This window comes from Pollicipes pollicipes, unplaced genomic scaffold, assembly GCF_011947565.3.
Source record: "Pollicipes pollicipes isolate AB1234 unplaced genomic scaffold, Ppol_2.1 Scaffold_2555;HRSCAF=2994_pilon_pilon_pilon, whole genome shotgun sequence".
NCBI classification, from domain to species: domain Eukaryota; kingdom Metazoa; phylum Arthropoda; class Thecostraca; order Pollicipedomorpha; family Pollicipedidae; genus Pollicipes; species Pollicipes pollicipes.
In genome coordinates, this window is record NW_023596136.1 from 19524285 (window position 1) to 19585696 (window position 61412).

A 61412-nucleotide genomic window follows, 5' to 3' on the forward strand; every position below is an offset into this window, starting at 1 on the left:
GTCCGCAAAGAAAGTACAGCCCCGAAAAACGGCACTCTCCCAAATGTTACAAAGCAAACAAGACGCGACGACAAATCCGCGTTTCTCTCGCGCTGACGTTTTTTCTTCTACTAACGTATTTCTTACAGACAGCTCGTTTAGCGCCTTGTGCACCGAAGCAAAGAGCCTTGTACGGGTTTATGGGTCAGCCAGGCATATCAAATTTTGGGAAATATTACAGTAATTTTATATATATATATATGTATATATATGCATATATATATATATATATATATATATATATATATATATATATATATGTATATATATGGCTAAATGTTCGTCACATCTTGTGGGACAAGTTTAAATCTGGAACAAAAGAATTGCGCCCTTCAAGTGCAACCTCTTGATAGCTCTTATACAGCCATGAACCCCTGTTGAGACTTTGTTTTGAAGGGAACTCACGGCGTAACACGGTGTTACAACCGAAAACCTGCGCGGATATTGCGAGAAAATCAGCAATTTGATAGTCCCGCGAGTTGTGCAAGTGTGGGATTAGACTTCATTGACATTAGAGTATAAATCAGGCGTTTGAAATGTGTGTGATCACTGGAGGTGTGTGGCAGTGGCTTGTTTTGACCTTGATGTGGTGGGGAGTGTGCGTGCAAGGTTCATACTTCTAAGAGAGACCACTGTTTTTGGTATTCTTTAAATATATTGACTCCCAATAAAATGCTATAGTTTGATACCTACCTCTATCTTTAGGCTTGCGTTTGAATATGACAAGGTACTGACGCCGTCAAACTGAAAGAACGCAAGCACCCATGCTGCAGGGGTGTCCAAAGGCCATTTGCCACTACATGATGATCTTGCCAACATTTGGGACCTATTGATATATTTCAGCATATAATTAATCCATTGCATGCCATTATATTAGCAATTCATTTAGGCAGAAGGGATAGGTCAGTGTGGACCATTAATGCACATGCTTGGTATAAGCTTGCATGGTGCACCTTTTAAAATTGTCTTTCACTTAAGAATTCTGAAATATAGTGCTGTATATCATGGAAGCACCTACCACTGTTTTAATGAATCTTATATGCAGGCAAGCATTGCTTGTGGGTCACCATCCTCATATATAGTCACTGACACTGTTATATAGTCTTAGTCACTGCAACTTCCGTGAGATGCTGGGTGCTGAGAAAGGTGGAGAAGTACGGTGGTTGGTTTCTTGGACAACGCCTAGTCACATTTTTATCATGTGCCTTGTGTGCACCGGCAGCTCCATCACTTCCTTGCATTTCGCCCATCTCACCACAACTACATGCACTTGTCATGGCTCCAGCATTCTGCAAGGTCAGCAGGTGTTATGCATGTGTGATTACCTGTGTGAACCGCATTTTTAACACGCGCCCGGGTAGCCGTTTGGCTACCCTTCGCTCGTGTGGGGGTCAATTTGACCCCCTGAGATCTCGGGAAGTAAGAGAGCTAGACACACCAAATTCACAGTGTCTTGACCTGTACGTGAGATCCCTTAGGTCACAGTCTAAAGTTCATAGGGTCATGATATTTAGGTCACATGAGATCAAACAAGGTCAGATTCCAGATTGGTCTCCAAAGGGCCACTAGAACCTAGACAACTGTTTTATGAAAAGATTCACACGCTCAGTTAAGGTAAGCGACCTGGTTTAACCTTTTAATATGCGCTCGGATGACCGGTTAGATACCCTTCGCTCGGGCGGAGGGGGTCACTTTGATCCCTCTGAGATCTCGGGAACGAAGATAGCTGGAGGGACAAGATTCACGGGATGTGTTGAACTATACGTGAACTCACTTAGGTCAAAGTTTAAAGTTCCGAGGTTATGACCTCCGGGTTAGAAAAGGTCAAAAGGTTAAATTCCAGATTGGTCTCCAAGAGGCCCCTAGAATCTAGGCAACCAATCTAAGCAAAACTTCACACTCAGTTAAGGTTAGTGACCCTGTTCGACTTTTTAAAGTCATGATGATCAAACTGATCCAAGAGGGATTTGAGTTCTGCATTTGCATAATCGACAAAGATTACGCTAGGCAGTATGTTACTGGAAAAAAATTGTTGCCCTGGGTCATATTAGGTCACTGACCTATTCTGTCCTATAATAAGTCCATGGAAGACGTACAATGCGGTTCCTCTCACCAATATGTTCGAAATGAGCACCAGAAACCACCCCATAGAACAAGCCTGAGAGAAACAAATTAGGCTGATTTTGACCTTGGTCTGACCTTCATACCTGACCCTAGGTTAATGCTATTTGTTTATTCAAATGTTGTGTTGCTTAAAAAGGTATCTCAGAGATGTATGGCTTTGTCTAAACACTCCGTTGCTTGATCAGATTGAACGATTCCCTAGAACGTGCCTTCGCCGAAACCATGACCTGATTTTGACCTGCCATTGGTCAGCGACCTTACAAGGTGCATCTAAATGTTTGTTGTCCGACAATCCGCTATCCAATTGTATACAGCTTTGCAAAATTTGGCGCGGCTACGCCGCGCCGTTCGAAAATCACTTTGGGAAAACCTTCGGAGGAGTCAATTTGAACCCCACCCGAGCGTGTGTTAAGTGAAGCAGCCTGATGGCTGCATGTTGCATGACTGTGGAAGCAGGAGACATGATTGCATTTTTGTCACCCATGTTTTTGGATTCCCAAAACAGGCTGAGCAAGTGATGTCACGTATTGGTTGTGTGCTTTGCTGAAAGGGATTTGTATTTTGTATCATGTGGTTTTGGCCAGTCATATGTCAGATGCGGAGGGTAATACAGGAATACACGTCTGGCCCATCTTTTCACGATGGAATTTATTGTGAAAGCAGCAGGGATGACAGCACAACAACTATGTCATTGCTCATTATGTCATGCCACAGTGCAGCACTGAGGTAGTGCCACGATGGCACTGTTGACCCGTGCCATTATGCACTGTACCACATTGGTTAGCGACTCTATGTCAAGCCTATGAGATAACAGGTTATAAGTTATGACTGACTGGTATTAACTGATCTAACAACTCTAAATGACTATCATCAGCAAGAATGCTGTTCCACCACAACGGTTATATCAGGGTTAACTAGTAATTGCATGAATTATCCTAAGCAAGAAAAACATTCATGGTAGCTCAACCCTACTACCTTCACCATGACATTAACAATGTTTTGGCAATCAATTCACAGCAACGAGCACAGATTCACTGATTTTTGCATGCAACTGCGTTACAATTTCACAAGTAAGTAACTACCGTGCACATCGCATGATATTATTGCCAGGATTACAGCACTGCAGGTAAGGATAAGTCTACAATACAATATGTATGTCAAACAGCCCACCAAGGCTTCTCTTACGACCAATGTCAAGACAAAGAATACACAAACAAGCCGTCCATTAATCAGCCACGCAACACAGCGCCCGCGGCGAGAATGGCCGGTTGGCGTCAGCTTTCGTGCGTTTCGATGTATTCTGTAGGTCTTGCTGCCAGATGCTGCCAGGTATTGCTGTCGTCACAAACCAACTCCATGACGCCATCAAACAATGACGTAACGAGGCACCTTTTTCAAACTTTGAAATTTTGCTTTTTAGGGCTGCTTTTAAACATTGAAAGCTTACCAATGGTTACAAGTAAACTTTTCCCGTCGTATCAGATGCTTATCTCAATATGTTCGAATGTGGAACATTCCCTTTCAAGTGTTTTGCAATTTCTCTGCAAAATGTTCCGACCAAAACCTTGCATACACTTATATCTAAATTGAATTAATTTGCCAGCCGCCCAAACATGAAGGGGATTGTACCCAAGACTGAACAATCTGTAGGGAATGAAGGAGACAATGTGAAGCAAGAAACTTGCTTTTCATCTTAATTTCCCACGCATTATTCACTCTCGGGTGCATATCAAACATGTTTGGGCGGCTTAGAAATTAATCCAATTCATGTACAAATTAAATGCCAGCTTGCAGACTGAGTATTTTGCAGAGAAAATGGTCAACATTTGAAGCCATAGATGGTGTTTATAAAGATAATCGGAAAGGAAGAAAAAGTGAAGTTGTATCACAACCGTCTGAGACCAAGAAAAGCAACAGTAATTGAATAAAGATAGAGACGTAGAGTTGTTGGGCCAGTTTTGGTCATCAATCAGCTTGATCCAAAGTCCGTGAAAACGAGTGCTCAAATTTCGATATTCAGCTTTATACTTCATTAAGTAGTAATTGAGTCGTCAAGTTTCTTCGGGTACAAGAAATACGTGGAGTAAAATTATCTACCACGCTTTGGTGGTGTTTGTATTAAGCTTTTCTTTGCTGCGTTGTCTGTGTAGTGTGACCCAAATAATTGGGGATGCATGTAAACCTTGCATTTGGCACAGAGCTGATGATTGTGATGAATTTTACCAATAAACCAAACTTGACGCAAGCAAGCAGCTGGAGTCACTGAGGCTTTCGGGATTGAAGGTACTTGGTGCCCTTGCTTTGTAAATGCATAGGCATAAGTCAAATGTAGGTGAGGCAGGATATAGCCATAGGTGTCCGGGTTCTGTTTAGCCTTGTTTTTGCTTGATGGCTTCAAGTGAGCTCGGTTTTGGATGACGTCTTGGAACCTCTGAAAGGGAAGTATGGGTTTGGTATGTGTGGTTAGACGATAGCAGGAAGGAGTGAAAAATTCACATTAAGTATGGGGAGAATGAATGAAAAATGCCGCCTCATAGGGTGCTCTTTAACACGCACAGTCGGTGATTCTAGAACGCTGTGCATCGGTATGGGCATGCATACTTAATCTGTATTGATTTCACCTTATCGTTCTTATATAAGAATGAAACTACTCGTGTTGCCCAAGACTAAAATATATTTTAGTTGCGATGTGCCTGCTGATTGGATGGCCACTGCGGGTTAACCTGCTTGTCGCCGCGCTGTAGTCGTGCTCGAAGCATATCTGCCTCGGCAAATATCAACAGGTTGGATAGGATTTTAGTTTGTGTGGGACATTGGTTGAATTAGACTCCACTATTTGGATAGGAACGGTGCTTTCCCTCAGTAATGATAGCTAAGGGGCTTGGCGGAAATACTGGGATATCCTTTGTCCCCGGCTTGGCGTAGGGGCACGGACGAGGAGCGCTGCCTAGCGGTACAGCATATCGCACAGGGGCTGAACGTGCGCTCGGTCGGCCTTGATGAGTGAAGGTGGAAGAGCACCGGCATGGAGCACGTGGCCAATAACTCCACGGACAACGGCGCAGGCACGTGGCCAAGAACACGAAGGACAACGGTGCAAGCACGCCGACAAGAGCATGGTGAACAATGGCAGAGGCACGCGGAGCGCCAGTCCGGTGCGGTCCAGTCGCTGCAGTAGTCAGGCTCTGGCACGTACAACTTAGTACAACTTCATAGATCAACTTGACTTCCGTGATTTCCACGAACGTTTGCATGCGTGTGGTCACAGTTACTCCCTCCTGTACCTTCACTTACAAATTTGTTGCGACCACGGCCCGGGGTTTCAAGCCTCCTCTTTGCCTTTGGGCAGGTGGTACATGCCCTCTTTGCCATGCTCTTACATTGTCCCATGAGGAAGACTTGGAAAGATGGGAAAGCTTTCAGGCCCGGGACTCGTCAGCTGGAGTACAGAAAGGCGACAGGTTAAACACCAGCCTGGTGCACGCAACAGGTGTCGACACGGTGCCACAGAACGTCCAGCAATAAACAGGCATGAGCTTGCAATGTTTGCAGCAAAAAGTTTGCCGCATCATTAGCTATGCTAAAAAAGATTGGGTATAAAGACGTCAACCTTGTCAACCGGCGACCAAATCCTACCACTTCTGACATCGGTGACTGACGGCCTTAGCGCCAGACAGAAGCCAACGGAGGCCTACAGGCGTCTCCCGCGTCTGAAGAACTTGCAGTGTGATAAATTAGAAGTGTATTGATCTGTTTGCTGACAGCTTAAGACCCCGCTGCAGTGTACGGCGTGGGGCCACGTGCGGGGCTTTTGGCAGGTCCTGGGAAGTGGTTCCGCCGATCTCATCCAAGACGGGCCAGTTCATTTGCAGGCCTACTTTAACATCTTCCCCAAGACGGAAACGCTCCACAGAGACAAAAAGCCAACGCGCTTGAAAGTATCTAAAGCGCAAGATCTGCATCAAAAACCTCTCGACCCAGACGCTGCTGCACGTTCAAGTGGCGCCTCTTAAGCGACTTGCTAGAGAAGGCGTCGCTAGAGAAGGCGAGCGGCCAGATCAACATTACCGTGAACTTCTCCGTCAACGCACTGATCCTCTCGCCCGACTTCGCCGGACAGGTGCCCTTCAAGTACAACGTGTGCGGCGGGGCCTACCATTCTGACACCCGACTCCGCCGGACAGGTGCCCTTCAAGTACAACATGTGCGGCGGGGCCTCCCATTCTGACGCCCGACACCGCCGGACAGGCGCTCTGGAAGTACAACCCGTGCTGCGGGGCCTACCATTCTGACACCCGACTCCGCCGGGACAAGCGCCTTGCAAGTACAACCTGTGCAACGGAGCCAGCCATGCGACGTGACTAGCAGTCCGGCGTTGTCGATCCATCATCTGTGGGTTCCTGGCAACCAGATCAGGGATCTTTTGGGGATGTGAACTATTCAGTTGAAATGTTGCCTCGTCGGTCCATCATGTTGTTGGCCATTTACATCGTTGGCATCGATTGTCTCAGGTACAGATGATCATAACAGAGCGGTGAAAACAGTTTATTTTACATGCGCCCGTATTACTCAGCAACACGGGCGCATAAATATTTCACTCACGCAGCCTCACAGCCTCGCACACTCGTAAACGCTATGCCTAGCGCTCGCCGTCCATCCGCCTTAGTAGTTGCGAGCGAGGGCAGGAGCACTGTAACGAGCAGGAGCCGGAGCAGGAGCATTGTACTGTCTTGGAGCAGGAGCGGAAGCGCTGTACTGCCTGGGAGCAGGAGCAGGAGCGGGAGCGTTGTACTGCCGAGGAGCAGGAGCCGAAGGAGCGGGAGCGCTGTACTGCCTGGGAGCAGGAGCAGGAGCGTTTGTACTGCCGGGGGAGCAGGCGCAGGACCCGCAGGAGCGGGAGCGTTGTACTGCCGGGCAGCAGGAGCCGGGGCGCTGTAGCGGGCGGGAGCGGGGGCTGGGGCAGAGTCATAGCTCTGCTCGCCCTGGTACACCTGCGGCACGATCGGCAGCGGGTACTCGGTCGGCACCGGCGTCGGCAGGATGTCGCTGGACGGCTGGTAGCCGTTCTCGTCGGCAACAAACGTCACCTGGACGGGGTGGCCGTAGTCGTCGCTGTAGCTCCAGCCACCCTGCTGGACGTAGCCGCCGGTGGGCTGGCCGTACTCGGATTTGCCGTAGCCGTCCTTGGGGCTGCCGTTCTCGTTACGTGAGATGCCGTTCTCGGTCTGGAAGCTGAACTGGTAGGTACCGTCGCCCGGGTGGACGTTCTCCTCGCTGAGGATGGCGAAGGGCTGGCCGTAGCCGGCCGGCTGTTGGTAGGAGGCCTGTGCCGCCGGCTGCTGGTAGGAGGCTGGTGCCGGGGCCGCCGGCCGCTGGTAGGAGGCGGGCGCCGGCTGCGGGCCGCGGGCCATCAGCGCAGGCAAGAGCCGCTAGCGAGGCTACGATCAGCTGGAAACACACCCAGCTGACGTCAGAGGAGGTGCCGACCCGGCGGTGCAGGCACCTTTGCCTGGCCATCCTCTGTCATCAGTCTCTGGGCGTGGATGCAGGGTGGGGAAGGGTTAGCTGTTGAATACGTGCATCATGTGACAGCGCATTGACTGGCGACGTGGCCTTTCACACTTATTCAGGGACTGTTGAAATTGTAGCCTACGTCAACACTTCTGTTCTGATTTCTTCTGGCCAATGGGGTATCTTACAAAAAGTTTTAGGGTGTCAAATTACGTTCTTACTTTTAAGGTGACCAATTTAAGCACGTCATGCTAATAATGCGGTTCACCGAAATGGCTACATACCTACCCGTTTACTAAACACACTCTGACTTTGCCGGACACGGAAAAAAATGAGAGATTATCAACGACCCTATCTACAAGACCTTCCCTGGCCTCCTCACTGACAGTACAGGCGCCGCTGGAATACGAGAGGCAGCTCCCATGTGTAGCACAGACCTTTCTGGCCGTACTCACCAGCTTCATTTTTTGCCGTGGCGTTGTGAGATGGACACCACTGCTGGCGAGTGACTGGTGCCTGGTGTCTGTGCGGCCGGGTTTTTATTCTGCCGTGGGAGGGCGACGCGGTTGGCCGTCACGCTGCCGCCGGCGGCGCTGCCCCACCTGACGCAACGCCCTCTGCAGTGGACGCCCCCGTCCAGCCAGACGACCTGACCACGACCGGCCGCCGGTCCACCGATCTCACGTGAGCCGGCCCGACCCAGGGCCGCTTCCGAGAGGGCGGGGACCGGAAGCACGGAGCACGCACAGAAACAGGTTCAGGTTACAAGCAGAACGGTTAGCAGGTCAAAATGTTCTCTGGTACAGGCGACAGGCTGACGCTCTGAGTTGCACCACCTTCAGGTCGGCGTCGGAGCGGCACGGCCGCGGAATCGAGCACCAGCCGATGATTCGCAAGGGAAGCGACCGATGACGGATACCTTTGATGTTGTGACTGATATTGAGAGGCTGGTGAAGATGTTGAACTATGTTGTAAGCGATTATGCAAAAGTGAGTCGTTGTCTGTGCATGTTCTAAAAACACACGTAGCCACACGTAGCCCAACAGTGTCTACAAGCAGCTCATGATGGAATACGATGACACATTTGGTCAATTCTTCGCCTCTTCTAGCCGGATGGGAAGACTAAATAGAGAGGAACAGCGCTATGATACTAAACGCGCCAATTACGCGAACTGCGTGGGTATGGCCAATTGCGTGTATTTGATGATGCCATGAACAGGCTGACGTTGTGCGCGCCCTTAACATGCCGGCCTTGAGTTTTGACTTGGCTCTTAATCCCAGTGAGGTCGACCGTCATCCGCTACGTACAATGCACGCTGACCTGCCATCCCGCTGCGTGGCGGCAGTACGCGCTCTTCAGCTTCCCCTGTCGTGTTCATCGCTCACGGGCGGGGTAGACACCTAGATGTCACTGTGTTCGGAAAACGTAGCGCAATGGCAGACAGACCCGAGTGTGATGAAAACTTAACAATTGCCAATGAACAGTTGCCGGCACTTGCAAGTTTTCCTGCTCTCGAGAAGAAGGGGCATAGCACGGCGTGACATGAGCACTCACTGGCACGGCTGTGGTCGCCGGCTCACGTCCGCTAACGCCATCGTTTGTGGTCGCGGTGTGTCATGGTATGTAAATATCCCCTATATTGATTCGTTAGCCACCGCACGAACAACGGCGGATGGACAAAGAACCACGCGATGATGTGATAAATTTTGACTGCGCAGCAATGCTCGGTTAAGGTACGAGAAAATGGTCAATGAATGGAAGGTCAACAAGATATTGAAGATAACGGTGCGGTCGGTTCTCGTCAACTGCCCTCTGTCCCTGGTGGCAACTGCAAATTTGTTTTCCACTAGTATTCGTACTCGATTGGAAGGCCATCGTGTGAGAGTATACTTATTTGAGCCCGAACCCTAAGCCGTGCAGTGTTCGAGCTGCATGTAACACTCGACCGAACGGGCGGAAAGGCTCTGAGCTCTTCTGATCGGTGTCACACGGCCTGACACCCTGTCAGGGTACACGGTATGTGATGTCCGCATTCTCCAGCTGCAGAGGTCCGCCTGGCTCCGACCGTAAAACGGTGGGTACGGTTCAGAAACGTCGCTTTCTTGCAAAATGTCCTCCCGTATCCCGGTCCGCCCTGGCCAGCTAGCGATCTGACTCGCAAAAACCGACTGTGCAACAAATCTTATCTGACGTTAAGTACAATCGGTGTTCTTCGGGTATTCTGTAATTTTTCACATGCAGATAAAATGTGCCAACAAGATGTCGTTTCATTGCCATCTTAATTAGCACTGCGGTGCCGATTTTTGAATGCAAATTACAAAGGGGGAGTTTGAAATTTAAAGCAGCATATAAATAAAAGGTACGGAGATTTCACGCCTGTACCTCAGCTTGGTAAGACCAATGCGTGGTCTTCTTAAATAGCCTGCATAAGCTCATGACTTTACACCGGCAAGGCGTAAAGAAACCTGGATATTTCCAGTTGTGGAAAGTTCACTTTGCAAATTACATTGTACATGGACACCAATATTATAGTTTTAGGGAAATGCAGACATATTTTATCTCATACAGCCACTAGAACTCGACAGTTTCACTCTTTCTATTCACAACATTCGCATGCGCCACAACAGCCGCGATGCCATATTCGTATTGAAATATCAAACTCGGGATCTTATATGTTGTGTCTGCTGTCCTTAGAGGGACGTATCATTCAACAGCGTAAACTAAATTTACGTCGTTTGTTATGGTGCGTACAAGCAAGGATAGTAAGAATAATCTGTTCAAAAATGCTGCCGTGTCACTGTCATGCGTACTTTGCAAAGCAGCAAAACAACGTGGTATATTTATCAATATCTCATTGAGCTAATTTGTATTGTCCCAAAATATTTACGAAAATGAATAGTTAGCAACTGATATCTAGACCTTCGTTTACGCTTCACATTGCCTGCTGACTGCAGCTTTCGGATCTTAATCGCAGAATGCAGTATGCAGTATGCAGTTAATCGCAGTATGCTACGTCGTATGCTGAACTGTATTTTCACACAGGCCTGTATGCAGATACCTGTTTTGAAGGAGATGGCTACGTAAACGGAACGCACATATGAATTAGAAATATACTTTGAAAGGTAATGGCCATCGCGGAAACGGTGAAACGCATCACATCAAGTGTGCCAGAACGAAACGTGTGCGTAGCTCAGTCCAGTGTCGCTGAGCCCATCGCTGGAGTAGCAATAACCCAAGCACAGGAGCCGTCGCGTGTCCAACTTAGTCGCGTGTTCAGCTCAGGCGGAGTCGCTTGTCCACCTCACGAGCATTCGCGTGTCCAAACAAAGCGTCACAGAACTCCATATCCCCTCCAATCTTCTCGCAACGGCCAAGAAATCCCCTAAAAAGCAGTGATAGAAAAATGGAACCTTTGGCACAAAACCATTGTTGTGCAGCGCGCATTCCGTTGCAGCGCCACCTTTCCCGCTTAAGCTGCCCTCTTCAAATTAGAGATACCGCAACCCAGCCCATCCTACCCCAACACCCCTCACTCTCGAGTGTTCTAACTCCGCCCTAGCCTCACCACATTTCACAGGATACTCGCTACATGTTTTGTGGCTTTTCGTCCGACCGTGAAGTGAAATTGGCATAAGTCCAAGGGGAAACCGAAATTTCAGGGTTGGTTAGGTGAATCCCGATTTAGGATCGGTCATGTCATTGGGATGTTCCAAAGTCCCTCCCCCGCCAAGTGCGGAGGTAGTTTTTGTCCCACTCAAGAATCATCACAGTAGTTGACTATAAACCGGAGCCGCTTTCACTTGGGCTGCTGAGTAACTACTAACACAAGCTTTGTGTGCATTGGTGTGGACAGCTCCTGGATCTGAAACGTTTCAATTGCAGTGCAGATATTCTCATCACAAGAAAAACAATCCAATGAAGCAGCGCTCCCAAAACGACGATTTGAGCGCTACCTTTCAAAAGATCAGGGACGTTTCACGGCACCCCGGACCGTGCCGTGCGACCTGACTAGCAGCCCGGCGTTGTCGATCCCTCTTCTGTGGGCTCCTGGCAGCCAGGTCAGGGATCTGGTGGGGATGTGAGCTATTCAGTTGAAAGGTTGCCTGGTCGGTCCATCATGCTGCTGGCCATTTACATCGTTGGCATCGTTTGACTCAGGTGTAAATGATCATAAGAGTGCGGTAAAGACAGTTTATTCTACATGCGCCTGTATTTCTTAGCAATACAGACGGATAAATATATCACTCATGCAGCTTCACAGCCTCGCACACGCATATGCACTATTCCCAGCGCTCGCCGTCCATCCGTTTTAGTAGTTGCGGGCGGGGGCAGGAGCACTATAACGAGCAGAAGCCGGAGCAGGAGCATTGTACTGCCTGGGGGCAGGAGCGGGAGCGCTGTACTGCCTGGGAGCAGGAGCAGGAGCGGGAGCATTGTACTGCCGAGGAGCAGGAGCAGGAGCCGCAGGAGCGGGAGCGTTTGTACTGCCGGGCAGCAGGAGCCGGGGCGCTGTAGCGGGCGGAAGCGGGAGCTGGGGCAGAGCCATAGCTCTGCTCTCCCTGGTACACCTGTGGCACGATCGGCAGCGGGTACTCGGTCGGCACCGGCGTCGGCAGGATGTTGCTAGACGGCTGGTAGCCGTTTTCGTCGGCAACAAACGTCACCTGGATGGGGTTGCCGTAGCCGTCGCTGTAGCTCCAGCCGCCCTGCTGGACGTAGCCGCCGGTGGGCTGGCCGTACTCGGATTTGCCGTAGCCGTCCTTGGGGCTGCCGTTCTCGTTACGTGAGATGCCGTTCTCGGTCTGGAAGCTGAACTGGTAGGTGCCGTCGCCCGGGTGGACGTTCTCCTCGCTGAGGATGGCGAAGGGCTGGCCGTAGCCGGCCGGCTGCTGGTAAGAGGCCGGTGCCCCCGGCTGCTGGTAGGAGGCTGGTGCCGGGGCCGCTGGCCGCTGGTAGGAGGCGGGTGCCGGCTGCGGCCGCGGGCCATCAGCGCAGGCCAGAGCCGCCAGCGAAGCTACGATCAACTGGAAACACACCCAGCTGACGTCAGAGGGGGTGCCGACCCAGCTTTGCAAGAAGAGGCTGAAATCGCGACGCATCTTTTTGCCGTGATAAGACTTAGTTCAGCGCCTTTGTCAGGTCAGTTTCTGCCATCAGTCTCGGCTGTGGATGCAGGGATCAAGGGATAGTTGTGGAATATGTGCAGCACCTGACAGCGACGACCGGCGACGTGGCCTTTCGCACTGATCCAGGGGCTGTTGAAATTATAGCCTACGTCCGCACTTCTGTTCTGATCTTTTCTGACCAGTGTGGTATATTGCAGTTCACCGAAATGGCTGCATGCCTACCTGTTTAGGCTCATTGAAACGGAATGAAAAAAAACCGCCCAAGCACAAAAACTAAACACACTTTGACTTTGCCGGACGCGGAATTTATGGAAGATGAGCAACAACCCTATTTGCAAGACCTTCTGTGGCGCCCTAACTGACAGTACGGACGCCGCTGGGATACGAAAGGCAGCCTACATGTGAAGCACCGATCTTCCGGACCGTACTCACCAGCTTCATGTTTGCCGTGGCGCTGTGAGATGGACACCACTGCTGGCGAGTGACTGGTGCCTGGTGTCTGTGCGGCCGGCCTTTTATTCGGCCGTGGGAGCGCGACGCGGTTGGCCGTCACGCTGCCGCCGGCGGCGCTGCCCCACCTGACACAACGCCCTGTGCAGCGGACGCCCCCGTCCAGCCAGACGACCCGACCACAACCGGCCGCCGGTCCACCGATTCCACGTGAGCAGGCTCGGCCCGGCACCGCTTCCGAGAGGGCGGGACGGCGGAATGGAGCACGCATTGAGACAGGTTCAGGTTGCAAGCAGAAGGGTTAGCAGGTCAAGATGTTCTCTGGTACAGGCGACAGGCTGACGCTCTGAGTTGCACCACCTTCAGGTCGGCGTCGGAGCGGCACGGCCGCAGAATCAAACACCAACCGATGATTCGCAGGGAAGCGGTCGATGACGGATGCCTTTGATGCTGTGACTGATGCTGAAAGGCTAGTGAAGACCCAAAAAGACATAAAGCCCTCTGGTTCCTGAGTTAACGGCCTGCAAATGTGCGAAAAGGTTTATTGGGAGACTATTTGAAAGTCACCTTGGGATTGATGACGTCATATAAACGTTATACGATCGTCGTTATATTTCAGGCTGTTTTCTGCTTATGGTCCAGAAAGCATGGCTGCTAATACCTTAACACGAGCGATGATGCGGCACGCATGGTACAATCCACGGAAGGTGGTTGGCTGTTAAAAAAAATTCGCTGTGCATGCGCGTCGCGAGCTTAAGGGCGAGCACTTTCAGTGTTGCCGGGCACTTGTGGTCAACTGGGCATTTAAGAAAATGCCACCGCCACTCTCTGCAAAAATAGTGCAGTACCGAAAAACGGCACGCTTCCGAATGTTATAAAAAAGACAAGACGCGATGGCAAATCTACGTTTATCTCGTACTGACGTTTTCTCTTGTTTTACTGACGTATTTTTTACAGACAGCTCAGTTAGCGCCTTGTATACCGGAGTAAGGTGCCCTGCACGGTTTTATGGGTTAGCCAGGCATTGTAACATTGGGGGAATATTGCAGTGATTTTAGAGCCCTAGAACCTAGGCAGCTGTTTTAAGAAAAATTTCACGCGTTCAGTAAGGGTCAGTGACCTTGTTTGACCTTTTAAACACGCGCCAGGGTCACCGGTTGGTCAACCTTAGCTCGGGTCAAGGGGATCAATCTGACCCCCTGAGATCCCCGGAATGAAGAGTGATAGAGAGACGAAATTCACAGAGGGTGTTGAACTGTACGTGAACTCACTTAGGCCAAAGTTTAAAGTTCTTTGGTCATGACCTCCGGGTCAGATGAGCTCAAACAAGGTTAAATTCCATATTAGTCTCCAAAGGGCCCCTAGAACCCAGGCAACTGCTCTAAGCAAAATATCACACGCTCAGTTAAGGTTAGTGAACTTATGTGACCTTTTAACACGCGCCAGGGTCACCGGTTGGTCAACCTTTGCTCGGGTGAAGGGAATCAATTTAACCCCCTGAGATCCCTGGAATGAAGAGCGATAGAGAGACAAAATTCACAGCGTGTGTTGAACTGTACGTGAACCCACTTAGGTCAAAGTTTAAAGTTCTTTGGTCATGACCTCCGGGTCAGTTAAGATCAAACAAGGTTAGATTCCATATTAGTCTCCAAAGGGCCCCTAGAACCCAGGCAACTGTTCTAAGCAAAATATTACACGCTCAGTTAAGGTAAGTGAACTTGTGTGACCTTTTAAAGTCATGATGATCAGAACGATGCAAGAGGGTTTTGAGTTATGCATTTGGATAAGCGACAAAGATTACGCTAGGCAGTATGTTCCTAAATCAAAGTGTTGGCCCGGGTCATTTTAGGTCAGTGACCTGTTCTGACTTATATGAAGTCCATGGAAGGTGTATAATACGGTTCCTGCCATCAATATGTTCGAAATGAGCACCAGAAACCAGCCCATACAGCAAGCTCTAGAGTAATAAAACAGGTTGGTTTTACCTTGGTCTGATATTCATACCTGACCCTAGGTCATTGGTTTTTTATTCAGTTGTTGTGTTGCCTAAGAAAGTATCTCAGTGATGTATGGTTTCGTCTAACACTCCGTTGTTTGATCGGATTGAACGATTCTCTAGAACGTGTCTTCGCTGGAACCATGACCTGACTTCTACTTACCATAGGTCAGCGATCTTACAAGATACTTCTAAATGTTTAATGTCAGACAATTTGCTATTTAATTGTCTACAGCTATGCAAAATTTGGCGTGGCTACACTACGCCGTCCGGAAATCATTTCGGGAAAACCTTCGGAGGGATCATTTTGGTCCCCACCCGAGCGCGTATTAATGAAGCAATCTCATGGCTGTAGCATGTTGCATAGCTGTGGGAGCAGAAGACATGATTGCATTTTGTCACCTATGGTTTTTGGATTCCCAAAACAGGGTGAGCAAATGATTATGAGCAAATGATGTCAGTTATTGGTTGTGTGCTTTGCTGAAAGGGATTTGTATTTTGTATCATGTGTTTTTGGTCACTCGTATGCCAGATGCGGAGTTAGTACAAGAATACACGCCTAACCCATCTTTTCACGATGGAATTTATTGTTAGAGCAGCAGGGATTACAGAACAGAAACTACACCATTGTTTAGTATGTCATGCCACAGTAGAGTATTGAGGTAGTGTTACGATGACACTGTTAACTCGTGCCATTATGCAATGTACCACATTGGTTGACAAGCTTATGTGAAGCCTAAGAGACAACAGTTTGTAATTTATGAATAACTGGTAATAACTCATTTAACCACGCTAAATGACTATTATCAGCGAGAATGCTATTCCACCACAATGGTGATATCAGGGTTAACTAGTAATTACATAAATAATCGTAAGCAAGAAAAACATGCATGGTAGCTCAACCCTACCATCTTTGCCACGGCATTAGCAATGTTTTGGCAATCAATTCACAGCAACGTTACAGATTTGATTTTTGCATGCACCTGCGTTATAATTACACAAGTTAGTAACTACTGCGCACATTACATAATATCAATGTCAGGACTACAGCACTGCAGGCAGGGATAAGTTGACAGTACAATACGTATGTCAAACAGTCCGCCAAGGCTTTTCTTACGACCAATACCGAGACAAAAAATCCCCAGACAAGCCATTCACTAATCGACCGCCCAGCACAGCGCCCGCGACGAGAATGGCCGGATGGCGTCAGCTTTCGTGCGTTTCTACGTATTCTTTAGTTCTTGCTGCCAGATGCTGCCAGGTATTGCTGTCGACACAAAACCTTTCCATGACACCATCAACAATGGCGTAATGAGGCGCCTTTTTCAAGCTTTGAAATTTTGCTAGTTAGGGTCGCTTTTGAACCTGGAAAGTTTACCAATAGTTACAAGCAAACTTTTCCCATCATATCTGACGTTTATCTCAATATATTTAAATGGGGAACATTCCTTTTCAAATGTTGTACAATTTCTCTGCAGCATAATCCAACTGAGAACTTGCATACACTTCATACCTAATTGGCATTAATATGCCAGGCACCCAAACATGTTTGGTACGCACCCAAGAGTGAACAATTTGTAGGGAATGAAGGAGACAATGTTAAGCACTGAACGTATTTTTGCTTTCATTCCCTACGCATTGTTCACTCTCGGGTGCATATCAGACATGTTTTGGCGGCTGGCGAATTAACCCAATTCATATATGAATGAAATGCAAGTTGGCCATTGTAACATTTTGCAAAGAAACTGGTGACCATTTTAAGCCATAGATGGTGTCTTTAAAGATAATCGGAAAGGAAGAAAAAAATGAAATTGCACCACAACGTATAGGACCAATAAAAATAAAATTAATTGAATAAAGATGCAGCCTTAGAGCTCATGTCCCTATGTTTCGTAACTTTCCACACGATTCAGTGGCTTTTTAAAAGCTACACGTCATCATTGATAAAAACGGGCACAAAAGAGACAATTGGAATCCTAGTAAAAATAGCCTAACACATCACAAATCGGTCAACGGATCATCTCGGTGAATTACACTATTGCATTCATATTGTGGCATCACACAATAGAACTAACACACGCACCCACTCATGTGCCAACATTCGCCCCACTCATTAGAAACTCCATAAGTTGGCGCTTGAAGCGGCCTAGACTCTGAACATTGCGCAAGTCAGGCTGCAGGCAGTTAAAAAAATCCGATGTTCTCTAGCTAAATCGGTGAGTGCCAGAGTTGCTCACCACTCGGGGGCGCCTCAGTTGGTTAGCCTGTCGCATTTCATGAGTGTGCTCAGCACGTGTGAACATCGTGGCCATATCTGGTGGCTGACCCGTGAGTAAGACCTTTTTGAGCAGGCACAACATATGATATCTGACGAGCTGACCAGCACTAAGCCATCGTAGATCCCTGACAACATCCGATATATGGTCACACCTTCTCCTTCCGCTCACAACCCGCGCACAGAAGCTCACGAGTTTTTGCACGCGGTAGAACTGGGCGCCTCTGTGAGAACCATACAGTGCTATACAGCATCTAATCGGGGAAAGAACTAGAGCTCCGACAATGCGAACAAGGGTGTCTCTTGAGAGTGCATGCTTGGCATGGGACAGGGCCATCAGAGCGCCCGTCGACCAGGTAACAAGCTGATCAATGTGCGGTACAAATGGGAGATTTCTGTCCATCACCACACCAAGGTTTTTGACAGGACTGCTTTCAGTGATGACAGCTGACCCGAACTTGACATGCACAGGAGGCATATGACGCAGCATAGCCTTCGTCCCGAAAACCATTAACTGTGTTTTTGTTGCACTGACTTTCATAGAGTGGTTGTTAAACCAGTCCAATACAATTGAAAAGGTACTCTCCATGTTTGCGACAAGCTGTTGCATTGCACTTTTTTCCAGTAACCAAAATCTGCGTGTCATCAGCGTATTATATCACTGTAGTGCCTTCTGAATATAACGCTAGATCGTTCGAGAAAATGGAATGTAGGAGCGGCCCGAGGGCGGTACCCTAAAACACCCCCCATTCCATTCGGAAGACCACGAGAGCGTACAGTATGCCCTGAAGGATATCTGACCTGAACCTGTTGGGTATGCCTGCAAAGGTAGCTTTCAAACCATTTTGTGTCGATATTGCATATCTTAAGCTTGGATAAGAGAAGCTGTGGTCCACAACGTCAAAACATTTTGACAGATCTATAAAAAAGCAAAGCGATCTCCCCAGCATCCATCGCGGTATTTTATCAGTCACTACAGTAAGTGCTGTCCCTGTTGAAAAATTCGCACGATATCCGTGTTGTGTATGCGAAAAGAATTCATGCTCTTTAAAATATGAACTAAGTTGGTCATGAACAATACGCTCAACCATCATTGCTATTGCTGGCATTACAGAGATTGGCCTAAATTTGGTAGGATCGTTCCACTCACTGGTTTTCGGGAGCGCTGTGATAAGAGCGTGTTTCCAGGTAAATTTGCTCGGTATTCGGTGAAAAATATTCGGTCAAATTTTGTTGTCAATTAGTTTGGCCAAAAAATTGTGAAAAGGTGTACTCAACTTGTGATATTGAGCTTGTAGAGTTCATTGCGAAGGTTTTTCTTAATTTTTCACTTCTACATTTCGGGAGCGGTGCAGTTTAGTGGTCAAGTTTCTTCGGATACAAGATTTTTTGCTGTGGTGTTCGGGTGGTGTGACCCAAGAAATTGGGGATGCCCGAAAATCTTGCATTTGGCGCATAGCTGATGATTGTGATAAATGTGATTAATAACCCAAACTTAATGCACGCAAGTAGCTGGAGTCACTGAGGCTCTTGGGCTTGAAGGTACCTGGTGTCCTTGCTTTGTAAATACGTAGGCATAAAACAACTGTAGGTGAGACAAGATATAGCCATGGGTGTCCAGGTTCTGTTGAGCCTTGTTTATGTTTGATGACTTCAGGTGAGCCCGGTTTTGGATGACGCCTTAAAACATCTGAAAAGAAAATATGGGTCTGGTGTGTGTGGCTAGACAATATCAGGTAGTAGTGAAAATTCACATGAAGTATGGGGAAAATTAGTGAAAAATGCCGCCTCATAGGATGCTTCGTAACACGCACAGCCGGCAATTCTAGAACGCTGAGCATGGGTATGGGCATGCATACTTGATCTGTGTATTGATTTCACCTTATTGTTCTTATATAAGAATGAGCTACCCGTGTTACCCAAGACTAAAATAGATTTTAGTTGCGATGCGCCTGCTGATTGGATGGCCACTGCGGGTTAACCTGCTTGTCGCCGCGACGTAGTCGTGCTCGAAGCATATCTGCCTCGGCAAATGTCAACACGCTGGATAGGATTTTAGTTTGTGTGGGACATTGTTGGGATTAGAACCCACTATTTGGATAGAAACAGTGCTTTCCTCAATAATAAAAGCTAAGGGGATCGGTGGAAATACTGGGATATCCTTTGTCCCCGGCTTGGCGCAGGGGCACGAACGAGGAGCGCTGCTTAGCGGTACAGCATACCACAAAGGGAGCTGAACGTGCGCTTGGCTGGCCGTAGCGACGAGTGAGTGTGGAAGACTGCCGATATGGAGCACGTGGCCAATAACACGATGGGCAACGGCGCAGGCACGTGGACAAGAGCACGGCGGACGATAACACAGGCACGCGGAGCGTCAGTCAGGTGCGGTCCAGCGGCTGCAGTAGCCAGGCGCTGGTACGTACAAGTTTACAAATGAACTTGGCCTGTGCCATTCTCACGAGCATTTCCACGCAGAGCTATGTGGTCAGAGCTACTCCTTATTTTTCCTACTTACAAATTTGTGGTGAACGCTGCGCGGTGTTCCATGCTTCCTCTTTGTCTTTAGGCGGGTGGTACATGTCCCCTATGCCCTGCCTAACCGATGGGGAAGATTTCACGCTCGGGTTGCGTCAGCTGGAGTACAGAAAGGCAACAGGTTAAACACCAGCCTGAGGCACACGACAGGTATCGACACGGTACCACAGAACGTCCAGCAAGAAGCAGTCCTGTGTTTGTTATGTTTGCAGCAAAATAGTTTGCTGTATCATTAGCTTTGTTAAAAAAATATCGTGTATAAGGGCGTCAACCTTGTCACCAGGCGACCAAACCCCACCACTACTGACATCGGTGACCGATGGCCTCAGCTCCAGACAGAAGTCAACGGAGGCCTAGAGGCGTTTTCTTGCGTCTGAAGAACTTGCAGTGTATTAAACTGGAAGTGCACTGATCTGATTGTTGACAGCTTAAGACCCCGCTGTGGTGCACGGCGTGGGGCCGCGTGTCCGTGGCGTTTGGCAGGTTCTGGAAAATGGGTCCGCCGATCTCACCCAAGACGAGCCAGTGCATTTGCAGGCCTGCCCTGACCTCTTCGCCAAGACGAAAGCGCTACACAGAGACAAAAAGCCCGCGCGCTTGAAAAGTATCTAAAGCGCAAGATCTGCATCTAGAGCCTCTCGGCTCAGATGCTTCCGCACGTTCTAGCGGCACCTCTTTAGCGGCTTGCCTGAAAAGGCGCCGCTGAAGAAGGCGAGCGGCCAGATCAACATTACCGTGAGCTTCTACATCAACGGACCGAGCTTCTCGCCCCACTCCGCCGGACAGGCGCCTTGCAAATACAACCTGTGCGACGGGGCCTACCATTCTGACGTCCGACCCCGCCAGGACAGGCTCTTGCAAGTACAGCCTGTGCGACGAGGCCTACCATTCTGACAACCCGACTCCGCCGGACAGGCGCCTTGGAAGTACAGCCTGTACGATGAGCCTACCATTCTGACGCCCGGCTTCCGCCAGACAGGCGCTCTGGAAGTGCAAAATGTGCGGCGGGAACCTACCATTGTGACGCCCATCTCCGCCGGACAGGCGTCCTGCAAGTACGTTCTGTGCAACGGAGCCAGCCGTAGAACGTGGCTACCAGCCCCGCGTTGTCGATCCATCATCTGTGGGTTCATGGCAACCAGGTCAGCGATCTGGTGGGGATGTGAACTATTCAGTTGAAAGGTTGCCTCGTCGGTCCATCATTTTGCTGGCCATTTACATGGATGACAATCGTTTGTCTCAGCTACAAATGATCATAAGAGTGCGGTGAAAAACAGTTTATTTTACATGCGCCTGTATTTTTAGCGGTACGGACGCATATATATCTTACTCATGCAGCCTCACAGCCTCGCACACTCGTCTATGCTATGCCTAGTGTTCGCCGTCCATCCGTCTTAGTAATTGCGGGCGGGGGCAGGAGCATTGTAACGAGCCGGAGCTGGAGCAGGAGCATTATACTGCCTGGGGGCAGGAGCGGGAGCGCTGTACTGCCTGGGAGCAGGAGCAGGAGCGGGAGCGTTTGTACTGCCGAGGAGCAGGAACAGGAGCCGCAGAGGCGGGAGCGCTGTACTGCTTGGGAGCAGGAGCAGGAGCGTTGTACTGCCGGGGAGCAGGCGCAGGACCCGCAGGAGCGGGAGCGTTGTACTGCCGGGCAGCAGGAGCCGGGGCGCTGTAGCGGGCGGGGGCGGGGGCTGGGGCAGAGCCATAGCTCTGCTCGCCCTGGTACACCTGCGGGCACGATCGGCAGCGGGTACTCGGTCGGCACCGGCGTCGGCAGGATGTCGCTGGACGGCTGGTAGCCGTTCTCGTCGGCAACAAACGTCACCTGGATGGGGTGGTCGTAGTCGTCGCTGTAGCTCCAGCCGCCCTGCTGGACGTAGCCGCCGGTGGGCTGGCCGTACTCGGATTTGCCGTAGCCGGCCTTGGGGCTGCCGTTCTCGTTACGTGAGATGCCGTTTCTCGGTCTGGAAGCTGAACTGGTAGGTGCCGTCGCCCGGGTGGACGTTCTCCTCGCTGAGGATGGCGAAGGGCTGGCCGTAGCCGGCCGGCTGTTGGTAGGAGGCCTGTGCCGCCGGCTGCTGGTAGGAGGCTGGTGCCGGTGCCGCCGGCTGCTGGTAGGAGGCTGGTGTCGGCGCCGCCGGCCGCTGGTAGGAGGCGGGCGCCGGCTGCGGCCGCGGGCCATCAGCGCAGGCCAGAGCCGCCAGCGAGGCTACGATCAGCTGGAAACACACCCAGCTGACGTCAGAGGAGGTGCCGACCCAGTGGTGCCGGCAAGGGTCGAGATTGCTACGCATGATTTCACCATGACAAGACGCAGTTTAGCACCTTTGCCAGACCACTCTTTGTTATCGATCTCCGCCCGTGGATGCAGGGATTAAGGGATAGCTATGGAATGTGTGCAGCATCTGTGCGCGTTGACTGACGACATTGCGCTCTATACTGATTCAGAGATTATTGAAATTAGAGCCTGACGTTCGCACGTCTGTTCTGATCTCTTCTGGCCAATGTGTTATCGTGCGAATGTTTTGGGATGTCAACTGAAATGCTAGATTTTTAAGTGGACCAACTTGAGGCAGTCAGACTACTTTTGCGGTTCATCAAAATGTCTGTATACCTACCCGTGTAGACTACTTGGAACGGTCATAAAAAGCACTGAAGCGCTGAGGCTGAGGGCACTTTGACTTTGCCTGCCACGTAGAGAAATGACCGCTGATCAACGACCTTGTCTAAAAGACCGTCCCTAGCGCCCCAACTGATAGCACAGACACCGCTGGAATGCGAAAGGCATCCCTCATGTGAAGCACCGATCTCCCTGGCCGCACTCACCAGCTTCATGTTTTCCCGTGGCGTTGCAAGATGGACACCACTGCTGGAGAGTGACTGATGCCTGGTGTCTGTGCGGCCGGGCTTTTATTTGGCCGTGGGAGGGCGACGCGGCGGCGCTGCCCCACCTGACGCAACGCCCTCTGCAGCGGACGCCCCCGCCTAGCCAGACGACCCGACCACAACCACTCGAGTGGTCCACCGATCTCACGTGAGCCGGCCCGGCCCAGCGCCGCTTCCGAGAGGGCGGGAGGGGGGGGGGGGGGGGGGCGGCGGCACGGACCGCGCGCAGAAACAGGTTCAGGTTGGAAGCAGAAGAGGGAGAAGAAAACACGTTGCTCGGTAGTACGGGCGACACGCTGACGTGCTAGACCGTGTAACTTTCAGGTCGGCGTCGGAGCGGCACGGTCGCGGAATCGGGCACCAGCCGATGATTTGCAGATAAAACGGCCGATGTCAGATGTCTTTTATGATGTGACGGATACTGATAGGTTGGTGGGAGATCTTGAGCAATGTTTGAAACGGGCCATGCAAAACGACTTGTTGTCCGTACATATTTTAATAACACACGCCACCACGGCGTGCGCCGAAAGTGCCTACAAGCATGACATGGAGAAATTCGATGAAACACTTGATCAGTTCTCCGCAACTTTAGCCAGATTAAGGGACTAAATACCGGCAGGATTGAACACGCGAATTACGCGAACTGTGAGGGTGTAGTCAATTGCTTGTGCTTTTTCCTGCCATGAGAAAGCTGATAGTGTGTGTGCGCTTAGCATGCCGGCCTTGAGTAATGGAATGGCTTGTAATTCCATTAAGGTCAACCGCCATCCACTGTGCACACGACAAAGTGGCTCCTGACATCCCGCTCCGTAGCGGCCGTGCGCGCTCTGCAGCTTCTCTGTCGTGTTCATTACACACAGGGGTATGGTAGACACTTAGATGTCACTGTGTTCGGAAAACGTGGCGCAATGGTAGACGGAGCCGGGTGTGATGATGCACGAATAGCTGCCATTGAACAGTTGCCGGCACTTTTGCAAGTTTCCTGCTCTCGAGAAGAAGGAGCATAGCACGGCGTGGCATGAGCACTCACTGGCTCGGCTGTGGTCGCCGGCTCACGCCCGCTAACGCCATCGTTTGTGGTCGCGGTTTACCATGACATGTAAATATGCTCTATGGTGATGCGCTAGCCGCTCCTCGAACAACGACGGAAAAACAAATTACTATGCGATGATGCGATAAATTTCGACTGTGCAGCAATGCTCGGTTAACGTGTGATGAGTTGTCAATGAATGAAAGATCAACGGGATATTGAAGACAACGATACGGTCGGTTCTCCTCACTGCTTTCTGGTCCTTGTGGCAAATGCAAATTTGTTTTTCACTAGTGTTCGTGCTTGATTGGAGGGCCATCGTGTGAAAGAATATTTACTCGAGCCCCAGCCGTAAGCCGTGCAGTGTTCGACGTACACGAAGCTCTCGACCGAACGGGCGGAAGGGCTCCGAGCTCTTCTGATCGGTGTCACACGGCCTGACACCCTGTCAGGGTACACGGTATGTGATGTCCGCATCCTCCAGCTGCAGAGGTCCGCCTGGCTCCGACCGCAGGAAGATGCGTACGATTCAGTAAGGTCACTCTATTCCAAAATGTCATCCCATATCCCGGCCCGCCCTCGGCAGCCAGTGATCTGACCCGCAAAAGCCGGCTGTGCTACAAAGCTGACGCGGCGTTAACCAGCAGACATGAAGTGACGTAGAATCTATATTTTGCCGGCATTTTATGATTATTCACACGTAGATAAAAGATGCGAGCAACATGTCATTTAATTGCCATCTTATTTAGCACTGCTGTGCCGATTTCTGAAGGCAAAGTACAAAGGAGAGGCTGAAATTTGAAACAGCACATAAATAAAAGGTACAGAGATTTCACGCTTGTACCTCATATTGGTAAGACCATGGCTTGGTCTTCTTAAATAGCCTGCATCAGCTCATGACTTTGCACCGGCAAAGCATAAAGAAACCTGGATATTTCCAGTTGCGGAAGGTCTACTTGGCTCACTACATTGCACATGGACACCAATATTATATAGTTTTAGGAAAGTTCAGGCATATTTCATCCCATACAGCCAATGGAACTCGAAAGTTTTACTCCTATTTCACAACCTTCGAATGCGCCACAACAGCGGCGATGCCATAGTCGTATTGGAGTGTCAAACTCGGGATCTTATATGTTGTGTCTGCTGTCCTGAGAGGGACGCATCGTTCAATAGTATAAAATAAATGTACCTGCTTGTTTGTTGTGCTGCGTACAAGCAAGGTTAGTAAGAATAAGCTGTTTAAAAATGCTGCTGTGTCACTGACATGCGCACTTGCAACGCAATGCTGCAAAACAACATGGTACATTTATCAATATCTCATTTAGCAGCTTTGTGTTGGTACAAGATGTTAACGAAAATAACTATTCAGCAACTGATATCTAGACCTCCGTTTATGATTAACATATCCTGCTGACTGCAGCCTTTGGATCTTAATCAGAGCAAAATCTACGTCATATGCTGAACTGTATTTTGTACAGAGATCTGTTTGCAGATACCTATTTTGAAAGAACTGGAAAAGTAACAAAACGCACATGTTTATTAGAAATGTAAGTCGAAAACTAATGACCATCGCAGTAACGGTGAAGCGCGTAGCATCAAGTGTGACCAGAACAAACGCATGCGTAGCTCAGTCCAGTGTCGCTGAGCCCATCGCTGAAGCAGCAAGAAGTCGAGCACAGGAGCCGTCGCGTGTCCAACTTAGTCGCGTGTTCAGCTCAGGAGGAGTGGCTTGTCCAGCTCAGGATGATTCTTTTGTCCAGCTCAGGAGCAGTCGCGTGGTCCAGCTTTGGAGGAGTGGGGTGTCCAGCTCAGGCGGAGTCGCTTGTCCAGCTCAGGAGCAGTCGCTTGTCCAAACAAAGCGTCACAAAACTCCAGGTTCCCTCCAATCTGCTTGCAAGGGCCAAAGACTCCTAAAAGGTAGCGATAGAAAACATGGAAAATTTGGCAGAAGGCATTGTTGTGTAGCGCTCTCCGTTGCCACGCCACCTTCCCCGCTTAAGTTACCTATTCAAATTACCATATACCGCACCCCAGCTCGTCCCACCCCAGCACCCTTCACTCTCGAGTGTTCTAACTCCGCCCTAAGCCCACCTCATTTCGCATGATATTCGCTATTTGTTTTGTGGCTTTTCGCCCGACCCCAAAGTGAAATTGGCATAAGTTTAATGGGAAACCGAAATTTCAGAGTTTGCTCGGTGAATCCCGATTTGGGATCGGTCGTGTCATTGGGATATCCCAATGTCCCTCCCCCCGCCAAGCGCGGAGGTAATTCCTGTCCCACCCAGGAATCCTCACACCGTAGTTAACTAAACCGAAGCCACTTTCACCTGGCCTGCTGAGTATATTCTAAAATAAACTTGTTATGCATTTATGTGGACAGCTCCTCAATCTGAAACGTTTCAATTGCAGTGCAGATATTTTCATCAGAAGAAAAACAATCCAATGAAGCAGCGCTCCCAAAGCGACGATTTGAGCGCTATTTTTCAAAAGACCAGGGACGTTTCACGGTACTCCGGATCGTGCCGTGCGACCTGACTAGCAGTCCGGCGTTGTCGATCCCTCTTCTGTGGGCTCCTGGCAGCCAAGTCAGGGAGCTGGTGGGGGATGTGAACTATTCGATGGAAAGGTTGCCTCGTCGGTCCATCATGCTGCTGGCCATTTACATCGTTGGCATCGTTGTCTCGGGAACAAATGAGCATAAGCGTGCGGTGAAAACAGTTTAGTTCACATGCACCTGTATTTCTTAGCAATACGGACGCATAAATATATTACTCGTGCAGTTTCACAGCCTCGCACACGCATATGTGCTATTCCAAGCACTCGCCGTCCATCCGTCTTAGTATTTGCGGGCGGGGGCAGGAGCACTATAACGAGCAGGAGCCGGAGCAGGAGCATTGTACTGCCTGGGGGGCAGAAGCAGGAGCGCTGTACTGCCTGGGAGCAGGAGCAGGAGCGGGAGCATTGTACTGCCGAGGAGCTGGAGCAGGAGCCGCAGGAGCGGGAGCGCTGTACTGCCTGGGAGCAGCCGCAGGAGCGGGAAGCGTTGTACTGCCGGGGAGCAGGAGCCGCAGGAGCGGGAGCGTTGTAGTGCCGGGGAGCAGGAGCCGGAGCGCTGTAGCGGGCGGGAGCGGGTGCTGGGCAGAGCCATAGCTCTGCTCGCCCTGGTACACCTGCGGCACGATCGGCAGCGGGTACTCGGTCGGCACCGGCGGTCGGCAGGATGTCGCTAGACGGCTGGTAGCCGTTCTCGTCGGCAACAAACGCCACCTGGATGGTGTGGCCGTAGTCGTCGCTGTAGCTCCAGCCGCCCTGCTGGACGTAGCCGCCGGTGGGCTGGCCGTACTCGGATTTGCCGTAGCCGGCATTGGGGCTGCCGTTCTCGTTACGTGAGATGCCGTTCTCGGTCTGGAAGCTGAACTGGTAGGTGCCGTCGCTCGGGTGGACGTTCTCCTCGCTGAGGATGGCGAAGGGCTGGCCGTAGCCGGCCGGCTGCTGGTAGGAGGCCGGTGCCGCCGGCTGCTGGTGGGAGGCTGGTGCCGGGGCCGCCGGCCGCTGGTAGGAGGCGGGGCGCCGGCTGCGGCCGCGGGCCATCAGCGCAGGCCAGAGCCGCCAGCGAGGCTACGATCAACTGGAAACACACCCAGCTGACGACAGAGGGGATGCTGACTCAACGGTGCAGACAAGGGTTCAGGTCGCGAAGCATGATTTTACCATGGCAAGATGCAGTTTAGCACCTTTGCCAGGTCATCCTCTGTCATCAGTCTCTGGGTGTGGATGCAGGGTAGGGAAGGGACAGCTGTTGAATATGTGTATCACCTGACAGCGCATTGACTGGCGACGTGGCCTTTCACACTGTTTCACAGACTGTTGAAATTGTAGCCTACGTCAGCACTTCTGTTCTGATTTCTTCTGGCCAATGGGGTGTCTTACAAAAGTTTTTGGGTGTCAAATCACGTTCTTGCAACACACTTTGACTTTGTCGGACACGGAAAAAAATGAAAGATGATCAAAGACCCTATCTACAAGACATTCCCTGGCCTCCTAACTGACAGTATAGACACCGCTGGAATGCGAAAGGCATCCCTCATGTGAAGCACCGATCTCCCTGGCCGCACTCACCAGCTTCATGTTTGCCGTGGCGTTGTGAGATGGACACCACTGCTGGTGAGTGACTGGTGCCTGGTGTCTGTGCGACCGGGCTTTTATTCGGCCCGTGGGAGGGCGACGCTGTCGGCCGTCACGCTTGCCGCCGGCGGCGCTGCCCCATCTGACGCAATGCCCTCTACAGTGGGCGCCAGTGTCCTAGAATTGCTGACTTTCGGTGTAGAGCAGCACCCTATGAGGAGGAACTTCTCATTCCTTTTCCCCATATTTTATGTGAATTTTTCACTCCTGCCTGACATTGTCTAATCGCACATGCCAAACCCATGTTTCCCTTTCTGAGGTTTTCAGATGTCATACAAAACCGAGCTCACTTGAAACCAGGAAACATAAACAAGGCTCCACAGAACCTGGAAACCTGAATGGCTATGTCCTGCCTCACCTAAATCTGAATCATGTCCATGTATGCACAGAGCAAGGGCGCCAGGTACCTTCAAACCCAGGACTCCCCAGCGACTCAAGCCGCTTGCACGCTTTAAGTTTGGTGTGCGCACATCTTACTTGTTTCGCATTTTAATTTCGTAGGCTGGTGGACGTGATTGCTATTTATATTTGGGGGGTGAGCGGGATGGCTCTGTCTGTCAGCAAAGTGTGCAAACTGCGGTACTGACTTTTTGTTTTGGGAGACCAGGGGAGAAGAGTGCCCTGAAAAAGCCAGTAAGTCTCCTGTGTACCAAATAATTGCTTACCTCACCTGCTTTCAGCACATTATTTGTAACCATAGCTAGCCATTTGCTGTTTTAATCCATCTAATTTTGTCTAAGACAAATTATGATGCCACAAGACACCCCGTGGGGTTATTTTGTTCCATATTCTTGATTATTTGTCCCAAATTTCTTGAAGTGGTCCCCCATGGTTGTTTTAACCAGACGTTCTCCGTTGTTGTCATGGTCTGCTGACTGGCAAATGACTGCTATATATATATATATATATATATATATATATATATATATATATATATATATATATGCACTATGTTTGTAACCATGGAATACTCTAAGCTGCATAGCAATTAAAATGTGAGGTAAATATCGGCATTAAGCAAATAGACCATTCCACTGAAAATGTGAAGCCAGCATCTCCAACTTTGTCATTAAATATGAATAAACAAGCCTAAATAGATGCCTTTGCTGCAGCTGAAAAGGCAAGCAGCAAAACTGGCATGGTCATCTAAAAGTTATGTTACTTTTGGAGAAGAGCGATTGTTTTTGTGGAGCATACCCACTATTGCCCTTGACAGAGGTTAACCATGGCAATCAGAATAAGTTGTTCAAAGTGATTTGAAGTGTTTTGATTTGTGTGTTGTCAACTTTGATGCCAACAAACATACAAAAATGAACCGGATACAAAGACATGTTGGAACCAGACGAAAAATGAGCTTTATCATATTTTTATCATAAGTGCTCCTGTCAACAGATAGGTGAGTTGAGATGACGTTCAAACTATGGGCTACTCTAAGTTAGGTTAAGTACGTCAAGTGCATGGCAAGGACAATATGACTTGTGCAGGAATCAATAACTCACAACTGCTGCTGTGATACCATCAGGTTAGACAGGATGAGATGAAGAAAGGCCTCTTTAGGTTAGGCATGGTTAGGCTACTTTCATGGAAATAAGCATTGGTATTTTGTTAGAAACAGTGACAAAATGTTTGTTTTCACTGACCCTGTCTTAACAGAAGCCAGAGGCATGTGTATTGTGTTTGACTTGGTGATGATCTGATGTGTAGGAGTCCAAGTTTTTTTTTGTTTGAGCGCTTTGCCCTTGTTAAATTTTCTGTTTTTATTTTATTGTTGAATTCTTTTGTTTTGTTTTATGTTAAAAATGCTGTGGAAGGGAAGTGCAAAGTGCAGCATCAAATTATTGGTGTTTCTGAATTTTGTATGCTTATTACACTGCCATGACGTTGCTATGCTTTAATGTATTCTGCTTCACTTTAATGGCCTAAGGTGTTAAGCAGAACAGTTTTATCAAGTTAATGATATTATGTGTCGACCATGTCAACTTGAAACAGATGTCTGTTTGCTGAAGCATCAGTCACTAGCTCATAAGTTCCATCTTTTGTGAATTGATTTTTCACTCCAGGACGGTCTTTTTGCGATGGGATTTTTCACTCCCACCTTACTTCAAAAGCAATTCTAGCTCACTGGTGGGCGCCCCCGTCCAGCCAGGCGACCCGACCACAACCGGCCGCCGGTCCACCGAGCTCACGTGAGCCGGCCCGACCCAGGGCCGCTTCCGAGAGCGCGGGGACGGAGGCACGGAGCACGCACAGAAGCAGGTTCAGGTTGCAAGCAGAACGGTTAGCAGGTCAAAATGTTCTCCGGTACAGGCGACAGGCTGACGCTCTGAGTTGCACCACCTTCAGGTTGGCGTCGGAGCGGCACGGCCGCGCAATCGAGCACCAGCCGATGATTCGCAGGAAAGCAGCCGATGACGGATGCCTTTGATGTTGTAACTAATATTGAGAGGCTGGTGAAGATCTTGAACTATGTTGGAAGCGATTATGCAAAAATGAGCCGTTGTCTGTGCATGTTTTAAAAACACACGTAGCCACGGCGTGGCCCAACAGTGCCTACAAGCACGATGAAACACTTAGTCAATTCTTCGCCACTTTTAGCCAGATGGAAAGACCAAATACAGAGAGGAATAGCGTTATGGCACTTAACACGCCAATTACGCGAGCTGCGTGGGTATGGCCAATTGCGTGTGTTTGATGATGCCATGAACGGGCTGACGTTGTGCGCGCCCTTAACATGCCGGCCTTGAGTTTTGACTTGGCTCTTAATCCCAGTGAGGTCGACCGTCATCCGCTACGTACAATGTACACTGGCTGACATCCACTCCGTGGCGGCAGTACGCGCTCTTCAGCCTACCCTGTCGTGTTCATCGCTCACGGGCAGGACAGACACCTAGATATCACTGTGTTCGGAAAACGTAGCGCAATAGCAGACAGAGCCGATTGTGGCGATAAATGAACAACTTGCCATTGAACAGTTGTCGGCATTTTTGCAAGTTTTCCTGCTCTTGAGAAGAAGGAGTATAGCACGGCGTGACATGAGCATTCACTGGCACTGCTGTGGTCGCCGGCTCACCCTCGCTCTCGGCATCGTTTGTGGCCGCGGTATGTCATGAATGCAAATATCCCCTATAGTGATGCGTTACTTACTGCACAAACAGCGGCGGATGGACAAAGAACCACGCGATGATGTGATAAATTTTGACTGCGCAGCAATGCTCGGTTAACGTATGATAAAATGGTCAGTGAATGAAAGGTCAACAAGATATTGAAGATGACGGTGCGATGGGTTCTTCTCAACTGCTCTCTGCCCCTGGTGGCAACTGCAAATTGGTTTTTTCACTAGTATTCGTACTCGGTTGGAAGGACATCGTGTGAAAGTATATTTACTTGAGCACGAACCCTAAGCTGTGTAGTATTCGGGTTACACGTAACTCTCGACCCGAACGGGCAGAAGGGCTCTGAGCTCTTTTGAGCGGTGTCACACACGGCCTGACACCCTGTCAGGGTACACGGTATGTGATGTCCGCATTCTCCAGCTGCAGAGGTCCGCCTGGCTCCGACCGTAAGACGGTGGGTACGGTTCAGAAACGTCACTTTCTTGCAAAATGTCCCCCCATATCCCGGCCCGCCCTGGCCAGCTAGCGATCTGACTCGCAAAAACAAACTGCTACAAATTTTATCTGACGTTAAGTACAGTACATATTTTCCAGTATTCTGTAATTTTTCACACGTAGATAACGTGTGCCAACGAGATGCCATTTGATTGCCATCTTATTTAGCACCGGGTGCCGATTTTTGAACGCAAATTACAAAGGAGAGGTTGAAATTTGAAACAGCACATAATTAAAACGTACAGAGATTTCACGCTTGTTCCTCGTCTTGGCAAGACCAAGGTTTGGTCTTCTTAAATAGCCTGCATCAGTTCATGGCTTGGCACCGGCAAAGCGTAAAGAAACCTGGATATTTCCAGTTGTGGAAAGTCTACTTGGCTCATTACATTGCACGTGGGCACCAATATTATATAGTTCTAGGAAAGCGTAGACATATTTCAATTCATACAGCCACTAGAACTCGACAGTTCCACACTTTCTATTTCACGACATTCGAATGCGCCACAACAGCCACAACGCCATATTCGTATTGGAATATCAATCTCGGGATCTTATATGTTGTGTCTGCTGTCCTTACGGGGACGTATCATTCAACAGCATAACATAAATTTACGTTGTTGTTTGTTATGGTGCGTACAAGCAAGGTTAGTAAGAATAAGCTGTTCAAAAATGCTGCTGTGTCACTGACATGCGCACTTAGCAAAGCAGCAAAACAACGTGGTATATGCATGAATATCTCATTGAGCAAATTTGTGTTGTCACAAAATGTGTACGAAAATGAATAGTTAGCAACTGATACCGAGACCTTCGTTTACGCTTCACATTGCCTGCTGACTGCAGCTTTCGGATCTTAATCGCAGAATGCAGTACGCAGCATGCAGTTAATCGCAGTATGCCACGTCGTATGCTGAACTGTATTTTTACACAGACCTGTATGCAGATACCTGTTTTGAAGGAGATGGCTACGCAAACGGAACGCACATATGAATTAGAAATATACTTTGAAAGCTAATGGCTATCGCGGTAACGGTGAAACGTATCGCATTAAGTGTGACCAGAACGAAGCGTGTGTGTAGCTCAGTCCGGTGTCGCTGAGCCCATCGCTGGAGTAGCAATAAGCCAAGCACAGGAGCCGTCGCGTGTCCAACTTAGTCGCGTGTTCAGCTCAGGCGGAATCGCTTGTCCACCTCACGAGCATTCGCGCGTCCAAACAAAGCGTCACAGAACTCCAGGTTCTTTCCAATCTTCTTGCAAGGGCCAAGAGACCGCTAAAAAGCAGTGATAGAAAAATGGAACCTTTGGCACAAAGCCATTGTTATGCAGCGCACATTCCGTTGCAGCGCCACCTTTCCCGCATAAGCTGCCCTCTTCAAATTAGAGATACCACAACCCAGCCCATCCTACCCCAACACCTCTCACTCTCGAGTATTCTAACTCCGCCCTAGCCTCACCACATTTCACATAATATTCGCTACATGTTTTGTGGCTTTACGTCCGACCGTAAAGTGAAATTGGCATAAGTCCAAGGGGAAACCGAAATTTCAGGGTTGGTTAGGTGAATCCCGATTTAGGATCGGTCATGTCACTGGGATGTTCCAAAGTCCCTCCCCCGCCAAGTGCGGAGGTAGTTTTTGTCCCACTCAAGAATCATCACCGTAGTCGACTATAAACCGGAGCCGCTTTCACTTGGGCTGCTGAGTAACTACTAACACAAGCTTTGTGTGCATTGGTGTGGACAGCTCCTGGATCTGAAACGTTTCAATTGCAGTGCAGATATTCTCATCACAAGAAAAACAATCCAATGAAGCAGCGCTCCCAAAACGACGATTTGAGCGCTACCTTTCAAAAGATCAGGGACGTTTCACGGCACCCCGGACCGTGCCGTGCGACCTGACTAGCAGCCCGGCGTTGTCGATCCCTCTTCTGTGAGCTCCTGGCAGCCAGGTCAGGGATCTGGTGGGGATGTGAGCTATTCAGTTGAAAGGTTGCCTGGTCGGTCCATCATGCTGCTGGCCATTTACATCGTTGGCATCGTTTGTCGCAGGTACAAATGATCATAAGAGTGCGGTGAAAACGGTTTATTTTACGTGCGGCTGTATTTCTTAGCAATACAGACGGATAAATATATCACTCATGCGCCTCACAGCCTCGCACACGCATATGCACTACTCCCAGCGCTCGCCGTCCATCCGTTTAGTAGTTGCGGGCGGGGGCAGGAGCACTATAACGAGCAGGAGCCGGAGCAGGAGCATTGTACTGCCTGGGGACAGGAGCGGGAGCGCTGTACTGCCTGGGAGCAGGAGCAGGAGCGGGAGCACTGTACTGCCGAGAAGCTGGAGCAGCAGCCGCAGGAGCGGGAGCGTTGTACTCCCGGGGAGCAGGAGCCGGAGCGCTGTAGCGGGCGGGAGCGTGGTGCTGGGGCAGAGCCATAGCTCTGCTCGCCCTGGTACACCTGTGGCACGATCGGCAGCGGGTACTCGGTCGGCACCGGCGTCGGCCAGGATGTCGCTAGACGGCTGGGTAGCCGTTCTCGTCGGCAACAAACGTCACCTGGATGGGGTGGTCGTAGCCGTCGCTGTAGCTCCAGCCGCCCTGCTGGACGTAGCCGCCGGTGGGCTGGCCGTACTCGGATTTGCCGTAGCCGTCCTTGGGGCTGCCGTTCTCGTTACGTGAGATGCCGTTCTCGGTCTGGAAGCTGAACTGGTAGGTGCCGTCGCCCGGGTGGACGTTCTCCTCGCTGAGGATGGCGAAGGGCTGGCTGTAGCCGTCCGGCTGCTGGTAGGAGGCTGGTGCCGGGGGCCGCCGGCCGCTGGTAGGAGGCGCGCGCCGGCTGCGGCCCGCGGGCCATCAGCGCAGGCCAGAGCCGCCAGCGAGGCTACGATCAACTGGAAACACACCCAGCTGACGTCAGAGGAGGTGCCGACCCAGCGGTGCATGCAGAGGTTGAAATCACGACGCACCTTTTTACCGTGATAAGACGTGGTTCAGCGCCTTCGTCAAGTCAGTTTCTCTCATCAGTGGATGTAGTGATCAAGGGATAGTTGTGGAATATGTGCAGCGCCTGACAGCGACAACCGGCGACGTGGCATTTCGCAAGGAATAAAAAGGGCACTAGAACTAAATACCTTTGGACTTTTCGGACGCAGAAGTAATGGAAGATGATCAACAACCCTATTTGCAGGACCTTCTGTGTCGCCCTAACTGACAGTACGGACGCCGCTGGAATACAACAGGCAACGCTCATGTGAAGCACCGATCTTCCGGACCGCACTCACCAGCTTCATGTTTTCCGTGGCGATGTGAGGTGGACACCACTGCTGGGGAGTGACTGGTGCCTGATGTCTGTGCGGCCGGCCTTTTATTTGGCCGTGGGGAGGGCGACGCGGTTGGCCGTCACGCTGCCTCCGGCGGCGCTGCCCCACCTGACGCAACGCCCTCTGCAGTGGGCACCCATGTCTAGCCAGGCGACCCGACCACAAACCGGCCGCTGGTCCACCGATCTCACGTAAGCCGGCTCGGCCCGGCACCGTTTCCGATGGGGCGGGGACGGCGGCACTGGAGCACGCATTGAGACGGGTTTAGGTTGCAAGCAGAACGGTTAGCAGGGTCAAAAAAGTTTCCTGGTACAGACGACAAGCTGACGCTCTGAGTTGCACCACCTTCAGGTCGGCGGTCGGAGCGGCACGGTCGCGGAATCGAACACCAGCCAATGATTCGCAGGGAAGCAGCCGATGAAGGATGCCTTTTACGTTATGACTGATGCTGAAAGGCTAGTGAAGACCAAAAAGACATGAAGCCCTCTGGTTCCTGAGCTAAAGGCCTGCAAAAGTGCGAAAAAAGTTTATTGGGAGACTACTTGAAAGTCACCTTGGCAGGGATGACGTCATAGAACGTCATACGATCGTCGTTATAGAGGTTATAAAGGTTATAACTAGGGAACACGAGCGATGATGCGGCACGCATGGTACAATCCGCGGAAGGTGATTGGCTGTGTAAAAAAAAAATTCGCCGTGAATGCGCGTCACGAGCTTAATGGCGAGCACTTTCAGGTTGTTCTGGCACTTGTGGTCAACTGGGCATTATAAGAAAATACCACCGCCCCTGTCTGCAAAGATAGTGCAGTACCGAAGAACGGCACGCTTCCGAATGTTATAAAAAAGACAAGAGGCGACGGCAAATCCACCTTTTTCTCGTACTGACGTTTTCTTTTGTTTTACTGACGTATTTTTTACAGACAGCCCAGTTAGCGTCTTGTAAACCGGAGTAAGGTGCCCTGCACGGTTTTATGGGTTAGCCAGACATTGTAACATTGGAGAAATATTACAGTTATTTTAGATATATAGATTTTGCTAAATATTCGTCACATGTCCAATGACAAGTTTAAATCTTGAACAAAATAATTGTGCCCTTCAAGTGTGAACTCTTGAGTTGTGTTACTATGAACCCCTTTTGGGACTTTGTTTTTGAAGGGAGCTCAAAGCGAAATGCGGTGTTGTAACCGAAAACCTGTGCGGATATGCAAGAAAACCTGCGATTTGATAGCCCCGCGGGTTATGCAAGTATGGGATTACACTGATTTGACATTCGAGTGTAAATCAGGCGTTTCAAATGGGTGTGATCGCTGATGAGACGTGTCAATGGCTTGTATTGATCTTGATGTAATGGGAAGGGTGCGTGCAAGGCTTGTAGTTCTAACAGAGAACATTGTTTTGGTATTCTTTAAATCTAATAAATCCCAATAAAATGGTATGGTTTGATACCTGCTCTAGGTTTGCGATTTAACATGACAAAGTTATGCTGGCGTCAAACTGAAAGAAACACTGGCATCTATGATTCAGGGGTGCTCAAAGGCAATTTGCTGTTTCATTATGATCTTGCCATAATTTTGAACCCATTGAGATATTCCACCATGTAATGAATCCCTTGCATGCCATTATATTAGCAATTCATTTAGGCAGTGGGGACAGGTCAGCGCGGCTCATTAATGCACATGCTTGGTCTGAGCATTTCAATTGTGTGAGATGCTGGGTACGGAGGAAAGTGGAGAAGTATTGCAGTTTGGTTTCTTGGACAGCACTTAATAGCATTTTTATCGTGTGCCTTGTGTGCACCGGCAGCTTCATCACTTCCTTGCATTTCGCCCATCTAACCGTATCTATATGCACTGTCATGCCTCCAGCATTGAGCAAGGTCAGCCGATTCGCGGTGTCATTTCACGACATCGAATGTTTTCTTGTTATGCATGTGTGATTACTTGTGTGAACTGCATTTTTAACACGCGCCCGGGAAGCCGTTTGGATACCCTTCGCTCGGGTGGGGTGTCAATTTGACCCCCCCCCCCCCTGAGATCTCGGGAACTAAAAGAGCTGGACACGCCAAATTCATAGAGTGTCTGACCTGTACGTAGTTTCTTAGGTCAAAGGTTGAAGTTCATAAGTCATGACCGTCGGGTCAAATAGGGTCAAACAAGGTCACATTCCAGAATGGTGTCCAAAAGAGCACCAGAATCTAGGCAACTGTTTTAAGAAAAATTTCACGCGTTCAGTAAGGGTCAGTGACCTTGTTTGACCTTTCAACACGCGCCAGGGTCACCGGTTGGTCAACCTATGCTTGGGTGAGGGGGACAATCTGACCCCTGGGATCCCCGGAATGAAGAGCGCTAGAGAGACGAAATTCACAGCGTGTGTTGAACTGTACGTGAACTCACTTAGGCCAAAGTTTAAAGTTCTTAGGTCATGACCTCCGGGTCAGATAGGGTCAAACAAGGTTAAATTCCAGATTTGTCTCCAAAGGACCCCTATAACCTAAGCAATGGTTCCAAGCAAAGTACCACACGCTCAGTAAAGGTTAGTGAACTTGTTTGACTTTTTAAAGTCATGATGAGCAGAATGATACAAAAGGGTTTTGAATTGTGCATTTGGATAAGCGACAAAGATTACGCTAGGCAGTATGTTCCTAAAACAAAATGTTGACCTGGGTCATTTTAGGTCAGTGACCTATTCTGACTTATATGAAGTCCACGGAAGATGTATAATACGGTCCCTGCCATCAATATGTTCGAAATGAGCACCAGAAACCAGCCCATAGAGCAAGCTCTAGAGTAATAAAACAGTTTGGTATTACCTTGGTCTGACATTCATACCTGACCCTAGGTCAATGCTTTTTGTTTATTCAACTGTTGTGTTGCCTAAGAAAAGATCTCAGTGATGTATGGATTCGTCTAACGCTCCGTTGTTTGGTCGGATTGAACTATTCTCTAGAACGTGCCTGCGCTGGAACCATGACCTGACTCCTACTTACCATAGGTCAGGGACCTTACAAGGTACTTCTAAATGTTTATTGTCACACATTTTGTTATTAAATTGTCTACAGCTGTGCAAAATTTGGCGCGGCTTCACCGCGCCGTTCGGAAGTCATTTTGGGAAAACCCTCGGAGGGGTCAATTTGACCCCTACCCGAGCGCGTGTTAAGTGAAGCAGTCTGATGGCTGTAGCATGTTGCATAGCTGTGGGAGCAGAAGACATGATTGCATTTTTGTCACCTGTTTTTGGATTTCCAAAACAGGGTAAGCAAGTGATGTCACTTATTGGTTGTGTGGTATGCTGAAAGGGATTTGTATTTTGTATCATGTGTTTTTGGTCACTCATATGTCAGATGCGGAGTTTGTACAAGAACACATGCCTGACCCATCTTTTCACGATGGAATTTATCGTGAAAGCAGCAGGGATTACAGAACAAAAACTACACCATTGTTTGGTATGTCATGCCACAGTACAGTATTGAGGTAGTGTTACGATGACACTGTTAACTCGTGCCATTATACAATGTACCGCATTGGTTGACAAGCTTATGTGAAGCCTATGAGACAACAGTTTGTAATTATGAATAACTGGTAATAACTCATTTAACCACGCTAAATGACTATTATCAGCGAGAATGCTATTCCACCACAATGGTGATATCAGGGTTAACTAGTAATTACATAAATAATCGTAAGCAAGAAAAACATGCATGGTACCTCAACCCTACCATCTTTGCCACGGCATTAGCAATGTTCTGGCAATCAATTCACAGCAACGTTACAGATTTATTGATTTTTGCATGCACCTGCGTTATAATTACACAAGTTAGTAACTACTGCGCACATTACATAATATCAATGTCAGGACTACAGCACTGCAGGCAGAGATAAGTTGACAGTACAATACGTATGACAAACAGTCCGCCAAGGCTTTTCTTACGACCAATACCGAGGCAAAAAATCCCCAGACAAGCCATTCACTAATCGACCGCCCAACACAGCGCCCGCGACGAGAATGGCGGTTGGCGTCAGCTTTCGTGCGTTTCTACGTATTCTTTAGTTCTTGCTGCCAGATGGTGCCAGGTATTGCTGGCGTCACAAAACCACTCCATGACGCCATCAAACAATGGCGTAATGAGGCGCCTTTTTCAAGCTTTGAAATTTTGCTAGTTAGGTTCGGTTTTGAGCCTGGAAAGTTTACCAATAGTTACAAGCAAACTTTTCGCATCATATCTGACGCTTATCTCATTATATTTAAATGGGGAACATTCCTTTTCAAATATTGTACAATTTCTCTGCAGCATAATCCAACTGAGAACTTGCATACACTTCATACCTAATTTGCATCAATATACCAGGCACCCAACATGTCTGGTATGCACTCAAGAGTGAACAATCTGTAGGGAATGAAGGAGACAATGCAAGGCACGGAATGTATTTTTTACCTTAATTCCCTTCGCACTGTTCACTCTTGGGTGCATATCAGACATGTTTTGGCGGCTGGTGAATCAATCCAATTCATATATGAATGAAATGCAAATTGGCGGTTGGAACATCTTGCAAAGAAACTGGTCATTATTTTAAGCCATAGATGGTGTCTTTAAAGATAATCGGGAAGGAAGAAAAACTGAAGTCGCATCACAACATATAGGACCAATAAAAATATAAGTAGTTGAATAAAGATAGAGCCCTAGAGTTCATGCCCATATGTTTCGTAATTTTCCACAAGACTCAGTGACTTTTTAAAAGTTACAAGTCATCATTGGTAAAAACGGGCATAAAAGAGACAATTGGAAACCTAGTAAAAATAGCCTAACACATCACAAATCGGTCAAGGGACCATCTCGGTGATTGCACTATTGCATTCACATTGTCGCATCACACAATCGAACTCACACACGCACCCACTCATGTGCCAACATTCGCCTCACTCATTAGAAACTCCATAAGTTGGCGCTTGAAGCGGCCTAGACTCTGAACATTGCGCAAGTCGGGCGGCAGGCAGATAAACAAATCCGATGCTCTGTAGCTAAATCGGCGAGTGCCAGAGTTGCTCACCACTCGGGGGCGCCTCAGCTGGTTAGCCTGTCGCATTTCATGAGTGCGCTCAGCACGTGTGAACATCGCGGCCATATCTGGTAGCTGACCCGCGAGTAAGACCTTTTTGAGCAGGCACAACATGTGGTGTCTGACGAGCTGATCAGCACTAAGCCATTGTAGATCCCTGACAACATCCGATATATGGTCACGCCTTCTCCTTCCGCTCACAACCCACGCACAGAAGTCCACGAGTTTTTGCACGCGATGGAACTGGGTGGCTCCGTGAGTACCATATAGTGCTATACAGTATCTAATGGAGGAAAGAACTAGAGTTCCGACAATGCGAACGAGGGTATCTCTTGGGAGTACATGTTTGGCATGGGACAGGGCCATCAGAGCGCCCGTCGACCTGGCAACAAGCTGATCAATGTGCGGTACAAATGGGAGATTTCTGTCCATCACCACACCAAGGTTTTTGACAGTACTGCTTTCAGTGATGATAGCTGACCCGAACATGACATGCACGGGAGGCATATAACCCAGCATAGCCTTCGTCCCGAAAACCACTAACTGTGTTTTTGTTGCATTTACTTTCATAGAGTGGTTGTTAAACCAGTCCAATGCAATTGACAAGGTACTCTCCATGTTTGCGACAAGCTGTTGCGTTACACTTTTCTTTACAGCAACCAAAATCTGTGTGTCATCGGCATATTGTATCACTGTAGCGCCTTCTGAATATAACGCTAGATCGTTCGAGAAAATGGAATGTAGGAGCGGCCCGAGGGCGGTACCCTAAAACACCCCCATCCCGTTCGGAAGACTACGAGAGCGCACCGTATGCCCTGAAGGATATCTGACCTGAACCTGTTGGGTATGCCCGCAAAGGTAGCTTTCAAACCATTTCGTGTCGATATTGCATATCTTAAGCTTGGATAAGAGAAGCTGGTGGTCCACAACGTTAAAACATTTTGACAGATCTATCAAAAAAGCAAAGCGATCTCACCAGCATCCATCGCGGTAATTTATCAGTCACTACAGTAAGTGCGGTCTCTGTTGAAAAATTCGCACGATATCCGTGTTGTGCATGCGAAAAGAAATCATGCTCTTTAAAATATGAACTTAGTTGATGATGAACAATACGCTCGACCATCTTCCTTATCGCTGGCACTACAGAGATTAGCCTAAATTTGGTAGGATCGTTCAAATCACTGGTTTTCGGGAGCGTTGTGACAAGAGCGTGTTTGCAGGCAAATTTGTTCGGTGTTCGTCAAAAATGTTCGGTCAAATTTTGTTATAAATTAGTTTGACCAAAAAATTGTGAAAAGGAGTGCTCAAATTGTGAAATTCAGCTGTTAGAGTTCACTGAGAAGGTTTTCTTAATTTTTCACTTCTACTTTTCGGGAGTGGTGCAATTTAGTGGTCAAGTTTCTTCGGATACAAGAAAAACGTGGAAAAAATTCTCTACTGCCCTGTTCTGGTGTTTGCATCGGGTTTTTCTTTCCTGAGGTGTTCGGGTGGTGTGACCCAAGAAATTGGGATGCCTGAAAATCTTGCATTTGGCGCATAGCTGATGATTGTGATAAATGTGATTAATAACCCAAACTTAATGCACGCAAGTGGCTGGAGTCACTGAGGCTCTTGGGCTTGAAGGTACCTGGTGTCCTTGGTTTTTAAATACGTAGGCATAAAACACCTGTAGGTGAGACAAGATATAGCCATGGGTGTCCAGGTTCTGTTGACCCCTGTTTATGCTTGACTGCTTCAAGTGAGCTCGGTTCTGGATGACGCCTTAGAACATTTGAAAGGGAAACATGGGCTTGGTATGTGTGGTTAGGCAATATCAGGTAGGAGTGAAAAATTCGCATTAAGTATTGGGGAAAATGAGTGAAAATTCCGCCTATAGGATGCTCTTTAACACGCAGTCGGTGATTCTAGGACGCTGAGCATGAATATGGGCATGCACATTTAATCAGCGTATTGATTTCACCTTACCGTTCTTATATAAGAATGGAACTATCCGTGTTACCCAAGACAAAAATAGATTTTAGTCACGATGCGCCTGCTGATTGGATGGCCACTGCGGGTTAACCTGCTTGTTGCCGCGTTGCAGTTGTGCTCGAAGCATATCTGTCTCGGCAAATACCAACAGGCTGGATAGGGTTTTAGTTCGTGTGGGACATTGGTTGAATTAGAACCCACCATTTGGAGAGAAACGGTGCTTTCCTCAGGAGATCAGGGAATGGCTACGGGGATCCGCGGAAATACTGGGATATCCTTTGTCCCCGGCTTGGCGCAGGGGCACGGACGAGGAGCGCTGCTTAGCGGTACAGCATATCGGACGGGGGGCTGAACGTGCGCTTGGCCGGCCGTAGCGACGAGTGAGTGTGGAAGACTGCCGGTATGGAGCACGTGGCCAATAACACGATGGACAACGGCGCAGGCTCGTGGACAAGAGCACGGCGGACGATGGCACAGGCACGCGGAGCGTCAGTCCGGTGCGGTCCAGCGGCTGCAGTAGCCAGGCACTGGCACGTACAACTTTACAAATTAACTTGGCCTGGGTCATCCTCACGAACATTTCCATGCATGTGTTTAGAGCTACTCCTTCCTTTTCCTACACTTACAAGTCTGTGGTAAACCCTGCGCGGTATTTCATGCTTCCTCTTTGTCTGTGGGCTGGTGGTACATGTCTCCTATGCCCTGCCTAACCGGTGGGAAAGTTTTCAGGCTCGGGGCACGTCAGCTGGAGTACAGAAAGGCGATAGGTTAAATACCATCCTGAGGCACGCGACAGGCATGGACACGGTTGCCACAGAACGTCCGGCAAGAAACAGTCCTGTGTTTGCGATGTTTGCAGCAAAATAGTTTGCTGTATCATTAGCTTTGTTAAAAAATATTGTGTATAAGGGCGTCAACCCTGTCACCAGGCGACCAAACCCCACCACTACTGACATCGATGACCGATGGCTTCAGTTCCAGACATAATTCAACGGAGGCCTAGAGGCGTTTCCTGCGTCTGAAGAACTTGCAGTGTATTAAACTGGAAGTGCATTGATCTGTTTGTTGACAGCTTAAGACCCCGCTGCAGTGTACGGCGTGGGGCACGTGTCCGTGGCGCTTGGCAGATTCTGGAAAATGGGTCCTCCGATATCATCCAAGATGGGCCAATGCATTTGCAGGCCTGCTCTGACGTCTTCCCCGAGACGGAAACGCTCCACAGAGACAAAAAGCCCGCGCGCTCGAAAGTATCTGAAGCGCAAGATTTGCATCAAGAGCCTCTCGACTCAGACGCTTCCGCACGTCCTAGTGGCGACTCTTATGCCGTTTGCTAGAATAGGTGTCGCTGGAGAAGGCGAGCGGCCAGATCAACATTACCGTGAACTTCTACATCAGCGGACTGAGCCTCTCGCCCGACTCCGCCGGACAGGTGCCTTGCAAGTACAACCTGTGCGGCGGGGCCTACCATTCTGACGCCCGACCCCGCCGGACAAGCGCTCTGGAAGTACAACCTGTGCAGCGGGGCCTACCATTCTGACGCCCGACCCCGCCGGACAGGCGCTCTGGAAGTACAACCCGTGCTGCGGGGCCTACCATTCTGACACCCGACTCCGCCAGACAAGCGCCCTAAAAGTACAACCTGTGCAACGAGGCCAGCCATGCGACGTGACTAGCAGCCAGCGTTGTCGATCCCTCTTTTGTGGGGTCCTGGCAGCCAGGTCAGGGATCTGGTGGGGATGTGAACTATTCAGTTGAAAGGTTGCCTCGTCGGTCCATCATGTCGCCTGCCATTTACATCGACGGCATTGTTTGGCTCAGTTACAAATGATCATAAGAGTGCGATGACAACAGTTTATTTTACATGCGCCTGTATTTCTTAGCAATACGGACGGATAAGTATTTCACTCATGCAGCCTCACAGCCTTGCACACTCGTAGACACTATGTCTAGCGCTCGCCGTCCATCCGTTTTAGTAGTTGCGGGCGGGGGCAGGAGCACTGTAACGAGCGGGAGCCGGAGCAGGAGCATTGTACTGCCTGGGGGCAGGAGCGGGAGCGCTGTACTGCCTGGGAGCAGGAGCAGGAGCGGGAGCGTTGTACTGCCGAGTAGCAGGAGCGGAAGCCGCAGGAGCGGGAGCGTTGTACTGCCGGGCAGCAGGAGCCGGGGCGCTGTAGCGGGCGGGAGCGGGGGCTGGGGCAGAGCCATAGCTCTGCTCGCCCTGGTACACCTGCGGCACGACCGGCAGCGGGTACTCGGTCGGCACCGGCGTCGGCAGGATGTCGCTAGACGGCTGGTAGCCGTTTTCGTCGGCAACAAACGTCACCTGGATGGGGTTGCCGTAGCCGTCGCTGTAGCTCCAGCCGCCCTGCTGTACGTAGCCGCCGGTGGGCTGGCCGTACTCGGATTTGCCGTAGCCGGCCTTGGGGCTGCCGTTCTCGTTACGTGAGATGCCGTTCTCGGTCTGGAAGCTGAACTGGTAGGTGCCGTCGCCCGGGTGGACGTTCTCCTCGCTGAGGATGGCGAAGGGCTGACCGTAGCCGGCCGGCTGCTGGTAGGAGGCTGGTGCCGGGGCCGCCGGCCGCTGGTAGGAGGCGGGCGCCGGCTGCGGCCGCGGGCCATCAGCGCAGGCCAGAGCCGCCAGCGAGGCTACGATCAGCTGGAAACACACCCAGCTGACGCCAGAGGGGATGCCGACTCAACGGTGCAGACAAGGGTTGAGATTGCGACGCATGATTTCACCATGACCAGACGCAGTTTAGCACCTTTGCCAGAACACTCCTTGTTATCGATCTCCGCCCGTGGGTGCAGGGATCAAGGGATAGCTATGGAATGTGTGCAGCATCTGTGCGCGTTGACTGGCAACGCGGCGATTCACACTGATTCAGGGGCTGTTGAAATTGGAGCCTGACGTCCGAACGTCTGTTCTGATCTCTTCTGACCAGTGCATTATCATGTGAAAGTTTTGGATGTCAAATGAAATACTAAGTTTTTAAGTGGGCCAATTTAAGCCAGTTAGATTACTTTTGCGGTTCACCAAAATGGCTATATACCTACCCGTGTAGACTTCTTGGGACGGATATAAAAAAACACTGAGGCGCTGAGACTGAGAGCACTTTGACTTCGTCTGCTACGTACAGAAATGACCGCTGATCAACGACCTTATCTAAAGGACCCTCCCTGGCGCCCCAACTGGCAGTACAGACACCGCTGAACTACGAAAGGCAACCCTCATGTCAAGCACCGATCTCCCTGGCCGCACTCACCAGCTTCATGTTTTCCGTGGCGCTGTGAGATGGACACCACTGCTGGCGAGTGACTGGTGCCTGGTGTCTGTGCGGCCGGGCTTTTATTTGGCCGTGGGAGGGCGACGCGGTTGGCCGTCACGCTGCCTCCGGCGGCGCTGCCCCACCTGACGCAACGCCCTCTGCAGTGGGCGCCCCCGTCCAGCCAGGCGACCCGACCATAACCGACTGCCGGTCCACCGATCTCACGTGAGCCGGCCCGACCCAGCGCTGCTTCCGAGAGGGCGGGGACGGCGGTACGGAACACGCACAGAGACAGGTTCAGGTTGGAAGCAGAAGAAGAAGAAAGCAGGTTGGCAAGGTTGGTAGCACAAGTGGCAGGCTGACGCGCTAAACCGTGTCACCTTCAGGTCGGCTTCGGAGCGACATGGTCACGCAATCGAGCACCAGCCAATGATTTATAGACGAGTGGCCGATGTCGGATGCCTTTTATGTTGCTACTGGTACTGAAAGGCTGTTGAAGATTTTCAACCATGTTTCAAACTGTTATGCAAAAATGACCCATTGTCCGTACGTTTTTTAATAACAAGCGTCACCATAGCGTGGGCCGAGATTTCCTAGAAACATCACATGGAGTAATCCGATAAAACACTTGGTCAGTTTTCCGCAACTTTTTGCCAGATTGGGAGACTAAACACCGACAGGAAAACACGCCAATTACGCGAACTGTGAGGGTATAGTCAATTGCTTGTCTCTTGTGCTGCCATGACAAAGCTGACTGTGCGTGTTGTCTTAGCAGCCTAGCCCCGAGTGTTGGCTTTGCTCGTAATCCCATTAAGGCCGACAGCCATCCGCCGTGCACACGGCACACTGGCCTCACATCCCGCTCCGTGGCGGCCGTACGCGCTCCAAAGCTTCCCTGTCGTGTTCATCACTCACAGGGGTATGGTAGCCACTTAGATATCAGTGTTCGGAAAACGTGAGCAATGGTAGAGAGGGCCCGGTGTGATGATGCAGGAATAAGTTGCCATTAAACAGTCGCCGGTACCTTTGCAAGTTTTCCTGCTCTTGAGAAGAAGGAGCAGAGCACGGCGTGACATGAGCACTCACTGGCACGGGTGTGGTCGCCGGCTCACGCTCCCTCACGGCATCGTTTGTGGTCTTGGTGTGTCATGCCATATAAATATCCTCTATAGTGATGTGTTAGCCACCGCACGAACAACAGCGGATGGACAGAGATTTATGCCATGATGCGATAAATTTCGACTGCGCAGCAATGCTCGGTTAACGTATAATGAATTGTCAACGTATGAAAAGTCAACAAGACCTTGAAGATAACGATGCGGTCATTTCTCCTTAACTGCTTTCTGGTCGATGTGGCAACTGAAAATTTTTTCAAGTAATGCTCGCGTGTAGTTATAAAGCCATCATGTGGAAGGAGATTTACTAAAGCCCCAGTCCGAAACTGTGGATGGTGTTCGACATACATGTAACTCTCGACCGAACGGCAGAACGACTCTGAGCTCTTCTGAGCGGTGTCACACGGCCTGACACCCTGTCGGGGTACACGGTATGAGATATCCGCATCCTCCAGCTGCAGAGGTCCTCCTGGCTCCGACCGTAAGACGGGGGGGGGGGGGGGACGGTTTAGAAGGTCGGCTTCTTCCAAAATGCCATGCTGGATCCCGGCTCACCCTGGCGAGGTGGTGATCTGATGATGAAATTTGAAACAGCACATGGACAACAGAAACAGAGATTTCGCGCTTGCATCTCATCTCGCTAACGAAATGAACTCATGACTTTGCACTGGCAAAGCGTAAAGAAATCTGGATATTTCCAGCTGTGGAAAGTCTACTTAGCTCATTACGTTGCTCATGGAAACAAATGATAAACAGTTCTAGGAAAGTTCAGACATAGTTCATCCCATACAGCCATCAGAACTCGACAGTTTTACTCTTTCCATTTCACAACATTCGCATGGGCCACAACAGCCGCAATGCCATATTCGTATTAGAGTATCAAACTCGGGATCTTATATGTTGTGTGTGCTGTCCTTAGAGGGACGTGTCATTCAACAGCATGAAATAAATTTACGTTGTTGTTTGTTATGCTGCGTACACGCAAGGGTAGTAAGAATAAGCTGTTCAAAAATGCTGCTGTGTCACTGACATGCGCACTTAGCAAAGCAGCAAAACAACGTGGCATATTTTTCAATATCTCATTGAGCAAATTTGTATTGTCACAAAATGTTTACGAAAATAAGTAGTTAGCAACTGATATCTAGACCTTCGTTTACGATTCACATTGCCTGCTGAATGCAGCTTTCGGATCTTAATCGCAGAAAATGCGTCATATGCTGAACTGTATCTTTTACATAGACCTGTGCGCAGATACCCGTTTTGAAGGAGATGGCAACGTACACGGAAGGCACATATAAATTAGAATTATACTTTGAAAACTAATGGCCATCGCGGTAGCGGTGAAACGTGTTGCATCAAGTGTGCCAGAACGAAACGTATGCGTAGCTCAGTCCAGTGTCGCTGAGCCCATCGCTGGAGTAGCAATAAGCCAAGCACAGGAGCCGTCGCGTGTCCAACTTTGGAGTCGCGTGTTCATGTCAGGATGATTCGCTTGTCCAGCTCAGGAACAGCCGCGTTTCCAGACAAAGCGTCACAGAACTCCAGATCCCCTCCAATCTTCCCGGAAGGGCCAAAAGACCCCTAAGAAACAGTGATAGAAAAAGTGGAAAATTCGGCACAAAGGCATTGTTGTGCAACGCGCCCTTCGTTACAACGCCACCTTCCCCGCACAAGCTACCTCTTGAAATTACCAGATACCGCACCCCAGCCCATCCTACCCTAACCCCCTTCGCTCTCGGAGTGTTCTAACCACGCCCTAGCCCCACCACATTTCACATGATATTCTCCATATGTTTTGTGACTTTTCGTCCGACCGTGAAGATATATTGGCATAAGTTCAGTGGGAAATCCAAATTTCAGGGTTGGTTAGGTGAATCCCGATTTGGGATCGGTCATGTCATTGGGATGTTCCAATGTCTCCCCCCCCCCCGCCGAGTGGGGAGGTAGTTTCTGACCCACTCAAAAATCTTCACACCGCAGTTAATTGTGACCGGAGCCGCTTTCACTTGAGCTGCTGAGTAACTACTAACACAAACTTTGTGTGCATTGGTGTGGACAGCTCCTGGATCTGAAAAGTTTCAATTGCCGTGCAGATATTCTCATCACAAGAAAAACAATCCAATGAGACAGCACTCCTAAAACGGCAATTTGGGCACCACCTCTCAAAAGACCAGGTACGCTTCACGGCGCTCCGGATCGTGCCGTGCGACCTGACTAGCAGTCCGGCGTTGTCGATCCCTCTTCTGTGGGGTCCTGGAAGCCTGGTCAGGGATCTGGTGGGAATGTGAGCCATTCAGTTCAAAGGTTGCTTCGTCGGTCCATCATGTTGCTGGCCATTTACATCGTTGACATCATTTGTCTCAAGTACAAATGATCATAAGAGTGCGGTGAAAACAGTTTATTCTACACGCGCCTGTATTTCTTAGCAATACGGACGGATAAATATATTACTCATGCAGCCTCACAGCCTCGCACACACATATGCGCTATTCCCAGCGCTCGCCGTCCATCCGTTTTAGTAGTTGCGGGCGGGGGCAGGAGCATTATAACGAGCAGGAGCCGGAGCAGGAGCATTGTACTGCCTGGGGGCAGGAGCAGGAGCGCTGTACTGCCTGGGAGCAGGAGCAGGAGCGGGAGCGTTGTACTGCCGAGGAGCAGGAGCAGGAGCCGCAGGAGCGGGAGCGTTGTACTGCCGGGCAGCAGGAGCCGGGGCGCTGTAGCGGGCGGGAGCGGGTGCTGGGGCAGAGCCATAGCTCTGCTCGCCCTGGTACACCTGCGGCACGATCGGCAGCGGGTACTCGGTCGGCACCGGCGTCGGCAGGATGTCGCTAGACGGCTGGTAGCCGTTCTCGTCGGCAACAAACGTCACCTGGACGGGGTTGCCGTAGTCGTCGCTGTAGCTCCAGCCACCCTGCTGGACGTAGCCGCCGGTGGGCTGGCCGTACTCGGATTTGCCGTAGCCGGCCTTGGGGCTGCCGTTCTCGTTACGTGAGATGCCGTTCTCGGTCTGGAAGCTGAACTGGTAGGTGCCGTCGCCCGGGTGGACGTTCTCCTCGCTGAGGATGGCGAAGGGCTGACCGTAGCCGGCCGGCTGCTGGTAGGAGGCCGGTGCCGCCGGCTGCTGGTAGGAGGCTGGTGCCGGGGCCGCTGGCCGCTGGTAGGAGGCGGGCGCCGGCTGCGGCCGCGGGCCATCAGCGCAGGCCAGAGCCGCCAGCGAGGCTACGATCAACTGGAAAAACACCCAAGTGACGTCAGGGCGAGTGCTGATCCAGCAGTGCATGCAGAGGCTGAAATCGCGACGCACCTTTTTACCGTGATAAGACGTAGTTCAGCGCCTTTGTCAGGTCAGTTTCTCTCATCAGTGGATGCAGGGATCAAGGGATAGCTATGGAATATGTGCAGCATCTCACAGCACATTGACTGACGACGTGGCCTTTCACACTGATTGAGGGACTGCTGAAATTGCAGCCTACGTCCGCACGCCTGTTCTGATCTCTTCTGACAAGAGTGGTATCGTGCCAATCTGCCATCCAAGCTAGTTTTGGACGTCAAATTACGCTCCTGATTTTTATGGCGGCCAATTTAAGCAAGCCATGGTAATATTGCGGTTCACCGGAATGGCTGCATACCCACCTGTTTACTAAACACACTTTGGCTTGGAAAGACACGGAAAAAATAAAAGATGATCAACGACCTTATCTAAAAGACCCTCCCTGGCGCCCCAACTGACAGCACAGACACCGCTGGAATACGAAAGACATCCCTCATGTGAAGCACCGATCTCCCTGGCCGCACTCACCAGCTTCATGTTTGCCGTGGCGTTGTAAGATGGAGACCACTGCTGGCGAGTGACTGGTGCCTGGTGTCTGTGCGGCCGGGCTTTTATTTGGCCGTGGGAGGGCGACGCGGTTGGCCGTCACGCTGCCGCCGGCGGCGCTGCCCCACCTGACGCAACGCCCTCTGCAGCGGGCGACCCGTCCAGCCAGGCGACCCGACCACAACCGGCCGCCGGTCCACCGATCTCACGTGAGCCGGCCCGACCCAACGCCGCTTCCAAGGGGGCGGGGACGGCGGCACGGACCACGCACAGAAACATGTTCAGGTTGGAAGCAGAACGGTTAGCAAGTTGCTAGGTTTTCCTGGTACAGGCGACAGGCTGACGCTCTGGGTTGCGCCACCTTCAGGTCGGCGTCGGAGCGGCACGGCCGCGCAATCGAACACCAGCCAATGATTCGCAGGGAAGCGGCCGATGACGGATGCCTTTTACGTTGTGACTGATGCTGAAAGGCTAGTGAAGATGCTGCACAATTTAGGGAACGATTATGCAAAGATAGCTAATTGTCCGCGCATATTTAAAACACACGTAGCCACGGCGTGGCCCAACAGTGCCTATAAGCATCACATGGACGAATGCGATAAAACACTTAGTCAATTCTTCATCACTTTTAGCCAGATGGGGAGAGTAAATAACGAGAGGAAAACACGCCAATTACGCGAACTGCGTGGGTATGGCCGATTGCGTGTGCTTTGTGATGCCATGAAAATGCTGACGTTGTGCGTGCCCTTAACATGTCGGCCTTGAGTTTTGACTTGGCTCGTATTCCCAATGAGGTCGAAACGCCATCCGCCGCGTGCAGTGCACACTGGCTGCCATCCCGCTGCGTGGCGGCAGTACACGCTCTACAGCTTACCCTGCCGTGTTCATCGCTCACGGGCGGGGTAGATCCCTAGACATCACCGGCTCGGAAAACGTAGCGCAATGGTAGACATGGGCGGGTGTGATGATGAATGAATAAGTTGCTATCGAACGGTTGCCGACACTTTTTTCGGTTTTCCTGTCCTCGAGAAGAAGGAGCATAGCACGGCGTGACAAGAGCGCTCACTGGCACAGCTGTGGTCGCCGGCTCACCCTCGCTCACGGCATCGTTTGTGTCCGCCGTATGTCATGACATGCAAATATCCCCTATAGTGATGCGTTAGTTACTGTACAAAGAACGGCGAATGGACAAAGAACTGCGCGATGATGCGATAAATTTCGCCTGCGTGGTAATGCTCGGTTAGCATATGAATGGCAGTGAAAGAAAGGTCAACGAGATATTAAAGACAGATATTGAAGACAACAAATCTTCTGCATCTCAAAGACGTTCAGGCGGCTGACAAATTTATCCAATATAGGTATAAATTATCTGCAAGCTTGCAGTTGGAACATTTTGCAGGGAAATTGATCAGCACTTGAAGCCATAGATGGTGTCTTTAAACATGATCGGAAAAGAAGGAAAAATGAAGTTGTATTACAATTGAGTGGAACCAAGAAAAGCCAAAATAATTGGATTAAGATAGAGACAGAAAATGTTTGGTCAAAATTTGTTATCAGTTAACTGACTAAAAACTGCAAAAACGGGTGCTCAAGGTGTGATATTCACCTCATAAGTTTCATTAACAAAGCATTTCTTGAATTTTTCACTCTCACATTTCGGGACTGGTGCAATGAAGTGGTCAAGTTTCTTCGGGTAAAGTTGGCGATGCTAGGACACTGAAGATGGGCATGAGATTCGGACTTAACCTGTCTATTGCTTTCACCTTTCAGTTTTATATAAGGATGAAACTATCCGTACTATACGCAATACACGCTCTCCAGCTTCCCCTGTCGTGTTCGTCGCTCACGGGCAGGGTAGACACCTGGATGTCACTATGTTCGGAAATCGTGGCGCAATGGTAGGCAGAGCCGGGTATGGTAATGAATGAACAATTTGCCATTGAACAGTTGCGCCGGCACTTTTGCAAGTTTCCTGCTCTTGAGAAGAAGGAACATAGCACGGCGTGGCATGAGCAGTCACTGGCACGGCTGTGGTCACCGGCTCGCGCCCGCTAACGCCACCGTTTGTGGTCGCGGTGTGTCATGGCATGTAGATATCTCCTAGAGGGATGTGGTAGCCACCGCACGAACAACGGCGGATGGACAAAGAACTACGCGATGATGCGATAAGTTTCGACTGCGCAGCAATGCTTGGTTAACGTATGGTCAACGTATGGTCAATGGTCAGTGAATGAAAGGTCAACGAGATATTGAAGATTACGATGCGGTCAGTTCTCCTCAACTGCTTTCTGGTCCTGGCGGCAGCTGCAAATTTGTTTTTCACTAGTGTTTGTATTCAATTGGAATGTCATCATGTGAAAGAATATTTACTTGTGACCCAGCCCTAAGCCATGTAGTGTTGGGGTACATGTCACTCTCGACCAAACAGGCTGAAAGGCCTTTTGACCAGTGTCACACGGCCTGACACCTTGTCACGGTTCACGGTATGTGATGTCCGCATTCTCCAGCTGCGGAGATCCGGCTGGCCACGACATTAAGACGGTGGAGACGGTTCAGAAACGTCACTTTCCTTGCAAAATGTCCTCCGTATCCCGGCCCGCCCTAGCCAGCTAGTGATCTCACCCGGCAAAAGCCGGCTGTTCGACAGATCTAACACGGCGTTCACCTGCAAACGTTAGATGAAGGTTATCTTAGTTATCACTGCAGTGCCGGTTTCTGAAGGCAAATTGCAAAGGAGAGGTTGAAATTTGAAACAGCACATAAATAAAATATTACAGAGATTTTACGGTTGTACCTCATGTCGGCAAGACAAAGGCATAGTCTTCTTAAATAGCCTGCATCAGCTCATGCCTTTGTGCTGGCAAAGCGTAAATAAAATTGGATATTTCAAGTCGTGGGAAGTCTGCTTAGCTCATTACATTGAGCATGGGCCAGCTAATATATGTACAGTTCTAGGAAATTGCAGGTACATTTCTTCCCATACAGCCACTGGAACTCGATAGTTTTACTCCTTCTATTTCACAACCTTCGAATGTGCCGCAACAGCGGCGATGCCATATTCGTATTGAAGTGTCAAACTCGGGATCTTATATGTTGTGTCTGATGTGCTTAGAGGGACGCATCATTCAACAGCATAAGGTAAATTCACCTTGTTGGTTTTTATGCTGCGTACAGGGGACAATTTTTAGCATAGAACTTTCTTTTTACCTTCATTTCCTACGAAGTGTTTACTCTTGGGTGCATATCAAGTAGGTTTGGGTGGCTGGCGAAGGAATCAAATTTGTGTATGAAGTATAAGCAAGTTTGCAGTTGGAACATTTTGCAGAGAAATTGGTCAGCATTTTAAGCGATAGATGGTGTTTATAACGATGATCAGAAAGGAAGGCAAAATGAAGTTGTATCACAATCGTATGGGACCAACAAAAATGAAAGCAATTAGATAAAGATAGACCTAGAGTTGTTTGGTCAAATTTTGTTGTCAACTAACTCGACTAAAAATTTCTGAAACTCAGTGTTCAAATTGTGATATTTAGCTTTTGGTTTGCATTTAGAAGGCATTCCGGAATTTTTTCACTCCTGCATTTTGGGAGTGGTGCGTGTGACCACTGTTGAGACTGGTGGTGAGTGGTGTTTAGTGTAGTGGTGGTTCAGTGGTCAAGTTGCTTCGGGTAAAAGAAATACGTGGGGTAAAATTATCTACCACGCTTTGCTGGTGTTTGTATCAGGCTTTTCATTGTTGTGGTGTGACCCCCAAAAACTGAGGATGCGTGAAAAACCTTGCATTTGACACACAGCTGAAGATTGTTATGCATTTTGTGAATAAACCAAACTTGATATCTGCAAGTGGCTGGAGTCACTGACGCTCTCGAGCTTGAAGGTACCTGATGCCCTTGCTCTGTGCATACATAGGCATGATTCAGATGTAGGTGAGGCAGGATATAGCCATGAGTGTCCAGGTTCTATGTAGCCTTGTGTGTGCTTTATGGTTTCAAGTGAGCTCGGTTTTGGATGGCACCTTAGAACCTCTGAAAGGGAACTATGGGTTTGGCATCTGTGTTTGGGCAATATCAGGTTGGACTGAAAATTTACATAAAATATGGGGAAAGGGGGTGAAAAATTTCTCCTCGTAGGGTGTTGCTTTACACTCGAAGTCGGCAATTCCTAGACACTGGGCGTGGGTACGGGGATGTATATTTAACCTATATACTGTCTTCATATTTCAATTTCATACAACAATAAAACTGTTCGTGCTACCCAAAACTTAAACAGGTTTTCGTCGCGATGTCCCCGCTGATTGGATGGCCGGTGCGGGCTACCCGCTTTCTGCTGCGCGGTAGTCTTGCTGGAAGCATATCTGCCTCGGCAACTACTACCAGATTCGATAGAATCTTAGTTGGTGTGGTACATTGGTGGAGTTAGAATCCGCTCTCACGATAGAAATGGTGTTCCCCTCAATAACAATAGCTATGGACACCCGTGGAAATGCTGGAGCATCCGCTGTTGCCGGGTTGGCACAGGGGCACGGACGAGGAGCGGTGCTTAGCGGTACAGCATATCGCACAGGGGGCTGAACGCGCGCTTGGTCGGCCTTGACGATGAGTGAGCGTGGAGGGCTGCCGGCATGGAGTACGCGGCCAATAACACGGCGGATAACAGAGCAGGCACGTGGTCAAGAGCACGAAGGACGACGGCGCAGGCACGCGGACGAGAGCAAGACGGACAATGGCGCAGGCACGCGGACAAGAGCATGGCGAACAATGGCACAGGCACGCGGAGCGCCAGTCCTGTGCGGTCCAGCGGCTGCAGTAGTCCGGCTATGACACGTACAACTTCATAGATTAACTTGACTTCCGTGATTGTCACGAATATCTGCATGCATGTGGTCACAGTCACTCCTCCCTTTATCTTCACTCAAAAATTTGTGGTGACCACTGCGCGGGGTTCCAAGCTTCCTCTTTGTCTTTGGGCTGGTGGCACATGCCCCCTTTGACATGCTCTTACATTGTCTCATGAGGAAGGTTTGGAAGGATGGGAAAGCTTTCAGGCTCGGGGCACGTCAGCTAGAGTTCAGAAAGGCGATCAGTTATACAGGTCAGCCCGAGTCACGCAATGGGTATTGACAGAATGTCAAAGATCGTCCGGCAATAAACAATGATGCGCTTGCAATGTTGGTAGCAAAAACTGTGTTGTATCATTAGCTATGTTTAAAAAAAACATATTGCGCGCAAGGGCGTCATCCTTGTCACCAGGCGACCAAACCATACCGCTGCTGACTTCGATGACCGACGGTCGCAGAAGACGACGGAGGCCTGGAGGCGTTTCCTGCGTCTGAAGAACTTGTAGTGTAATGAACTAAAAGTGTATTGATCCGTTTGTCTGAGGGCTCAAGACCACGCTGCCGTTTACGACGTGGGGTCCACGCGTCCATGACGTTCAGCAGGTTCGGGGAAAGTGGTCCTCCGATATCATCCAAGACGGGCCAGTGCATTTGCAGGCCTGTCCTGACCTCTTCGCCAAGACGGAAACGCTCCACAGAGATAAAAAGCCCGCGCGCTCGAAAGCATCTAAAGCGCAAGATCTGCATCAAGAGCCTCTCGACTCGGACGCTTCCGCACGTCCTGGTGGCGCCTCTTAAGCGGTTTTCTAGAGAAGGCGTTGCTAGAGAAGTCGAAAGGCCAGCTCAATGTTATTGTAAATTTCTCCGTCAGTGGCCTGAATCTCTCGCCCGACTCCGCCTGAAAGGCGTCCTGCAAGTACAACCTGTGCGGCGGGGCCTACCATTCTGACGCCCAACTCCGCCGGACAAGCGCACTGCAAGCACAACCTGTGCGACAGGGCCTCCCATTCTGACGCCCAACTCCGCCGGACAAGCGCCATGCAAGTACAACCTGTGCGACAGGGCCTCCCATTCTGACGCCAACTCCGCCGGACAAGCGCCATGCAAGTACAATCTGTGCTCCCGCAGGGGTACCGCCTTCGGCCGGTGTAGGGAACTAGCACCCCCTCGGGTCCCAGCTCCGGTAACGGGTGGACAGCGCAAGCTGTTCCTCTCAGGGCGTAGTGACCCTGCCGGTACGTGAGCTCCTGCTCATTGTCCCGCCCGCTCTCTTTCCATACCCGCTCTCCCGCATCCGGCTCACTCATCACTCCTAATGCTCGTTTTATCCGGGTCGCCGTGCCCCCTCACCCACGTCCCCGGGTTGATCGGATCCTGGTGGCTGAGGGACGCCTCGTGCGGGCCAGTCACGGCGCTCCCCAACACTCCACTTTGGCCAAGATATCCGGGGGCATGGGAGGCACGTGGGGGACCCACACAGGTCTAGCGGCGTGTTGCTCGTGCTGCGGCTGGGTGCTTCGTGCGGGTCTCCGCTTGGGGTGCCAGGCCGTGCGCAGCGGCTTAAGGGGTCAAGGTACGGCGGCGCTGAACCACAGTCAGGACGGGGAGGGGTCTCCCCGGTTACACCTGGCCGTGTGGGAGGCGTCGTTCGCCTTGTATAGCACTGGGGTAGCCTTTGCAGCGAACCGCTTCTCGAGGGAGTGTTGGACCGTCCTCCAGTTGGGCGCCGTGGTGGGTAGGGAGCCCAGTGCCGAAGCCTCACTGAAATTTGCATGGTATCTTATAACAAAAAAAAAAACACCCGACCCCCGAAAGGGAGAAGGACCACGTTGGCCATAGCTAACCGTACTGTCGCATTAAGTCTGCCTGTGGGAAATGCGCTTCTTCCGAGCACACAACGGAATTATGCTACGGAATTATATAACGGAACTATGTTGTTTGGACGAACTGGGCGCTGAACTCCAATCTGGCAGCCCTGGCTCACCCTTCCCCGCTGGAGCGGTCGAAGGAGACCGTGCTGCCAACCTCCTCGTCCCCCGCGGGAGGTTCGCCGTCGGTGGCAGAGAACGGGGATGGGCGGTAGTTCGGCGTGGCCGGGGTAACCAGGCGCTATCGGCTGCCCCCTTGTCTGCCGGCCCGACGACTAAAGCAGCCTTGGCGAGCGCGAGCTCGCGAACGGCAGAGACGCTAAGGCGTTACGAGGCAGACGGCGCGCCCGTGAGGCGAAGCGGGCACGCCTGGCAGACCAAGGGCGTGCCAAGACAGCCAACCGGCTGTCTGGAGCGGACCAGGTGACCGCTCCAACGGAGGAGGCCCCCCGCCGCCCCGAAAGCGCGTGGAAGCTCCCGCAGGCCCCTCCGACCCCAGATGGCGGCAGTTCCCGAATCCGCGTCAGGATCCGCCCGGTCTCTTGGCAACGGGCTCTGAAGACAGGACCAGCATCCATCGGCCGGGCTCTAGCGCTGCTGAGTTCTTTTAAAACATTACGGTGCTTTTGAAGCCTCCTCGTTCAATTTCTCTCACAATGAAAACTGTAGAGGTGTAAGTTCAATCACCCAGGACTTGCAGACAGTTTTAAGCGCGCACTGCCAGATAGCCGTGTATCTCCGGGAGACAAAGTTGGCGCCTGGTGCGGGCTCCAGCCTGAAAGGTTACACCACCTTCCGCATTGACATGGCAACAGACAACCGTTGCTCGACTCTGCGATGCCAAGACTCTGCGCGTCTGGGAACCAGAGGTACGGGGTTCGATTCCCCGCGGTGCCCGCCCTTCCGCCAGGGTGAGAGGCAGGCGACACCATATGCCTCAGCAGCTGAGTGCGTCGTAAAGCCCCAATCACACCACACACACCACACACACACACACCACAACACCCACACACACACACACACACACCACACACACACACACACACCACACACATCACACACACACACACACCAGCACACACACACACACCACAACCACACACACACACACACACACACACACACACACACACACACACACACACCACACACACACACACACACACAACACGACACACACCACACACACACACACACACCACACACACACACACACACACACACCACACACACACAACACCCACAACAAACACAACCACACACACACACACACACACACACACACACACACACACACACACACCACACACACACACACACACCACACACACAACACACACACACACACACACAACACACACACCACACAACACAACACAAACAAACACACACACAACACACACACCAACACACACACACCCACCAAACACACAACACCAAACACCAAACACACACACACCACCAACACACACCACACACACACCAAACACAACACCAACACACAACACACAAACAACACACACACCAACACACACACCACACACACACACACACACACACACACACACACACACACACACACAAACACACACACACACACCACACACACACCACACACCGTTGCTTACGGTGGCGCTCGTTAGCTGTACACCAAAGCGTACCTACACAGCGTCTGGTGTTAATAACAGGCTTGCAAGCCGTCGCAGCAACGGTGAATTTTAACCTCCGCACCATAGCTGTCTGCCTTCCCTCTTATCACCTGGGGCCCCGTTTCCATCTGCGGAACTACGAGAGTTAGCCTCTCAACCTCCTCCACATCTGCTGGTTTTAGGCGATTTTAATGCACATCATGCTTTATTTGGGTGTGCTGCCACGAACACCCGCGGTAAGCTATATGAGGTTTTCGTGCGTAACGAAGGCTTGTGTGTTTTAAATACAGCAGCAAGAGCTCATTTGGTATTGCTATCAGGACGATCGTCAGTGCTAGATCTGAACATTTGTAGTCCGCAGTTGGTACCAGACTTCACTTGGGATGCTTCAGAGCACCCCTCGGAAGTGACCATTTCCAGTTTGGGTTCGTACCGTTATGGTACTGTTCTTGGTGCTCAGCTCAGCGTTGGAATTTGAAGAAGGCGGACTGGAGCGGACTTGAGACCCGCCTGGAGGAAATCTTTTCTAACGATTTCGACTCTGCGACGCCCAATGGGGAGGAATTCACGCCTCTTGTTCTTGGCGCGGCGAACTAATACATTCCGCGTACCTTTGGATGTCCTCGTCGTATCCCTGTACCTTGGTGGAACGACGAGCGTCATGACGCCATTCGCGTACATCGGAGAGCTTTTAAGGCTTTTGACCGGCACCGCACTACGTTCAACACCTCATGGCTTTCAGGCAAGCACGCGCGGCCGCATGCCGCACCATACGGGAGGCGAAACGTGCATCATGGAGCAGCTACTTCAACTCACTGAATCATCACACGCCGACGTCACATGTATGGGGCAGCATTAAAGTAATCTCTGTATCGCACCCAGCATTTCACTTCCCGTACTGCGACTGGGAATTCAAGACATCACTCACCCAAGTGATGTCGCAGAAGCCATTGGGGAAGCCTTGTCGGACCGTTGCCGAAATGGCACCTGCGATCCACAATTTCTGCGGCACAGGACGCGATGTGACTTCGCAAGTTATTTTTTATACAGGTGACGTACTGACGTACAACAAGCATTTCACTATGATGGAACTTCAAGCAGGCATTCGCTCACTGCGTAGAGTAGCGGAGGGGCCCGACCTCATCCACAATGGCATGATGCGCCATTTTCCTCCCGTACTACGAGCGCTGCTGGCACTTTTCAACTGGATATAGGAGTCAGGTAACTTCCCGCCAACTTGGCGAGAGGCCACAGTAGTGCCTATTTTAAAGCCCAGGAAAAGTGGAGCAAACGCCCTTGACTATCACCCGATCGCCCTTGCATCTTCGCTTTGTAAGGTCATAGAAAGGATGGTGAATATGCGACTCTCATGGACTTAAGAACGTCAAAACTCTTTACGAATGCTTGTGTTGATTCCGTGAGAACAGGAGCACGATTGACTAACATCTTAACTGTTGACACCCCAGTGTGGGCCGGGTTTGTTAGCAAACCTTATACCGGCGCCATCTTTTTTGACATAGAAAAGGCTTATGATGCCACATGGAGACATGGCATTTTGATGAAGTTATTCGATCGTGGTATCCGCGGTCACATGGGAAAGTTTTCACAAGCTTTTAGACCACATATTTTTCGGGTGCGTGTTGGTTCTTATCCTCTGACAGGTATTCGCAGGAAAATGGTGTACCCAGGGCATCGTATTAAGTGCCATTCTTTTCGCAGTGATGATTAACTATATAGAGGACAGACACGCTTCCACATGAGATCAGCCGTTCTTGTTCGTAGAGGAATTCGCTATTTAGTGCAGGTCATCGACCACTTGCACAGCGGAGCGACAGCTGCAGCTGGCTACCACACGTCCGGAGAAGTGGTGTGTGCTCAACGGGTTCTAGTTTTCCGCATCGAAGACAACTGCAGTTCATTTCTGTCGCCGTCGCCGTCACTGTCCTGAAATGGAAATCAGACTGCATGGGCAACACGTCGCAAATGGGAATACCGTGACATTTCTCGGTATACGGTTTGACCGATGCCTAGCATACCGAAGCACATAAGAAATCTCTGCGACAGGTGTTTAAAATCTCTTAACATCCTAAGGTGTGTGTGCCGTACATCAAACGGTGCTATAGGAGGACGCTCTTACTCCTGTACCGTTCCCTGATTCGTGCAAACTTGACTTCGGCTGTTTTATGTATGACGGTGCTTCAGACCTGATCAAACGTACTTTGAACACGGTGCGCCACGCACTAGCATCGCCACAGGGGCTTTCGAACATCGCCCATAGGTAGTCGTCTCGTGGAAGCTCACGGCCCCTACTAGCGTTGCGAAGGCTGATGGTAGGACTGCGCTAGACGATCACGCTGGCGCAGTTCCCAGATCATTCCACCACAAAGCAGTGTTTTCGCGTAGCTTACAAGGCTTTTTCTACTTCAAAGGTCGCCACAGACTTCTCCCTTTTGTGCACGAATGCAAGAAATTCCAGACGCGAGCGGCTTCAGCCTACGACGTGTCATCAGACCTAACTCATTACGGCTGCTCCTTGGGAGCTAGTTTCGCCAAGATTGGATGCTTTGCTATCAAACATGCAAAACCAACGCGTTCTCATGACGGAAGTTGAAGACGCAGCCTTACAGCCTATAGCCTCCTTTGACGGATACGTGAGACTCAACGGATGGTTCAAAGGGGATGCAGGTGTCAAGGGGGCTTTTGACCGTGCATCCGCATCACGGTCGTTAACACGGCCTGCACACGTGCGGTC

General features: G+C 50.2%; 3 protein-coding genes across 3 annotated transcripts in view; all 3 read right to left on the minus strand.

Moving 5' to 3' along the window:
- Window positions 1-13242, minus strand: part of LOC119098805 (prisilkin-39-like) — a 24221-nt gene extending 10979 nt beyond the window's left edge. The window contains exons 1-5 of the mRNA XM_037221852.1: window positions 13234-13242; window positions 12673-12699; window positions 12184-12477; window positions 7191-7433; window positions 7104-7117 (exon numbers count right to left, since the gene is read on the minus strand). Of these exons, the coding sequence (XP_037077747.1) occupies window positions 7104-7117; window positions 7191-7433; window positions 12184-12477; window positions 12673-12699; window positions 13234-13242 (587 nt within the window). The remainder of the gene's footprint in view (window positions 1-7103; window positions 7118-7190; window positions 7434-12183; window positions 12478-12672; window positions 12700-13233) is intronic.
- A 13953-nt stretch (window positions 13243-27195) lies between these two features.
- LOC119098813 (larval cuticle protein 1-like) lies at window positions 27196-35053 on the minus strand (the record flags this gene model as incomplete). Its single annotated transcript, XM_037221863.1, has 4 exons — window positions 35045-35053; window positions 34628-34654; window positions 34320-34457; window positions 27196-27447 (listed from the first exon to the last, which is right to left on the minus strand). Coding segments are annotated over exons 1-4 (426 nt in total), but the record flags the coding sequence as incomplete, so codon positions are not given.
- A 7823-nt stretch (window positions 35054-42876) lies between these two features.
- On the minus strand, window positions 42877-50297 carry LOC119098823 (larval cuticle protein 1-like). Its single transcript, XM_037221875.1, has 4 exons — window positions 50289-50297; window positions 49359-49496; window positions 44372-44569; window positions 42877-42888 (listed from the first exon to the last, which is right to left on the minus strand). Exons 1-4 carry the CDS (start codon window positions 50295-50297, stop codon window positions 42877-42879), a joined length of 357 nt encoding a protein of 118 aa, XP_037077770.1.
- Between the last annotated feature and the right edge of the window lie 11115 nt (window positions 50298-61412).

Bases quoted from the DNA above. Each gene is read 5' to 3' on its own strand.
- LOC119098823 (XM_037221875.1), bottom strand. The intron at 44,570-49,358 runs GTGACGTTTGTT...TTCAGCTTCCAG, and splicing joins ACTACGGCAACCCCGTCCAG to ACCGAGAACGGCATCTCACG.